Source organism: Lepidochelys kempii, chromosome 7 (assembly GCF_965140285.1).
Source record: "Lepidochelys kempii isolate rLepKem1 chromosome 7, rLepKem1.hap1, whole genome shotgun sequence".
Classification (NCBI taxonomy): Eukaryota; Metazoa; Chordata; order Testudines; family Cheloniidae; genus Lepidochelys; species Lepidochelys kempii.
This window is the reverse complement of record NC_136386.1, coordinates 21774295-21846383: the sequence shown is the minus strand read 5'-3', so window position 1 is coordinate 21846383 and position 72089 is coordinate 21774295. Positions and strand designations below refer to the sequence as shown.

The window sequence follows — 72089 nt, the reverse complement described above, 5'->3', positions numbered from 1 at the left end:
GAACATTAACCCTTGTGGGCTCTCTTAACATTTAGATCCAGACTTCGGAAGCAAATGAAAACGAAAATCATTCTAGTGCTTTTGTCATCTGTGGGGAATTCAGTCATAGAAATTAAAGATGGAAAAGACCTTTCAGATCAGTGTGTCCCTCTGTCGTGTCAATATCTACAAGGTTTATACTATTTCTCTTGGAAAAATTAGGGAATTATTATACTCCAAGGTTGTTGTTGTTCTCTTAGACTATTGTGGGGGGTGCTAAAAGGTGCTAGACACTTTCCAAACACAGAGAGAGACAGATTCTCTGCCTGAAAGAGTGCATAGGGATAAAGAGAGACAAAGAACAGAGGAAAGAGGTGCAACATACAAACAAAGTGATCAGGATTCTGTGTACATGGCTTATTAGTAGATCTGGGTGAAAAATGTTCTTTATTTTCCACTACAAATTTAAGCTGCATTTTTAATTAAATTTGTAAAGTTTCTGTTGAAGAACCAAAACCAGTTTTTGTTTGTTTATTGAAACCACAAGATTATTCGTTTTCAACAACAAAAAATCTGACCACCATGGAAATGTTTGTTTTCTCTCTCACACACACCAAAACGCTCTATGTCAAAATACCATTTTTCATTGAAAAAAAAAATGAAGAAAAAAATTCACTCAGCTCTATTTTTAGCTACAAGTTTGAGTTTGTTTGTTTTTGGATGGGAGTGAGGGATTGTTGTTGGTTTTAGTTGAACATATAGGGCCAGATCTTCAGCTGGTGTAAATAAGCATAGAGCCATTGATTTTAATGACATCTTTGTCTTCAATGGAGCTATACTAATTTACACCAATTGTAAAGATACTTGCCCTGTCCTTCTTTCATCATTCATACCTCCTGTCTTCTCCTCACAGCAATTCCCAGCTTCACTTCCACTATCCTTAAACCCCCTTCCCTTTCAACATTTGATCCCTTCCCTTCACATAAATAAGCAGTTCACTTAGGCTATGAGATCCATCCCTTCTCTGAGACAATCCACCAGTGCATGATAAAGCATCCTGAAGGATGTTGTAATTTACACTGACGCCATCATCCCCAAGGTTGCAATATGGCAGCCTGTTATCTTCTGGGCACAGGAATGCCTCTGCACCAGTGGCAGGAGGTAGAAGGTATAGGAGCTGCTATAGTGGCTCTCTGCTATCCAAGGATCCTCTATAGGAGATCACACAGGGCTGGAGCTGGCTTTAGGGCAGCTTTATACCAGCAGAACACTGCTGCATTACCCAAGCAAACCACTCCAGCTGTGCCTAGCATTCCATGGCTGCATCTGAAGAGTTGGCCCATTCCTTATTATCTGAACAACACCAACCACATTCTAGCGTTTTCAAGCAGGTACACAGATAAGACCCCTGCTCCAAGGAGCTTACAATCTAAATACACAATATACATCAGGTTTAGGCCTGGGGATGTGATATAAAGCAGTGTGACTGAGCAGTGAAGACAGCATGGGGTCTGATTACAGTTTTACTCTGATCTGAATTTGCTGAGTGTAAAGTTTTGTTGATCAGTCATCGGATTAGCTGCCACTTCTCTGGGACTAGAGATTATAGGGACGAGACTCATTGTAAGGAAGAATTTGGAAGGGGAGCGAGTCAAGGTTTAGCTGTCTGGGTTAGAGAAGGGGTTCCAGGTGTCTGAAGCTGCATGGAATAAAGTCCTGAGGTGAGAGTGGGAGAAGGACACAGGGCCAGTTAATCAATTGTTGATTATTGGTCATTCTCAGCCCTCTGCAGGGCTTTTTTTGCTGATGCTCTTGTTCATCCATATCTGTACCAGCCATTCACATGCTGAAGAGAGAAGGCTTCTTCATCACTGCTTCTGTCCATCCATCTAGACCAGTGGTTCTCAAACTTTTGTACTGGTGGCCCTTTCACATAGCAAGCCTCTGAGTGCGACCGCCCCCCCTTATAAATTAAAAACACTTTTTAATGTATTTGACATCATTATATATGCTGGAGGCAAAGGGGGGTTTGGGGTGGAGGCTGACAGCTTGCGACCCCCCATGTAATAACCTCACGACCCCCTCGGGATCCTGACCCCTAGTTTGAGAGCCCCTGATCTAGACCAACTGTTCTCCATCATGGCGATGGCTTTTGTTCAGAATCTCAAGGGTCTTGGTCCGTGTAGTGTGGAGAGGGATATGATGATACTGTCACACTAGACATGCTCTCTCTCTCTCCAGTGATCTTAGGTTGAGTCTGCAGGGGATTGATGTTTGTGGTGGCCTCACTAAGGGGTATACAAGGTGCTACATTGCAAAAGATCCTTCTCCCTGGTCATTTTAAAGGAAGTTTCAGCATGCAGAGATTGATGCCCGCCAGGCTACCATGACCAAAGTGGGACTCTGGGATCACTGCACCACATATACTAGGTCTCTTCGCCACCCACGCTAGCCAACAGGTCTGGCTTTGGGAATTTGAGGCGTTTCTGTATAGAGTGGTGTGGCAGGGCTTGCCCTTTAAAGGGAGTCAGATGCCCAGCTTGCCTGTGACAAGCTACTGAAGGGAATGAGCCAGCCCAGGTCCGCCTGGGCATAGCTAACTACCTCAGCAGCTGGAAAGCAGTTAAATAAGTAAGCAACACTTAGGCCTAATAAAAGGCTTAGGAGAGCTCAGTTGGGGAAGCACCTGAGGAGAAAGGGAGCTCTGGAGGAAGGGAAGCTTCCTGGGCATCTGAACTAGGCAGAAATGGTGCTCCTACAGCAGAAAGAAAAGCAATTATAGACCTCTCCAGACAGCAAGGCCTGGGAGAGACTGTGCCCAGAAAAGACCTGCAGATCTCTCCAGGCAGCAGGGTCACCTGAGGCCTTACAGCAGGAGGAGCTGCTGCTGGAGCCCAGGGACTTCTGTTTTAGGACTTTTAAGTTTTATCTAAAGTAAGAGCCTTTAAACTGTCATACAAATGCTCCTTTCAGACAGCTTTGTTAAAGAGAGATACACTGCTATAGAATGTTTGGCTTCTCCTTGACTGGGCTGTTAAAGGGACCTCATTGTTACCTCAGTGAGGGGAAACCTGGGGCAGTATACAGCAGAACCGTACTCCACCACAAAGGCGTGCTTGGGGTGGAGGGGAAGGTGATACCCTGCCTGCAAAAAGGGCATCTTTTCAAACACCCCTCTTCTTCATCTTCTGTTCAATGAACTCTCACAGCGACAGGGTCTATAGTCCCACCATAAATTTGCATCTCACCTGAAAAGTGGGTCCCCTCTATGAATCAAACACAGTTTTTGGGGAGGATCCCAGGAACCATCCCCGCAAGCCATCCTACTCTGGACTGTGGAAGAATGGCACCTATCAGCCCTTCGATATTAGGGTGAGGGATGCTTTAACAGTGCAGTAGATGGATGGATGGATGAGAGGAATTCTTCCCCAGGCTGCAGGAATACAGCATATGACTTTCTGAAAGGCTAGAGACGCACTCCTACCATTGAAAAGAAGCCCTCCATGGACACACACTAACAGTACCAGTGGACAATTAGCTAGCTTCAAAAGGGCTTCCTACCCAAAGGAATTCAAACTTGCCCAAAAGGCTGAGATCTCTCTGGGTGTACTGGGTCCACTCACTTTGTCATGCTGTGTCTTTGCAACTTGCTTTATAGTTCCCAGTCCCTCAGCCCCCTTTTCACTCACCTCACAATCTAAACCACAGCACCATTTTTCACAGCCAGCTCTCTTCCTTCTTCTCCCCATCCATGCTCGCCGCACAAGTCTTGATGCGTTACCTGTGAAAAGAACCTTTTCCCCAAATTTATTTTCTTATGTTCCTGAAGCATCTGAGAAGAGCGAGAGAGAGAGAGAGTGAGCAGCATCCAGGTTGTACATGGACCATCTTTTGAAAGTAAAAATATTTTTTAAAAGATTTCATTTGAACATATCCATTAACTGGCTTCTTCACCTAATTAGATGTGGAAAAGTTGCCAGATGGACACAGATTTTAATGATGGCTTCATTCAAAGTCTTGGAGGAGTGAGCTGGATGTAAGAGATAATTACCTTGACTTTTAGATGTAAAAGGCTTCTATTTTATTCTGCTTCTCTTCCCCCTCTCCCCCCAACCCCACTTCCTCAGTTCATTTTTAATGAAAGAGAGGAGCAGTAAAATTCAAAACATCAGATAAGAAAGGAAGGTTCGTTTAATCTCTGCTCAGCGCCAGCCCGGAGTGACACTTCTGAGAATTGGTTTGATGGGGAGCTTGTTTGTTCATAAATTGTCACAAAATGGCATTCAGAATGTAACTGGCCCCTTATCCCTGCACTGTACAGTGGGGAGAAACTTCAGGAATCAGATTAAATGCTACAGGGGCAAAAAAATGAATTTCCTGACAGAATTAGAAATAAGGAATGGAAATGCCTCTCACACAGGCGCTCTCTCTCTATCTCTCCTGTTCTCTCACACATAATTATGACATGGTGTATCCAGAAGGGGCACAGATGCATGTGCACAAAAGCATGCTCACCTGCATGTCTATACTATACAGTGTGAAGCAGAGGAGGGAGCTACACAACAGCCCACTAGTGGGTGTAATGTCAGACAAGGTTAAAAGTGATCATGTCTCCCTCTAGTGGTTAGATGCCCACATGGGATATAGGCTTCAGCACCACTAGAGCCAATGGGATTCTCCTTTAGCTCAAGCAAGGGAGCCTGTGTTTTCAGGGCAGGAGGGTCTATGCTCTGTCCTCACAAGTGGTATGAGTGAGTGAGCACTGCCTGATCCAGCCTGCCACCCCCTGCCTACAGTAGTGATAATACTTTGGCATTTATAGAACTCCTTCCGTCTGGGAAGGTATTTCCACCTCCTTGCCAGGTAGAGCTCTATTCATATGCCTTTCTGCAGGAAGAAGAACATAAGCTCCTGAACAGTTTTGGGACTTCCTCAGTCACAGGGTGAGTCAAGAATAAAGCTGCGAATTGAACCAGTCGTATCTACATTAGCCACAAAACCATCCTCCCTAGTTTTACCATCAGTGTTTTCTCTTCTACGTTTCCTTCTGCTCAACATCTCCTTGGTTCTCCACCATTGTCTCCTTCTTTGCACACCGCCTCCATTTCCCCAGGTCTTCTACCTGTAATGGTCCAGTCTCCTCCCCATAACTCTCTCTCTCACTCCTTTCACTCCCTTGTATTTCATCATTACCTGTTCATCAGCTCCTGGCTCCTCCCCATGTCCTGCCCTCTTCCACTGCCCTATGCTGGGAGTGCAATGTGTGGCTGTTGCTGAGGGACAGGTGGCGAGTGAGTGAGTGTGAGGCAAGCCATGCTAGCCCCTGCCTCCTTCCTCAGATTGTCTGCACTAAGAAATATAGTTGATGGAAGGGGACCAGCATTGGGAGTGATCAGAAAGGGGGGGATAAAGCTGTGGCTGCTTGCACAGCAACCCACAGAATAGTTCTTGTTAGATGGAGGAGAAAACCTTGCTTCCTTCCTTGCAGCCTGGTTTCTGAGGGATTCTCCAGTAGAGCTGAATGAATGTGCTGATGGCTGGGGCAAAGCTCTGACTGTCACCCCCACTTTGGTGACACTGGGAAGGGATGTGCACAGCAGAAAAGTTTTCAAAAAAAGGCTTAAATAGTGTGAGGACAGAAAATAGTTCTAATGAATCAAGACTATATGGTTTGAACTGAATATTGTGTACAGCTCTACTGCATATTCGAACACACACTTTAAGTCATATTTCCTTCAATTCAATTGGACCCTTGTGACTGACACTTAAAAGCACATTTCAATTAAAGCCTGTTAGCAGCATGCACACTTAGGCCTTTAACAGGTCAAATGCCTATAAATATATCAAGCAAAGCAATTTCTGGCCTCTAATCTCATTTTCTTGAAAGAAGCCTGATTCTTTGCCAACAAACGCCACCCCGTCTCCTCCTGTGAAATCTGAGCATCCAAAGGAAAAGCAAGAGCGCGCACGAGAAGTATAGCTTAGCAGAGCTGCTCTGTACAGAGACTTATTTCATAACCTTTGTGGTGATTCAACAGATTTGTGATCAAGGGGTATTCAGATACTGCTGATGACAGACAAACTGTATACACTCCAAAGGTTCTGTATGGGAAAGGACCCAAAATTTTACTATTAGACATCATAGTATATCATGGTAATGGGCATTATAGTAGCACGTTGGATAGATGAGATATATGGAAAAATAAAAAATGAAAGGGTGAATAGGTTCAACATAAGAACCCACCATGTGGTATCTGAGTGACTATACTAGGACATAGATGTTACAATGCCATTATCTAAATAATTGAGACCTGCTAAAGGAAACTGGCAACCATTTCAGAACAATCTTTCTAAAGAAGATTTCAGCACCTACTTGAGCTAGAAAGCCCATGAAACTAGGTTTCAGAGTGTTAGCCGTCTTAGTCTGTATCAGCAAAAACAATGAGGAGTCCTTGTGGCACCTTAGAGACTAACAAATTTATTTGGCCATAAGCTTCCATGGGCTATAACCCACTTCATCAGATGCAACATGAAACTAGGCTTTCTCATGAAGTTTCAGTAATTCTAGTGCTAGTTCCAAGTAGAACTACAGAAGAAGGTTTGCCTAAATGAATGCTAATGGGGGTAATGTAAGGAAACATCTCTGAACTTTCACAGTTGTACCCCTTCAGGTCATTTCTAGAAACAGAGGAAAGAATTCAAAAAGGGGGATTGTTGTTTTTCCCCTTGTTCACCCATTTTGTATTGGAATGAAGTCCTGAGATATTCAGGGCCCAATCCTTGTGGCTGTAACCCAATATAGCTCTGTTGATTTCAATGGAACAACACCAATTTAAACCAGCTGAGCCTTTGACCCTTTGCCTTGAGAAGAAATGGTTAGGACTTGGTAGATCCAGGTTCAATCCCTGGCTCTGCCACAGACTGCCAGTGTGACCTTGGGCAAGTCACTTAGTCTGCCTGGGCCTCAGTTCTCCAAACTGGACTGTGGTTTTACAAATAGGATAATAGCCCTGACCGACCTCACAAGGGTGTTGTGCGGGAAAATACCTTAAAGACTGTCAGGCACTCAGATTCTATGGTAATGGGGGGCCATATAAGTACCTCAGACAGAAAGAATCTTGACTTTGTCTTTTCCTGTACTCACTAGAGTCATGGGCCCATACCACAATGTTCAGAGACACATCACTGTCCAAAGTTTATCTAGGTTTGTTCTTTTCCTTTTCTTTTCATTATCCTGGGAGGGGCCAGTCACAACATCCTGATCCATATAAAGTCTGAGGGGTTTTGGGACAACCTCTAAAACTGAAGTGAGAAGGGCTGAGGTCCTAGCTCATTCGCTGTTGAGTAATGATCAGGCATTCCCTGCTCACCATGTCTGAAACATTGCTAGCAGGTTTGATACATCTTTCCCTGTAGAGTGAATCTATGCTTTTGTACAGAGGGCCCACAGTTGGATCATCTTTGCAAAGCAGCATGGTTATTATTTGTCACTGCCAGAGCCTACCTGTTCCCAGTTGCCTTGAGAGTGTTCAGCATTTCATATGAGCCACATGGCCAGAGGCAGAGTGCCAGAATTGCTGACAGAGTCTCTTTTATTGTGTAAAAGGGACCTGTAATGAAACTGAGCTGCTCTGTCACTGCAGAGATCCAACCCACCACTGAATGTCTGCTTGACAAAAATATCAGCACGGTCAAAGGGTAGCCAGGGCAGTCAGTTATTAGAGAGACTAGTGAGTTGTGTCCACTAGTGTGTGTCCTGTGTCCAGGGGAGACTGGCACATAAGTACTCAACTCAGCCAGCTGCCTGGGAATGGCCACTGAGTTTCTCTCTTCCTCCTTGGAAGTCTGAAGCTGAGGCTGAAATAGAAAATAGGAAGAGTTAAGTCAGAACCATCTGCTCAGGCTCCTGCCTAACATTAATGACTAAGATTTGCAAAGGTTCTTTCAAATGTTACAAAGGGTGTCTGTAGGGCTTGCTGTGACTGCTACTGAGAAGCAGCAACCTCGGGTGTGGTACACCAGAGCTGTTTAAAAGCGCCCAGGAAAACTGAACAACAGTCTGGGACTGGATCAAATTGAAATTTCAGGAGGGATTTAGGAAGGCAGAATGTCATCTGGAGGTTGGGCAGGTGTGACAGGGCGGCAAAGCACTATCGGTAGCACCCTGGGCACTGAGGTTACTGCAGCACCGGGAAGATTGCAGGCTTCATTGAAGTCAATTAACCAGTTTCTGCTGGGGACTACTGACACTTGGGTGACAATTGCAGCGCTAATGAGGCAATTGGCTCAGGATTGGGGAGCATATGTTTGGGAGGAAGTGGGAAGCAAAGAAAGGGGCTCAAAATGAGCTAGGAAGAGGAGAGAAAGCTGTGTGAAAGCCTCCTCCTGCTCAATACCTGTCATTCCTTCTGTTTTGCTTTGCCCACGTGGTGAAAGGGAAACAGCCTGCATGTGTTTGTGGCTAGGCAATCACAAGAACAGGCTAGGCAGCAGTACTCACAGTGTAGGTGAAGGGACACCTTGTGACAACTGGGCACTGTGGTTAACACCCCTACTCCTGTGAAAAGTGCTATATGAATGTTAATGATCACGAGTGGAGAACCTTGGTTTTAGATCTCATTAGAAAGAGAGAACCTCTGTCAGCACACTGCTCCCCAGTGCCCCGCTGGGGATTTACTAGGCACTGGTTCAAAACTACTCCCAGCAGACCTTAGCACCATGCTGGGGCACTGACTCAACATTGTCTTAGAGCGCTCCCCCTTGAATGATCAGCATCACTTCTATAGGGACTTTACTAAAGTATCCAGATCCATTCTCAGGCTCAGAGAAAACAGGGTAGTTATTTCATGGAATCATAGAACTAGAAGGGACCTCGAGAGGTCATCTAGTCCGGTCCCCTGCACTCATGGCAGGACTAATTATCTAGACCATCCCTGACAGGTGTTTGTCTAACCTGCTCTTAAAAATCTCCAGTGATGGAGATTCCACAACCTCCCCTAGGCAATTTATTCCAGTGTTTAGCCACCCTGACAGGAAGTTTTTCCTAATGTCCAACCTAAACCGCCCTTGCTGCAATTTAAGCCCATTGCTTCTTGACCTATCCTCAGAGGTTAAGAAAAACAATTTTTCTTCCTCCTCCTTGTAACAACCTTTTACATACTTGAAAACTGTTATCATGTCCCCTCTCAGTCTTCTCTTTTCCAGACTAAGCAAACCCAATTTTTTCAATCTTCCCTCACAGGTCATGTTTTGTAGACCTTTAATCATATTTGTTGCTCTTCTCTGGACTCTCTCCAATTTGTCCACATCCTTCCTGAAATGTGGCGCCCAAAACTGGACACAATACTCCAATTGAGGCCTAATCAGCGCTGAGTAGAGTGGAAAAATTACTCCTCATGTCTTGCTTACAACACTCCTGCTAAAACATCCCAGAATGATGTTCGCTTTTTTGTGCAACAGCATTATACTGTTGAATCATATTTAGCTTGTGGTCCACTATGACCCCCAGATGCCTTTCCGCAGTACTCCTTCCTAGGCAGTCCTTTCCCGTTTTGTATGTGTGCAGCTGATCCTTCCTTCCTAAATGGAGTACTTTGTACTTGTCCTTATTGAATTTCATCCTATTTACTTCAGACCATTTCTCCAGTTTGTCCAGATCATTTTGAATTTTAATCCTGTCCTCCAAAGCACTTGCAACCCCTCCCAGCTTGGTATCGCAAATTTTATAAGTGTATTCTGTATGCCATTATCTAAATCATTGATGAAGATATTGAACAGAACCAGATCCAGAACTGATCCCTGTGGCACCCCACTCACTATGACTGTGAACCACTGATAATTACTCTCTGGGCATGGTTTTCCAACCAGTTTTGCACCCACCTTATAGTAGCTCCATCTAGGTTGCATTTCCCTAGTTTATTTATGAGAAGGTCATGGGAGACCATATCAAAAGCTTTACTAAATCAAGATATACCACATCTATTGCTTCCCCCCATTCACAAGGCTTGTTACCCTGTCAATGAAAGCTATCAGGTTGGTTTGACACAGTTTGTTTTTGACAAATCCATGCTGATTGTTACTTATCACCTTATTATCTTCTAGATGTTTGCAAATTGATGCTTAATTATTTGCTCCATTATCTTTCGCGTACAGAAGTTAATCTGACTGGTCTGTAATTCCCTGGGTTGTCCTTATTTCCCTTTTTATAGATGGGCAATATATTTGCCCTTTTCCAGTCTTCTGGAATCTCTCCCGCCTTCCACGACTTTTCAAAGATAATCGCTAATGGCTCAGATATCTGCTCAGTCAACTCCTTGAGTATTCTAGTATGCATTTCATCAGGCCCCGGAGACTTGAAGACCTTTAATTTGTCCAAGTAATTTTTAACTTGTTCTTTTCCTATTTATCCTACTGGGCTGCAGTTCCTGAAACCCAGCCACTGCTTGCCATGTCCTTCCAAAATCTACACCCCAACTACACTGCATGCCACAAAAATCCCCCTCTCAAAATCTTTAGCTGGCACAGATGTGTTTTATGTATTTCACTTCCTTAATAAAAGCAGGTGGGTGGAGAAGTCCCAAGGATGCTATATTTCACTTTTTTTGTTTAAGTGACTCTTAGATGTACAGCTTAACACTTGCGGACTCTAAATGTGCTTGAAAAGGGAGAAAACACTCAGGGTATGTCTTCACTACCCGCCAGATCAGCGGGTGGCGATCGACCCAGCGGGGATCAATTTATCGCGTCTAGACTAGACGCGATAAATCGACCCCCGAGCGCTCCTCTGTCAACTCCTGTACTCCAGCACCGCGAGAGGCACAGGCGGAGTTGACGGGGGAGCAGCAACAGTCGACTCATCGTGGTGAAAACACCACGGTAAGTCGATCTAAGTATGTCGACTTCAGCTGCGTTCTTCACATAGCCGTAGTTGTGTAACTTAGATCGGTCCCACCCCCTAGTGTAGACCAGGGTGATTCTCTGGGCCCTCTTCTCCTAAGAACTGAGCCTCTCCTGAGTGAGTTCCCTGAGCTCACATTAAAGCCAAGGGAACCAAGAGTACTCAGCACCTTGTATGATCTGACCCGGCATCAGAACTGCAATGGTCAGACAAAGGCTGGCGCGGCTGCATGAGGTGACAACTATGTTATTAGTGATGTCGCTCAGAGAGGGTGATTCCTTGTGCCCTGTGGCTTCCGTCCTCAGCATAATGACCATATTTCTGCTCTCTTTTTTTATTAATTTATTTATTTGCTTTGAGCGAGGCCATCAGAGTGACAAGCCGAGTCAACGCGATGGTTCATCATCTTCCTATCCCTGCAATTTTAATTCAGCAGATTGCTGCCTCGCATGTGCATGTGTGTCAGCTCCTCTTGTGCTTCTCTGACACATCACCTTTCGGGGACCTATCATTTTTCATCCGAGATTATGGACAGGCATTTGGGAGAGTGGCCTCGACCAGTGAGGCAAGGAGAAGCCTGATCGTTTTTATGAACTGAGGGGTAGAGTGAGCCATAAAATATATGACAAATTACAGCCAACGCTTCCTGTAAGAAGTACACCTGTAAGAAATTAATGGGTTTGGATTTAATAGAGTGGAAGATTTACCAGCCTTTAAAAGCTTAATACCAGCAGCGGGTGTTGGGTGAAATCATCTGTCAGTGGCTAAGAGGTATGAGCTTTCTGATTCTCCTCATCCTCATGCAAATGGAAACAATCACAGCTTTAGAGATCCACTGATGTTTGCTGCAGCTTGTTAAGATAGTCATAGCTGGGATGGGGGGAGGGATGCCTTCTACGTTGGGATCTGTAAAGATAAAACCAGCCCATGAAAAGAGCATCTCTCTGCAGCATTGATTTGCTCTCACTGACAGCGGAAATATTAGATTGGAAGGGGGAGTTGCAGTGATCATCTCTGGTCTGTTAATTATCAGGTCACTTGTTTGGATTTGCTGGTTGCTTGTTCCTCTTCCCATTCTTCTGAAGTAAATACTGCTTTTGAAAGCTTTTCCCTTCAGTTTCTGTCCCCACGGTCAGCCATCATGGCTCAGGTGGACTAGAAATGCACCTTTTAATTCTTTAAGCAGAACTACTCTGGCTCCAAAATGTTGTGTAAACACAGCAGAGGTCATCATGCAGGTTTAGAAATATTGGGGGAATACCCACCTCCTGGGAATACCCACCTCCGCTCTGATAGAATGCATGTTAGACACCACCAATTTGCTGTCAGTACGTTTGATCCTGCAAGGTGCTGAATTGCTTTCACCTCCCAGTGTCTTCAGAGCTTCACAGCAGGGAGCTGGATGGTGTATTTACTACCCTGGGCCAGTCAAGGTTTATTTTAATAACTCCCTTTTGTTTAACCTTTTGTGCAGTAAAGCCCTCAATACATTTCAAGCCTTTTTTTTTTCCATCTGTGAGTCAAGCATCTTCTCCCCTTCACATCCCCTCTGGGAACCTCACCCAAGAAAACTGGCTTCAGGACTTGTAACTTGTTCTCCACCATTTACAAACAAATTGGGCTATCCTCAAAGATTATTTCAGGAGAATTTTAAAGGTTATCTGTTATGTGGAGGGAAGCATGCATGTGATTTATCTGCTGATATACTTTCAGCAACAAGTGGTAGGGAGCTAAAAAAAAACACCCACCCAAACAAACAAGCAGAATGTAAATAGGATAAAATAAATTCCTGGAACCTTGGGATTCCACCTGTCTTGCAGAAAGGGATTGCCCGTTTTAAAAGGAGTTGGTGTTCTTCATTGGAATTCACCCTGCAGAGCAAGATAGAATTGTAAGGCTCCAAGACTGTTGGGGCTGTCCATAAATTACATAACACATTTTTTGGTGATTTTTTTCAAGACCTACCCACCCCCTTATACTACTTTGTAACACTGAAATAAACATGTAGAATTAAGGCTCCACCCACTCCATAACACTTTTTGTAATTTTTGGACAGTTCTGTATAGAAGTTAAAGAAAATAAAATCAAGCTCATAAAGAGATGTGGTGTTATTTTAATGACACAGAGCTTGAGGAGGCCCTTTCTTGGGGCTCTCCTATCAGGTAAGGGTGGTCTTTACCATAAAGAGTTCACAAAGAACTCAATCAAAGAAAAGGCCAGAGGTGAATTCAGGCAGCTGCAAAAACATCTGTTCAGGTAAATCTCTACCCAATATCAATCAAAGTCCAGATCTACAACACCGCTGTACAGAAGAGGATGCAGGATATTGAGTCAATAATGATAGTTTATGGCTGTAGTCAATAGAGATGTCTCAAAAGACTTACTGAGGTCTCACTGGAGAGTGAAGATACATTAGACATCATCTTCCCAGCTCACTGATCAAAAAGGGATCTCTTCTGGGAAAGTCCTACAGATTTTTATGGAGATAGGGACAATAGAATTCTATAGAAATCACTCTACTCACAGCCCAGTGAATTAAATGAAGTATGGTAATCTTTCTGTAGATTTTCTGAGTCATAATTTAGTACTCTGTATTAGGGATATAATTTTTAAGATTGCATTCCTCAAAACTTCAGAAGATTTATCATTTTCTAATGAATTTTATAGAACTTCTCTATAAGGGATAATTTACAAAAAGAGTGTACTTTTTATTATAAAGTTGTAATTTTATTTTATTGCTATTTTAATGATGTAGTGAGCTCTGGCTTGCGAAACACATAGAAAAATAATTATGGTTATTTATTATTATTATTGTTTAATATTTATTATTAACATAGGAGTGCTTTCACTGAGTGATTCCTTGTTCTTGTATTATGGGACAGGATAAATAGGAGCCAAATTAGTCTTCTTTACATCCTTCATTATTTCATATAAGTATCCCTACTACATTTCTTCTTGGTCTTTCGAAATGAACCTTAATACAGATGATTGGTTCATCTATTTTGTACGCAGAGAAGCCCAGTTCTGCCAGAACTGACTGGTGCGTGGTAAAAAGAGACAAATGTTACAGAGGATAGAAGAAGACTTTGAAATGAACTCTCAGCAGCATTCTCAAGACCAGAATTGAACCACGCAAAGCATGAACTGAAATGAGATGTGTATCTAATGACAGGCAAATATTCACTGGACTAACGGAATGGTCTGATGTGAAATGATGAGAAAGTAACAGAGCTGGCTGAGGACACTGCTGATATTATTGGATGGCACCAATTGTACCATATGGTCCTTCTATTCCATTCTCTTCCACCGCTGAGTGAACTGCTATAAGAGACCCTCACCTTGCAAGTACTGTGCCACATTCCTTGTTGAGGATGTTGCCCTTGAATACAGCCAGTTTAGGAGTAAAGCTGCCCCAGCCACTTTTTACGTTGTTAAACAAAATTGTGCTCGGATGAAATCTCATCCATCAGGCTTATTCACTGGAACAAAGCAAGAAAGCCACTACTCGAGGCAGAAGTTAATTCTGTGATAACAAAGCTGGAAAGTGCTTGGCCATCTTGTCTAGGCTTTGACATACCAATGTAAACTTTCTCCACCTTCTTCAGTGCCACTCCAGTAACTGTGACATGCTCGCAGGTCTGCTATAACAGCTCTTCTCCAAAAGTTGCAGTGTCAATCAGCTCTCTCATCAGTGCTTTCCATCTGCCTGTCCCTCTAGGGCAGCAATTGGCAGGATTGTGGTATGGACAGAATTGCTGAGCTAAGTGGATAGTCTGCTTGAAGGAAAGGAACACTGGGTGGATTGATGACCATTCATGCCCCTACTGAAAGACTGATAGGTCTACTGTACTGTAATCCTTCTAATGAAATCTGAAGGCTGTGCCCACAGAGAAGAAGCTGAATGAAGGGAATGGTGCTGATCTACTGGGTGGAGATGTGAGGCTGGAGTGAAGGATAGTTAGCAAGTATCATGAATAACAATGGCCAAATGTTTTGTTAGCCACAATTTCAACTGAAAAGGCTATGGTATGCAAATCACCATGCAAATCAGGCTGGCAAAGGCCAAACAAGCACCAAGAGTTGCCAAAGGGTTTGACAACAGCTGAAGCAACAGATGCGCCATGCCAAACAGTGCCAGAAAGGAGGCAGACAAATGGTCCTGGAGGCGGCTTCACCCTCCGTGAAGTAGAACGTGGAACTGGCCATTTGGCAGCACTTTGGTCTGGGCTCCGCGTGGGTCGCTGGACTTGATTTGCAGGGCTCATCTGCATTATGTGCACCCACAATGTGTTTTTTTCCTAATAGACCAGAACCTAAAAACGTGTCAGCATGAAGCCCAGAAAAAAGTGTCCTAATCCTAAATTACTGGGAGACAGTAATGGGTATAGCTGTGACATGTAAATTGGATGAAAATTGTATCATAAAAAGCTATGGAATGCAATTATTTATACTCTATAAATTATATAAAAAACAGAAAGGGAGACTTCATAAACAGGGTGAAAGGGTTACTTTTTCATTTATGCTTGAATAGCCATCGCTTCCTCTCGTCTGGAGCAGTGAGGGTACTTCAAAAGGTTCAAACCTTTGCGCAAGGCACACTGGGTCTAAAACCGGGGTTTGCAGGTTCCCGGGGTGGTACCCACCTCCATGCTGTCATCTAACAGCTTTGGTAAGAGAAACACTCAGCACGTTATGAGTCCTCGGGGCTCACCCAGATCCCACAGGATATGCCACCCCTGGAAGTCCTGATTGATGGGCCATTCCCAATTCCTTATTGGGCCATACATCCTATTTAAACCTGGGGAGGATACAGGAAGTTTGTTCAGCTAAGCAGAACCTGAGCTAGCTGCTGCTACAAACCTTGCTTTCTTGTGCTGCTCCTGGTTCCTGAGCTTCACTTCGCCTCATGGCTCTGACACCCAGTTACCGATTCGGCCTGGTCCTCTGTTTCTGACTCCTGGTTCCTGACTCTGGCACTCGTCTCCTGGCTCCAAGACCTGGTTTCTGACTTGGCCTTGTTTCCACCTCTGAGTTCTGATTCCTGACCCCCAGATTGAGAAACAACTCAGATTCCTGACATCTGGCCTGAGTTTTAGTGAGTAGGCTGGCCACCCTTGGCTTGGCTCAGATGTGTAAACTGCAATGACCTAGAAATTGTGTTGAAGTGGAAGTTGGACTTGCTGAATTTCACATGCCCCTGGAGCTCAGCTCTGAGTGATGGTGAACCAAGCACTGAGGGAATTTAGGATGAGATTTGACTGAGCCTGGGCCAAGCTTTGAGCACTTCTGGGATTTGAGGAAGGATTGTCTTCTGGAACTAAAACATCTGTGTTCTGTTTCCAGCTCTGCCTCAGGCTCCTTGTGTCTGTGGGCAAGTCATTTAATCACAAAAGAAATGGGATACTTACTGCCTCCTACCTTCCAGAGGGGTTGGGAAGTTGTAAGAATAAATTACATAATGTGTCTGAGGTGCTCAGGTACTACTGTGATGGGGACTATATAAGTACCTAGATTAGAGAGGGTGGAAAAATTGGAATTTCCATCCTGTAAGAAATTCTGATATTTCAACATTTTGTTGTCATCCCGAATCAGGCCAAAAAAAATCAAAATATCTTTTTTTGATAGAATGGAAAGTTCAAAAACATTCAGTTAGGACAGTGATTCCCAAACTTGTTCCGCCGCTTGTGCCAGTTTGTTTACCTGCCGAGTCTGCAGGTTTGGCCAATCGCGGCTCCCAGTGGCCGCAGTTCGCTGCTCCAGGCCAATGGGGGCCGCTGGAAGCAGCGGCCAGTACGTCCCTCGGCCCGCGCCGCTTCCAGCAGCTCCCATTGGCCTGGAGCAGCAAACCACTGCCACTGGAAGGACGCAGCAGGTAAACAAACTGGCCCGGCCCACCAGGGGCTTTCCCCGCACAAGCGGCGGAACAAGTTTGGGAACCACTGAATTAGGAAATGTCAAAATGTTTCGTTTTGGTTCGGTTTGATGATGAACAGCATCTACCTGAGCTACCACAATGCCTCACGGGAGCAGTAGTTCATGTACCTCATCCCCCATTACCTTTTATGAGCTGGCCTCTCCTGTCGGACTACATCTCCCATGATGCAGCACAGTCATGGGATTCTCATGATACATTGTGGTGGTTCAGCCACAGGTAAGAACATGGTGCATCCAGGGAGTTGTATTTCAGCTACAGAGCCTGAACTATGCAGTATGAGGCACCTGAACCTCAACTCCCATGAGACACTGCAGCACTTCAGCCACAATTCATTGTTGAACTTCTTGATTTTGTTCCACAAAACAAAAGGTTTTGGTTTGGGTCGACCTGACCCACAGCAAAATAATCCATTTCAATTTTCCCAACGAAATATTGAAGCATTCAGCAATATCAAAATTTTCCCATTTCTATTTTGCAGATGCCACATTTTCCATTGCAAAAACATATTGATGTAAAATTCCCAGCCAATACTACCAGATAGATAGGGCCTAATTCCCATTTAGGCTAACACCCCTTAAGTGTGTGTAGATTACAGTACTAACTGCTTGACTTTGGCATGAACCTAAGCTGGTTTACAATTTCATATAAAACATGAAATGTGGGACTTTCCCTGATTGTGACTCTAAAGCGGGCAAAATTTGCTAATTCAGATGAGTGTCCTTTGACTCTGTGGATTAGTCCGAATTCCAAAAATTGAAGCAAAATACACAGCATGTAAACCCACAGGAATTAAAATTCAAAAGTTTTGATCAAAACTCCAGCAAACCAAAATTGCCCAGACATCATGGCGAGGCCCAGGCAAAACTGGGGCATAATGATAATTGCATTTTCTTTTGAACCTTCAAAGAAGGCTGAAGTTTGACAAATGTGATGGGTTCATATTACTGGAACTATTTCTCTCTTCCATGGGGAAAAAGGAGTTGGGGCCGCTATATTATATTTCAGATGAGAGTGGAACCAATCCTCCCCCTCCAGAATGCACTTGCCCAGCTGTGGTGCAGCACAGGGGAAGGCAAGGAATTGCTTCCTCTCCTTTGGAGCACATTTCCAGAGCAAGCTGCTTTTAAGACATTAGTCTCATCTGCAGGCTCACCCCAATAAGAGACGTAGACACTGGTCTTTGTGGTTCACAGCTGGGGTTTTATTTTCCTTGCCCACAGTTCAGAATCTCCAGCAAATGCCTGAGTAAGGGATAATAATTCATCCCATCTTCAAGAGCACTAATTTATAAAGCTGGCAGTTCTGCTTTGGAGCTCTTGAGGCTTTCACCGCCCTACCAACCTGAAAAAAGAGAGACCCCCTCTAATCCCTTCTCACTCCAGTGGCTGTGCCAAGAGCAACGTCAGCATCTCTGATTATCATCACATCTGTATCTTCCACAGCTGACACGCTGACTTTTCCTCCCCCCACAAAGTAGCCAAGATAGGGGAGGGGCAGCGCTTCAAAATTCCCTTTGAAATCTTGCCTTTGAGGCATGGATTTATCAAAGCAATGAAACATGCTGTCTGTGTGTGTGTATGCACCATCCTTCACTAGATCAAAGAGGAGAACAAGAGGCAGTTCCAAAGGGGCAACTTTGCTACACACACACACTTATTCACTTTTCCTCCTCTCAGAAACTAATGTAGTTCTGCCATGGCTGCTTCATATCTTGTTAAACTCTCTGCTGCTATGAGGGAGTGCACAATCCTTCATTCCAGCTGCACAATCTGTCTCGTCTAGTCAAGGGATTGAACAAGTGAAGCATAGTACTGATTCCTTCTATCCACCAAATGCTAACAAGACCATCATAACCTGTGGCAGCCGTTGGCTTGTAAATGCACCAGTAAAGTGCCAGGTGCTCCTACAATATGATGTTTGCTCCTTGGCCAAAAGGGAAAAAGGATGCATGTATTCTGAATGAGTGACAACTGATCAAACAGGCTTTCTCCTGCTTTGCACTAACTTAGCACCTTTAATCTTGCTGCCAAAGCCCTATACACATATTCAGTTACTAAGCCGCACAATACCCCTGTGACATATTTCAGGATGATTATCCCCATTTTACAGATGGGGGAACTGAGTCGCTCAATATCAGGGTGACAAAATGAAACCATGGCAGAGCTGGGGGTAGAAAAGTCCTTCCTGACCCCAAATATGGTGATCAGCTAAACCCCAAGCATGTGGGCAAGACTCACCAGCCAGACACCCAGGAAAGAATTCTCTGTAGTAACTCAGATCCCACCCCATCTAACATCCCATCACAGGCCATTGGGCATATCTACCACAAGTAGTTGAAGATCAATTAATTGCCAAAATTAGGCTATCCCATCATATCATCTCCTCCATAAACTTATCAAGTATTGTCTTGAAGCCAGATATGTCTCTTGCCCCAACTGCTTCCCTTGGAAGGATGTTCCAGAAGTTTAATTGCTTCTATCCTGGGCGAAGGGGGGCCATGATGCCCACCAGCTTCCACCAGATTTCACTCAACTCCAGCATAACATTATTCTAAATTATTTAATGACATTTTTCACCAAGCTCACTCATCCTATGGATTTGCTTAGTTGCGATTGGTCACATCAGTCAGGTGGTTTTGTTTCTTTTCCTGGAACAAGTGAATGTAACGCTTCTAAGAACATTTCTGGTGGGAATACCCATGGAAAGGGAATATAAAAGTCTGCTCCTGCAAGTATTCAAACCCATGAGCTTCACGTTTACTTTCCACGAGCATTCGTGCTAGTGAAACTCGGCTCTGAACGCTCACTGAAAGAGACTATAAAAGGGGGAGGAGTGAACACGGCCAATGCGAGTGATTAACTGTTTTCAATAGATAGTCTGAGAATGTTTTTGCAACATTACTCCAATTCTAGCTGTCAGGTTTTGGATGAAACCTTGTGAAGTGGGCCAGAAAAAGATCTATGGACCACTTATCCTCAAATCAGGACTTACATAGGGTGTGTAGGACTGTGCTGCCACTTTGCACTAGGGTGACCAGAAGTCCCGATTTTATAGGGACAGTCCTGATTTTTGGGTCTCTTTTTTTTTATATATAGGCTCCTGTTACCCCCACCCCCTCCCCCATCCCGATTTTTCACATTTGCTGTCTGGTCACCCTACCTTTTGCACAGAGGTGAGTTCCACCTTTATTGAATTAATGTCTGCAAAGAGCTGTGAGAACCTTGGGTGAACCTTTACTTCTACCAAGTATCAATTAGTAATATATGGGCGCTCCGCCTGGATGTGTGACCCCCAGAGTGTCACCAACAGGTGTGAGAGGATCATGACAACCCTCCACTTCTCCTATTACTAAGTGGGAGCGGGTCCTGGCTAATGGGAGGAGGCCCCTGTGCATGCCTCAGTGTGCTAGAAAAGGGGGTCCTGGTAGGGGAAAGGTTGAGAACCACTGCATTATTTATTATATAATAATGTACAAATGTATTTGTTTCCTTTTAGGACCCAATGTTTTAAATCTCCCTAGTGTTCTTTTACTTAGTTTCTTTTGAGCCTATTATCCTCCAAAAAACACACCTATCTGAGAATGCTCTTCTTCTCTTCACTCCTCATTTTTCTTCCAGAGCTTGGACATCTTTCGTTAAACTTACTGCACCTCTCCTCAGACCTAGGTTTCCTAACTAAGATTATTTATTGATGGTCTTTTTTTTTTCCCTCCATGTCCCATCAATTAACTGGAGAGTGTATTGATCAGCAATTGTGTCAGGTTCCCAAAAGCTTTCTGGGAAATGCTACTGCTGCTTCGAGTGATTGTATACACTCTCCTTCTGATTCACAGAGCAGAGCTAAGGAGCAGTTTCACTCAAACGAGGCTTAAATGAGCTGTGCACTCACCATTTACCCTTAGGAGGGTATTCTTTGCAGTGCCTGCTAGCTATGTATTTGACATTAAAAAGAAAAGAGAAAACCCAGAACCCTAACAATTTAATTCCCACTAAACCAAAAGAAATGTTAAATTAGGGTCTGTGGCAAATGCTTCCCTATAGCATTAGACTATCTGGGTGCAAATTTGTTTCTGGCAAATCAAGATTACAGTCGGGAAAGTGATTTGTATTATGGCTTCATTTTGGTCATCCTCCATGAAAGGCTCCCTAAATTAAACTTGCGTTCTCAGCATTCTGCGTGGCACAACTGCTAGCGTAATCCCAGCTGGGTCTCCCAAATGCTTGCACAGCTCTTTAGGATCTAAATATGGGATTTATTTGCTTAAAGGTATCAGCTATTGATTAATAAGGCCTTTTTTCCCCACCCTTTCCCTTCACCTAGATGATGGATAATTTTGTGATATCCAGCCATGAAATTCCAACGCTGCAAGGTGTTCATGTAGGGCTGTTAAAGCTCTGTCTATGTGCGCGTGTGTGCACTCACCTCCTTTCCCATGCTGAATAGCTATTGATTTTAGTTAAGGAGTAACTGTGTCATTTCTGTGGCCTTTAGGATGATTTACATTGCCTTACAACTGATAAGACATCTCCAGCTCAAGAGCTACAGTATCCGTTTAATTGACAAACACTAGCATGTATATTAAAAAGAAGCTAAAGTGAGTGGAAGTGGAGACAGCTGCATTAACCTATCAGCAAGCGGTAGGCACTATATGTTATACTGGGTAAGAGAGTCACTTTATTTATTTGAATATGGTAAATATTTTACAAGTACATTGCTCCTGTTATGAAGTTAAAATCTCTCCCCTGTTTATATCTTCTGACAAATTCACACCAGGAAAGGACATCAGGCAGATGGTCGCCAGCTGTGATCTCCTCACATCTTGCACTCTGTGCAGGGTTGGGCGGGGTGAATAGTTGAATGGGAGATCCCCAAGGGAAGTAAGATGCTGTAAGGAATGGTGTTGGCTATAAGTGTCACTCTTCTTACTGAGTGAATAACGAGGCAATGCTCCGGCCTGACATCAGGAGGTGCTGTGCTGCCTTTTGGATGGGAAGCAAAAGGCATGACCACTTGTGGTTATTAATGATCCCCTTTCAGTGGGACTGTTAATAGTGTACGGTTCCATTCAATGTAAATGTGCAGAACTGGGCCCTTAGCAACTTTTGTAAAATAAAAAAAAATTTAAAAAAGCAGCTTTGGGTGTCATTTGCATGAAACATGCTATTGCTGACGTAAATCATTTTTCGTTAAGGCGTAGGTTGTGGCTTAGACTACACGGCAGTGCAAGGGTGTGAGAGGAATAAGATGTCCTCTAAGTGCATTACACAGAAGATGGGACAGGGTGTGTAGGAAAAATGTAGCCTATGTGATGCTTGTTTGTGTTATATAGATATGCATCGAAATGTAAGTTGGCCTGAAAATGTATTGCCTAAAAATAGGCTTGACAATAGTCAAGCAAGGCCTGATAAAACTATGAGACAAGTGAAGTGAGACAGCTCAGAGGCAAGTTAGAGCTACTTTAGAGCATACGCCCAGATTATGTTGTAAACATGTTCAGTTCTCGCTGGTTTTAAAAAGAGTTTTAGATGAAATATGAATGTTTTAGAGGAATACGATCTCTAGTGATAGTTATTGGAATGGCATGTACACAGGTGCTAATTAATGATGTTTAATATTAAATAGCCAATGTTTTTAATTATGGTAGATATGGTAAGAGGCAGGCTTAATGCTAATTAATTGTAGGGGGTTATTGTGAATAAGTATAAAAAGGACAGTATGCTGATTTTAGAGAGGTGTGCCCATCCACCATCAGGGTACCCTTAGAAATAGGATTATATACCCATCCTTCTCATGCAGGGACTGATCACCCCTAGATACATCATTCCATCTTAGAATGTGAGTATCAATGCAGTGTATGGTTCTATAGGAATGCCTGTTTGCTTAACTAGCTATTTGATTTTAAATAAAGTCTTTAATTCTATCACTCGTGTCATTCACAGTCCTCCACTGAATTAAATTATGTGTAACTGCCCTGGGTGTAAAGAGCCTTAAAGAATCCATTTTGTTTTTTATTCCTTATCTTTAAATTACTAATTGGGAACACATCAGTCAAAGATTCCAGGAAGCAGGTGCTCCATACCTGCTCATTCCCCTCCCAGAGCAGGTGGGCAAGGGAGTGGGGAGAGAAAGAGAATGGATATCACTTTGGCTTTCCCCTCCCTGCTCGAAGACAATGATTGGCACTGCTGAACTGGCAAAGATGGTGGCATAATTTGCTGTTGCTTTAGGCCAGTAGGACAGGACTGTACTGCAGAGCGAGGAGGGAAGGGAGCAGTGGAGAATTTTGACACAGAGGTGTGTCTCTAAGGCACACTGCCTGCCTGGGCTGCTCATGGGGTGGTGCAGTTTATGCATTACCCCTTGCTCAGAAATAGCCCTGGTTTTGTAAACCTATCATAATAATAAAAAGCTCGTTGATGAGACTTGTTTTTATAATGCCCTCCCACGTGGATGCCCATGTTTTTTACTGCTCACAGTTGTTATATCCTGTAGATCTTTACACTGTCGATTTTTTTTGCTTAATATTTGTACATTTACCTACACTACTTGCAGCATCAGTTTGAAGCCGTGCGTGTTGAGTCTCTTACAGTAGCTGTTGTGTGCATGTACCCATACGGATTATGCATGCACCAGATCTTTTTCACAATTTCCTTGCTGTGCCTGGCACTAGTTCAGGTGAGTTGAATGGGAAAGCAATGGCTTTCTCCCACCACATCACACTACATGAAAATCTTCATTGGGTTGGTGGTGTTCCAGCATATCATACTAGTGTTGGGTTTTTTCTAATCTGTTAGCTCAGGGGTTCTCAAACTGGGGATCGGGATCCCTCAGGGGGTTGTGAGCTGTCAGCCTCCACCCCAAACCCTGCTTGCCTCCAGCATTTATAATGGTGTTAAATATATTTAAACGTGTGTTTAATGTATTAGGGGGATCGCACTCAGAGGCTTGCTGTGTGAAAGGGATTGCCAATCAAAAAGTTTGAGACCCACTGGCTCAACAGATTATTAGTCAGTTAATGCCTCCATGTATCACAGAGGATCTTTTTATTAGGGTTATTCTTACAGGGTGGCTGGCCCTTTAAAGGGAGATGGATCTCACCTGACTTGTGACACTGCCAACTCTCCTCCTTAGGTGGAGATAATGTGACTGAGTCATGTGACTCAATCCGAGCTCCAGGATAGACAAGGGCAAAACCTGGGTAATGAGATATTGGGACTGGGACTTCAGAAGAGATCCAGAAGGCTCCTGCAGGAGACCCTGAGATATGAGAGAGCAACATCTGAAGAAAAAAGTCCCAAGCTAGGTAGGGCTGGGACTGGCCTGCCAAGGTAGGAAAGACTCCAGCAAGGAAGGCCTGGGTGTGTATTGATGAAGAGTGTGGAAGGATGAATATATAAATTTTAAAATGTATGATGTTGGAGGACCTTATTTTGGAACTGTTTGTGGTTAGATGCCAGCCTGAATCTGGGTGTTATTGGCTCTGAGAAAACCTTTGTGAAATTATTGAGGAGCCCTGAAGAGAGGAAAACAGAGGCAGGGATACTCTCGGGTCACCCTATGCCATAAAGGGGTGCTCCAGAAGTGGTGGCTCTGTTACGTAAATTCCTTTGCATGAGAGGAGTCAGTGTGTGAATTCTCTAGCCACTTACATGGCACCTTCTGTAACTACACTTCTTGTTCTGCCAATTCCCTTGAATCCTGACCTGCAGCGCCCCTTTCTGCTCCAGCCCTGGTGACCTCCATGCTGATTTAGAAAAGCACCTGATTCCAGATCTCAACACATCCTTCTGTTCCAGACCTGAATCTATTCTTAGCAGACACTGCCGGGGAGCAGCGATTTTGTAATGTGAGCAAACATGCACTCTGGACTATGTGGAGATGCCAAACTAATGTGGGGTTTTCTGATCTGAGGTTTTTGTTTGGGCTGGCCTAGATACAGGAATCAACCACAAATCTTGGGCTGGGAACCAGGTTCAGATTGAATTTCCCAAACTATAGTTTTCTTCAGATAGCAAAAGGTCCATACCATGGTTTTGTAAGTCACAACAGATGAGTTAGAGTACGCTCATAATGAGCCCATTTAAAATTTCAGACTCAAGAACAAATGCGTATCCACATTAATTCTTTAATGTGAAGAAACGATTTTATTTCCTCTTAGCATCCCCGCATGTGTGGTGAAAAACATTTCCTCCCCATCACTCATCCTAAGGAGCATATTTGCCTAAAGCAGTTGTGAAGGAAAGTGATGTAATGAAATCACCCTCAATAGCCAGGCTGGGAATTCATCAAAAGATCCAGTGATCTTCTTAAAAACGTATCATTGCCTGTTGAACTGTGGAGCCTAATGGAAGTAAAATTGGTCGACAAAGTCAGTTTTATTGTCCCAGAGTTATGGACTTCAGTGTATTTCCAATACCCTGGTAAACGAAGCTCTGAACCTGTCTCTTGTTCAATTCAAAGCATTTAATAACTGCATAAAAAAACTAGGCTGTTGAAATTTATATCCATAAGTTGTCATCTCTGCCTTATTTTCAGTTTTCCTGTGAAGTTATTAAAACATTATGTGATTGTACTATATTTACAGAACAGTGGGAAATGAGGTGTGAATCTGACTGAAAGCACAATGAGTCTGATAAGATCTAGATAGCAGCAAATACTACTAACATCTAAAGGGGAATACATATATATTCCATACTTGTGTGTGGCTCTTCTCCTCCCAGCTCCCATAAATATTAATGGGAACTGCAGGCATCAAAATCTGCTCAACAAGTTGAACTTAAAACCTCTAATGTTTTTGAATTGCTGCCTGTTCTTTTTCTGCATGTGGCATTATGGAAGATTGAAATATTGGTGCGAACTTGATGGTGATGTTATTCAGCTCACAAGTATTGAGTCCATTAGCATTCTCCCAAGCCTATTAACAGATACAAGTGACTGTATAGAATTCTCTTTTCTTCCAATATAGCATCCATCACTGTGGTAGCTGAACAATGGGACATCTGGCCTGTTCCCCAGTTGGCAATAGAGTTAACTGAAGAGCAAACTATACCTTTTGTAAGAGGGACATTAAGGCCTGGATCTACAAAGGTGTTGCAATGCTGAGTGCCACAGCACCTAAAAGTTAGGTGTCTAGAAAATTACAGGGACGCCACTGTCATCCCGAAAGCCTGGGTTAGGCACCAGGGCTCCCTACACAATGAATGTGGAGAGAGAGGCACCTAAGGATGTGATCCACAAAAGCCAGCATGCTAAATGAGGAACCATCTAAGCTAGCCAACGGGAGATGCCAAGGACAGGAGTGTGCACTAAGCCCCGTCCCTCTCTCAGAGATCAGCGCGTTCTGGGCTGCAGGGATGCACCTATCTTTTCTTAGCAATCCACAAATGGGAACCTGTCTCCTGGAGTCAGGCAGCTCAAAATCCTGTTCAAGTCATTTTTCCCCCTGCTCTGGCAGAGAGGGGAATTGAATCCAGGTTTCCCACATCCCAGGCTAGTGATCTAATTGATGGGCTAAAAGCTATAAACACCTATCTTCCCCTGGTTTATGAATTGTGCTGGGGTTTAGGCAGGAGATAGGCATCCAGACGCCTAAAAGGAAGCAGAAGTGTGCATGCTCAGAGGCGGAAACAGGTACCTAGGGAACTTTTATCCTAGAAACTTAGGTGCCAAGTAAGATAGGTTCCTACAGGATCCCACAGGAGTTGTGTGTATCACACAGAAGCTGAAACTGGGACATAGGTGCCTAAGGCTGTGGTTTAGGTACCTAAATGGCTGTGTGGATCTGGGCCTAAGTGCTTAGACTGTACATTCTTTGGGGGACAGGGACCATCTTTTTGTTCTGTGTTTGTGTAACACTGACAGACCCTGTTCGTCGGTGGGCAGGATCAAACCTGGGACCTCTGGAGCTAAACGCATGAGCCTCTACTGCATGAGCTAAAAGCCAAATGGTCCTTAGCTGAGGCTGTAGAGCAGATTCATTAATCCCGGGGTGGCCAACCTGAGCCTGAGAAGGAGCCAGAATTTACCAATGTACATTGCCACAGTAATATGTCAGCAGCCCCCCATCAGTCCCCACCCCCGCCTCCCAGCACCTCCCGTCCACTAGCAGCCCTGCCGATCAGCGCCTCCTCCTCCCTCCCCACACATCCCGATCAGCTGTTTCGTGGCATGCAGGAGGCTCTGGGGGAAAGGGGGAGGAGTGAGGGCATGGCAGGCTCAGGGGAGGGGGCAGGAAGGTGTTGGGTGGGGGTAGGGCCTGTGGCAGAGCCAGGGGTTGAGCAGTGAGTACCCCCGGGCACATTGGAAAGTCAGCGCCTGTAGCTCCAGCCCCGGACTCGGTGCCTAGACAAGGATCCGCGTATTAACTTCTGAAGAGCCGCATGTGGCCCTGGAGCCCCAGGTTGACCCCACCCCTGCACTAATCTCTAAGTGATTTCACTGCCACTCGAGGGGACAGAGCATCACACCGAGGAGTTGTGTGGGTTACATTTGCACAGCACCTAGCCTCCTGGGGTCCTGCTCCATGACTTGGGGTCCTAGGCAATACTGCAACACAAGTCATAAATAATCATAAAGGTACCCAGTGCTGATACCACACACTCTTCTGTGTCCTCTGCCTGTGTGTCTGGACTTCTAGTGCAGCCATCGCTCTGATAGGTAGGGTCCATATGGTGCCTATGCATGGTAAAATGTCTGACTGACAAAAACACTGGCTCACACCAGCTGAGGAACTGGCCCATCAAATTTATGTCACACCAATGTATCTTATATGAAACATATGTTTAAAATATATTTCTGAGACAGTAGGTACTAAAAGTAATACAAAGCCTTGCAGGAAATATGTAAATGAAGCATTTCTGACACCGTCACATATGTTTTTCATGCACTTGTGCAATCTCGTGGGAGTCATAGATCACAAATATTGAATGAGCTTTACAGACATGCTCAGCCCCGGCCTAACTCTGCTGCCACTGCAGTCAACGGTCCTATAGACTTTAATGGGAGCAAAGCCAGGTCAAGGCCAAGCACTTGTGAAATTCCTACCCGTTGGCGGCTTTGGAACTGTCAAGTGTTTGTTTGTGTCCTTCATCTCGGGCAGCCTAGTTTCACATGCTAGTTTCAGTGACAAATGAAATCAAGTTGACTGATTTCAGCCTAATTCCTGTCCCTGTGCCTAGCATACCATACCCTCTGCTCAACGCAGCATGATTGGCAGTTTCTGCTCAGGCCAGGCCACAGGATTGCAGGGCGGCCTGTGGGCTCAGGGCTGGAATAACAGGGGTTGCTGAAAGGCAGGGCTGAGGAATGCTTGCAGAGCTGTGTCCCAGTGCCAGGGCTGAAAGAAGAGGAGCGTTACGGGTCGGGAATGAAGTGCCTTGGCAGATCTCTGTGGGGAATCCCTGTAAAACATCGGCCTGAGTGGTGCCCGGCTAAAATCCATGCTGTTAGTCTCCTCTCTCTTCTGAGCACTAAATTCACTCCTAAAACACTTTTAATTAAAAAGAAAAAAAGAGGTATGGGAAAATATATGGGGATATTTTGCCCCTGTAGGTGCACCCCACCGCCATGAACTCCAGGTGTTACATCTAAAAAGCTTTTCAAAGGCAGAGGCTGAGTGCCCAGGCACAAAGCGGTGAACACGTTCCAGTTGTGGCAGTCAATGCATTTCTTATGTTTTGAGGGATCTTTTCCCACTGCTAATTTTTCTTTGATGAGAAGCAGGGGGCCCAGTATGTAGCTCTCTGCATGGACTGTATTGAATGGACAGGACAGATCTGCAGTCCCATTTGCTGGCACTGGAAAGAAACTCCAAGGTTTAGTTACATTAGGAGTATTTAAGATGCCCCTGAGAGTCCCTCTTATATTCAGCTTTATTCCTGCTGATTCTGACTGTACAATGCTAGAGCAGAAGCCCAGGCCCAGCATGGTGGTAGGAGAGGGGTTTCATTATTTTCATTCTTAATTTTCATTTCGGCCTGGTTGGTAATGTGTTTTGCTGTTGCTAGTAGGAGGGGAGGGAGTGAGGAGGAGAGATGTTGCTTAGTAGATTTAACTGCATTTATCTGCATTCTTTAGGAGCGAATTTTGTGCTAGTGAAGGATGTCAGATTGACAATCCACCAAGATGAAGCCCCTTTATGAATCTACATAGCAGGATCAGTGTGCAGAAATTTGAGTTGTTTGGACACTGGCCCTAAGGAGCCTCAGTCTTAATTACAGGGATAAGAGGGGGGCTCAGTCTCCATGGCCTATTCAGTCCTTAGCCTGTCTGCTGAGAATGCCAAGAAGGGGCCCAACAAATGCTTGATGAAGGTTCCTGTCTTATGGGAAATTCTCCATTCGGCACTGGGCTGAGACCACCCGCCCATTCCACACAGGTCACCAAAGAGTCTTCAAGGTGGCAGTGGTCACTTGTGGTCATTACCCTGCTGGCTGAGTGCAAACCTGTGATCCAGTGGTGAAAGGGCTTGGTCATTGTGATGGGGTGTCCCAGGCATTTGCAGCTTTCTACCAGAGGCCCCACTGCCTTTTGGAAGAGAAGAACAGTGAGTATGGACCCCAAAGGATTGCCTAGAGAGGCCTCCCAGGATCAACTGCTGGCAGATCCAGCGAGGCTTGGTCCTCCAGCGGCTAGAAGGTCCGGGAGCAGGCAGAGGCCAATCAGGACCCAGCAGGTCAGATCAAAAGGACTGTCTGCTTCACTCAAGGAGCCAGTTCTGGACAAGGCTATGTCAGGGAAAGGCATCTCTGTCTTAACCCAAGAAACTGTGCCTGCTCAGGGGCTTAACTCGGGCAGTATTTTAGTTGGATCAGCAAAAGACAATTGTTTTATGTTGGGATTTTAAATTCCCCGGTGACCATTTTGAGTTAATTATTAATTTATTTTTTGTTAAATTAAGGAGAGTCAGATCTGTGGGATGCCCTGGTTGAGGTAAGACCTGATTATATTACCAACCCTGCTGCCATTGGTAACATCACGTTTTGCTGCTCTGAGTGGATAGCAGGAAATAAAAGCATTGACATTAAGGTATGGGTGAACTGTTTCAGGAAAATTCCAAATTTGCCCATCCGGGAGCCATGTAAATATTCCCCACAGAGTTAACTTGTGGGGCACAGCTCCAGATACACAAACCAGAAGGAAAGGAATACTTGTGGCACCTTAGAGACTAACAAATTTAGGTTTGTTTTTCATTTCCGGAGCAGAGTACCTATTTTCTTATTGGGTTGGATTATCCTTGAACAGTTCGTTGAACCATTCTCTGTGATTTGGTTATCACAAAATAATAACTTAAATACAGAACATGCCTTTCACTCCAAAGCACTTTGCAGACTGTATACTTACTGCAGCAATCACTTCACCCACTCCAGCAGCTCCGATAGTGCTGGGACAGGAGAGTGGCAGCTGGCATACCGCACATCTTTGGGCAGGGGAGAGTAATTTTGGCCAAGAACACCAGTAAAACCCTCTTCTTAGATACAGGGCTTCTCAGTCTGTGCAGAGCAGAAAGGGCTTTAGTTGTTAAGAGCCCATACACATATAACTAAGTTTACCAGCCCAGAAGAATGAGGAGCTGTCTCAGAACTGTCTGGAGATGAGCTTACGCTGTTACAGAATCTCTGTGTTTAAAATGTGGGGGTCACCGCACTAGCTCATCCCCTCTGGGGATGGCTGGAGACATAATCTATTTGTACATTTTCAATTTAATACAGCATGTTACTGCATATATATATGTGCCGAACTGATATAGTAACAATCCATTCATTATTCTGGAAACATAAGGCAGATTTAGTGCTTTGCTGCAATTTGCTGATCCTCTACTTTTCAATCCATTTGAACCTGTTTCCCTTCAGGTTAAATATCTTTTGAGCAGTGTTGGCTCTGGAGGTTTTGATGACCTAAGCAAAGTTTGGAGGTCATTTAAACAGCGTAAGTGGTGAAGACTGAGCAAAGTTCCAGTAGCTATTGAACAGAGTCCATAAGCTGCTCATAGTTGTGTCTCGTGGACATCTGGTTTGCTTCCTTAATTGGAAGTGCTGGCCTGGCTTTTCAGGATTTTAGCAAAATATGCTACTCAACAGCATCAGTTATATCAGACTTAAAGCATGGATAGTGTAACAATAAAAGATAATATAACTGTTAATATTTTAACTTTACAGCTCAGAATGGTATATGGCACTTATGCTGGCTGGGAAGACATTCTAAAGGCTATTAATCTTCATGCTTCAGGGCATAAAACTGATCATGGGCTGGGCGACAGGAAAAAGTTCCCTTCTTTCCTCTAAAAAGTTTGAGGTACACCGAATCTAATGCTGGCATTAGGTGCACTGGGAGATATGGACAGAATCATATTCTTGATGATGCTTTCCAGGACTTTCCATAAGGACTGACAGGCAAGTTGATCTTGCAAGGAAATGTTCTGTAGGGGAAACTTCGAGATTCTTTGCTTTAATGGAGAGCAGGTTACTGCATGTTATGCGGTCATACTTGGCAGAGAGGTAGAGGCTAGGGAAGTGTTAAGTTATAGTGTAAATTGAGTTTATTGCTGAGTATTTTATGGCAGAGTATTTTGGCAGCCTTTTGTGATGAGCCTCTGCCACAAACACTTTTTGCATTTGGAACTAGGTCAAACAGTTAATCTGCGTGTCTGCAGGGAAACGCACTGTACTGTAGCAGCTCCTACTATCGGAGGGTAAACGTACCTCCATATTCACACTAAATGCCGCTTTCTGGTTGTCTGTAAAAGATTGAGCCTGATTCAGCTTTCACTTTCTCTGTGACACTATAGGCAATGGATTTACTCCAGTGTAAAATGGTTGTAAAAATGGGAGAAGAATGACTGACTCAAAAGGTCCTATGTCAAAAGAAAGTTTCATCAAGTTATTTTCTTTGTGTAGTGAAGCACATGGGTTTAAACCACCTATTTAAAGCATCTTGGTAGCTAAGCACTTGAGCCAGATTCCAACACCCTCACCTGAGTTAAGCACAGGGGTGAAAGTAAGGGGGTATGGGCTGGTACGGTGTACCGGTAAAAGGTAATCCCTGCGTAAGATTTCTAGCTTTGCAGTGATATGGGCAGAATCCACTCTTATGATTCAAGAAAAAATAGGATTGAATAATGTATTACTGGGTACAAACATGCTTTCTGACATGCACAAAATACCGCTGTCCACTAGATCTGGGGCCACGAAAAAGATCATTCCACATGGGACCTTCCTTTCTGCGTTGTTTGCTTTTTTTCTGTAGAATGAGCAAGAATTATCTATTAGGGTAGAACAAGTATATCTGACACTATCCCTTCTCTGTAATGTCAGTAGTGGAAGGGAGGGAAAAGAGGGAATTAGCGAACTTTCAGTCCTTTCCATTTTCTTTTTTTATGTTCCAATAGCAGTCCCCGTTGAAAAGAATGGGACTGGTGTTTGTATGTGGTGAGGAGTGGAGTTATTTGTCTAAGCTACAGACTGACGGGTTAATTATATGCCTAAATCAGCCTTGGTATTCAAATACTTTCCTAGATAGCTTTGCAATGCTAAGCCTTTGTAGTTTTTTGGGTTTTTTTAAATTAACATTGATCATTGGCTGTACCAATTAATGCAATTACTTGGTGCAAAATAAGGCATCCTATCAGATCTGTATCATACTCTAGCCCTCTCAGAAAAACTGTTTGGGCAGAACAGCCTGGAGAAGGGGATTAGCCAAAGAAAACATTTCTGTTAAAATAAATTACCATTTTTTCTGAAGAAATTGTACATGGCCTGCATGCAGAGTCCTAACCCATGTCCTTTTCAATAGGAACTAAATCGTATTAATAACCAGGCTGTCATATTAACTATCTTTGGGTTTTATTTTAAAAACACAAGGGAAATAAATGTTAAAATCTAGGAAATTGGCTCAATATTGGATCTTCCTCTTGGAATACAACTAATATTGTAAGTTACATTGGCAGTTATGGGAGGGGGATGCTGTATCTATCGGTCTGTTTTTTCCCCAATTAATTTCAGTGACCAGTGAAGCTTACAGGCATTAAGTCAGTTTCACAGCTAGTGGACATAATGATAATCAGAGATGTGCACTGAGCAGAGCCTCTAATCTGTACTACAACACCAAGCGCTGAAGGGCAGAAGTGGGACTTGAACTTCCAGATCTGAATGTGGCCCCTATCGTTTTGGTTCTTAAATTGGAACCAAAATAGGAAGGGGCCCTATTTTCCAGATCCACTTTGGGTATGAAAGTTGGTGGAAACATCAACAGACCAGCTGGTGAGAGTTGGCTGTCGAATTTGAACCGGAACCTTTGCTCTGGATCAGCCTGAAACACAATCCTAGTTCTGATTCTGATCTAGATCCAAATATCACCTCCCTGACCTGTCTTGTGTTTTATGGTTAGAGGGCTCCGATGAGATTTTCTGATGATCTTATGCTGTGCTTTCTCTTTGTACCCACAGCCATTAAGTCTGAAAAAGCAGCAAAAGATACCATCTCACTGGCCCTTAGTGGGGCAGATCTTTATCCCCTCCTCTATACTCTTACAGAGTCTCCACTGTGACCATATGAGGAAGATAATCCATCTTGGTAATGAAAAACAGACTTCCTCTGAGAGTGCTCAGAAAATGCAGTGGAACAAAAGCTGGAAGAAAAGACTTCTTAGAGCAGATTTACAGCAGTGCCCGGTTAGGGAGAAGGAACTACCCAAACTCACCTCCGGTGTTTTACGGGCTCTGGATCTGTGAGTTATAGCAAGCAGGGATATGACAATGCTAGATCAGGCTGGATTGTGCCTAGTGCACAGATAAAATATTTCCCTGGCATGTCTCTGCCGCTATACCACACACAAATAGGAGTGCTCCTCTGGCACAATAAACAGGTGCAAAACTCTTCTTTTTCTGTGCCCCACAGGAAAGAACATAATACTCACTTCTGCTGTTACTAGGCTATTACTGGTAAGGACCTGGCATCTTTACTTGACTTTGCCAGTGACAATGCACTTTGCTGCAATTTTTCCCTTGGGTGGTATGGCTGTATGACATGCTTATCCCTATATACAGAATGCACGAGAGAGAGATGCATTGAGCTTGAAAGGGGCCAGTGCCAAAAGTGGAGCTAATGGCGTTACATGAAGTCTGCAGTTGTAGGTCATGTTGTCCAGGGAAATGTCACACAATTTACCTCCAAGAAAGAAATCTGACTCTTTAGTGGGAAGGGAAGGATTTGGGGGTGTGTATACAGGGTGTAGCAGGGTGAGCACCCACTCCAGCCCTGAAGGGGTTGGAAAAGCCCTACAGAGGGCTGGGGAAAGGGAGCAAAACCTTGGCTGGTTGGGGAAAGTGGTGGCAGCTGGGGGCCATGCCCCAGTCAGGGCCCAGCTGGCTCTATAAAGGCTTTGAGCCAGAAGTTCCAGTAGAGATTCTCTCTAGCTTGGAGAGAAAGGGACCTGGCTGTAAGGGCTGAGAAAGTATCCAGATTGGGAGCAGGGCTGGGGAAGGCCAAGGGAGCCGGGGAGCTTGGGCCTAGGAAAGCCCCAGGCTGCAGGCCTAGGAAGGCCTATTAGGTACGGAGGTTGCAGGGGCAGCCACGGGTAGGCAGAGGCAGCAGGTCCAAACCCCCTCGCCTGTGATGAGTGGCTTATACTGTAGTCTGCCCCAGGGAGCGGGGGCTAGTTGGTGACTGGCAGTAGCCTAAGACTGAGGCGAGCTGGGGATAGTGGGTGGGGGTTCCCCTGGGAGGGGGAGACCCAGAACTGTGGGGGTACTGCCAGGGGGCAGCACCCAAGGCAAGGGCACTGGGGTCTGGGAGGGACATGGGGGGCCAGGGAGGTGAGACACCAGCCTGAAGAAGGCACTCCGGAGGCTGGATACTAATTCCCTGAGATGACCAGCAGAAGGTGCTGCTTGGTGAGTCTGCACCCCATGACACAGGCATACAGACAGCAATTCAACTCCTGTCTGTGTGGTGGTCATAAGTGGCACAGATGGTCAAGGTCCTAGAGGAGAGAGAATGGAAACCACCATTGATGCACATGGGAGCATTAATGCGAAACAGAAAGGGAGTGGGATTGATTCAGCTGAGCTAGAAATCTTTTGAATTGTCTGACAGGAGATGCAACACCTTGTACTGATCCATACACTGATCAGTTCTCACCCCAAGAACTGTAAGCTGGGATTTTCAAAAGCACCAGCTGCCCAAAGCCCATGGAAATTCAGTGGGGGTGAGTGTTTAATTCCTCTGAAAGCCCCAGGCATAAAGTGTTAAAACCTGCAAGGCTGGAACTTGGGATCATGGGGGTTCAGGCCTACTGACATCAACTCATTGCCACAGGAGGCTTAGGCAGGGCTTGGCAGGAAGTACCACCCAGCAGAACCTGATTGGTGGCCCCTCACAGCCCCCTGATGACCGATACCAGTACTTAAACCAGGAAGCCATGAAAGGGAGCTGTCTGAGCAACAATATAGACAGCCTGACGGTCTCTGCTCCAGGCACTGCTTGTGATGGACCCTCCACTCTGGCTTCTTTTTTGTCCTCAACTTTGCTATTTGATTGCCATCTGCAACCTGGTGCACAGCCCTGATCAGTTGGTAACCTGACCCTGCCTTTTATTTTATTTAAGGTGAATTTTGTAATGTTGTAGTACGCCCCTGTCGGTTCGGCTCTGGCGGCTACAGTTTCAAGCTCAACAGAGTGAAAGTCACCTCTGTTATTTGCTTTGGATTTAGGCCATGTCTATACTTACAAACTTAGAGCATCTCCCGCTGACATAGCACTGTGCACACGAGTGCTTATGTTACAAAATTTATGTCTTTCAGGGAGGTGTTTATTCACACCTGTCAAGGTTCCTCCCCCACTCTCAACTCTAGGGTACAGATGTGGGGACCTGCATGAAAAACCTCCTAAGCTTATCTTTACCAGCTTAGGTCAAAACTTCCCCAAGGTACAAAATATTCCATCCGTCGTTCTTGGATTGGCCGCTACCACCACCAAACTAATACCGGTTACTGGGGAAGAGCTGTTTGGACGCGTCTTTCCCCCCAAAATACTTCCCAAAACCTTGCACCCCACTTCCTGGACAAGGTTTGGTAAAAAGCCTCACCAATTTGCCTAGGTGACTACAGACCCAGACCCTTGGATCTTAAGAACAATGAACAATCCTCCCAACACTTGCACCCCCCCTTTCCTGGGAAATGTTGGATAAAAAAGCCTCACCAATTTGCATAGGTGACCACAGACCCAAACCCTTGGATCTGAGAACAATGAAAAAGCATTCAGTTTTCTTACAAGAAGACTTTTAATAAAAATAGAAGTAAATAGAAATAAAGAAATCCCCCCTGTAAAATCAGGATGGTAGATATCTTACAGGGTAATTAGATTCAAAAACATAGAGAACCCCTCTAGGCAAAACCTTAAGTTACAAAAAAGATACACAGACAGAAATAGTTATTCTATTCAGCACAATTCTTTTCTCAGCCATTTAAAGAAATCATAATCTAACACATGCCTAGCTAGATTACTTACTAAAAGTTCTAAGACTCCATTCCTGGTCTATCCCCGGCAGAAAACCAGCATATAGACAGACACACAGACCCTTTGTTTCTCTTCCTCCTCCCAGCTTTTGAAAGTATCTTGTCTCCTCATTGGTCATTTTGGTCAGGTGCCAGCGAGGTTACCTTTAGCTTCTTAACCCTTTACAGGTGAGAGGAGCTTTCCCCTGGCCAGGAGGGATTTCAAAGGGGTTTACCCTTCCCTTTATATTTATGACAACACCCCTGAATGACAAACGTTTTGCCAACATAAGTGCTAGTATAGACATGGCCTTAGAGTATCTAGGAACACAAAAAGACCAAGGATAGGGACTACACATACATTTACAAGTACAAGGTCTAGTCTGTTTTAGTAACTATTAAAGTTACAATTAATGTTATGATTACCCACGCATATAGAAAACCTATAAAGACCTATGCACAAGTTACAAATATAGATATCCTTCACAATATTCTTAAGGTTTGATGGATACCTTGCCAATTGATCATCAGTAGATTCCTGCTTGAGTTTTCTCACAAGGACCTCATTTTACCCAATCTGGGAGCCCTCTTTTATCTTGTGATTCTGACTACACCTAACACTCTGCATTTTTCCTTATTAGTATTGTGATCCCCAAGAATATTGGGGTACACTGTTTTTCATAGGTTAGTTATAGTTCCTTTTATTCTCATTAGTATTTACAAACAACGTATACCCTATGGTTAGGGCATGTGTTAGAACAATGGGACTACGGGGTATCACACCACAGAGACGCTAACCCCGGAACCAATCCCTGTAACAAACCCCGTTGCCTTCTCTGTCCCCATATCTACTCTAGCAACATCATCATAGGACCCAACCACACCAGCCATACCATCAGGGGCTCATTCACCTGCACATCTAATAATGTGATATATGCCATCATGTGTCAGCAGTGCCCCTCTGCCATGTACAGTGGCCAAACCGGACAGTCTCTACATAAAAGGATAAATGGACACAAATCAGACATCAGGAATGGTAACATACAAAAGCCAGTAGGAGAACACCTTAATCTCCCTGGACATTCAATTACAGATTTAAAAGTAGCCATTCTTCAACCAAAAACCTGCAAAAACTGACTTCAAAGAGAAACTGCAGAGCTACAATTCATTTGCTAACTTAACACCATCAATTTGGGCTTGAATAGAGACTGGGAGTGGCTGGCTCACTACAAAAGCAATTTTCCCTCTCTTGGTATTGACACCTCCTCATCAATTATTGGGAGTGGACCACATCCACCCTGCCTGAATTGGCCTTCAACATTGGTTATCTCTTCATGTGCCAATATACATTTATGCCTGTATCTGTAATTTTCACTCCATGCATCTGAAGAAGTGGGTTTTTTACCCATGAAAGCTTATGCCCAAATAAACCTGTCTAGTCTGTAAGGTGCCACCAGACTCCTTGTTTTTGTGGATACAGACTAACACGACTACCCCTCTGATACTTGTAGTTAAAATTACTCTTAGGGTTAGTTTTTTGCAATGCCACCCATTGGCACATCTTTTTTCGTAATTTTGTGGCATTGGGACATTCTTTGGTCACTTACTTATGTCAAGCATTTCTTAAGCCTATGGCCTAGTATGTCTAAGCTGATATTTTACAGACCTCAGCCTGTAGGTTTTGCATTTCAGCATTACTTACTTAAGGTATACTTATCCCTTCTGATTACTGATCAATCTGATACTTCTATAATCCTACAATTTAACTCTATTCCACATACAGTGATTATATATGACATGACATATTAGTTAATCATAATATCACACAACAAATAAATGACAAAATGAACTAATTCTCTACACTCCTGATGCCTGATTCTTGATTTGCCTTTCAGCCTGTCTTGGACTCTAACCTACCGGTAACCTGACCCTGCCTGACTCATGCTCTGACCACTAGGTATGACCACCCTTGTCCCGGTTATGACATATGGTCTCTAAAAACAGAGATCTAGATTTAATGGCTAGGAACTCTTCATCCTCTTGACCAGGTTTTACTACCCCCATTTGGGAGTCAGTTGCTGAAGTGCATGTCACCATCGGGCTAGGGTTGCCAATCTCCATACCTGTATTACAAAATAAAAAAGAGTTAAAAGTAGGTCACATATCCCAGGAGTGCAAACTCTTCCTTCTGAGGTGCATCAAGGCATTATTTCATGTGTTCTTAAGCCAAGGGCCAACGATCCCAGCACATGCTGAGCATCAGTGGTCAATCTTCCTTTTTATCTCTTTGTGTGAATTTTGAGAACCCAGGAGTACAGTGTATTCAGAACACAGCAGTGGCAACAGGCAGAAGAGTCTAAGCAGAGATACTAGTGACCCTGAGCTAATGTGGTGGTCAGTTTCAGTAGCAAATTTCATTTGTCACTGAAACAAGTATATGTGTAAAGCAAGAGAATGTTGTCTTTGCCTATAGCACTGAGAGCAGCGACACTATGGCGAGGATATGCAGATATTAGGACAGGGGTTCTCAGACTTTTGTACGGGTGACCCCTTTCACACTGCAAGCCTCTGAGTGCGACCCCACCCTTATATATTTATATATTTAACACCATTATAAATGCTGGAGGCAAAGCAGGGTTTCGGGTGGAGGCTGACAGCTAGCGACCTTCCATGTAATAACCTTGCGACCCTCTGAGGGGTCCCGACCCCCAGTTTGAGAACCCCTGTATTAGGAGCTCAGGAAATATAATATTGGGATTTGTTTTCGCTATTTTAAAAAGTGTGTTTTTACATCAAGGTAACTATACCCTACCTAGGGCTTAGCTAGCCTATTTTACCTTATTGTAAAACAAAAGTGCTTGTCTTTTCTTGGGTTTTTAATTCAGTGCAGCTCATGTCCTTTAGTTACCTCGGAGTAAAAATGCACCTTTCATTAACAGTGAAGACAAGGCCAAAAATGGATTTACTTTGTATAGTGAGATTAACCAGAAGCTTTACAGACAATAGATGTGCAGTGATCTTTGTATGTCAGAAGATACAAGAAAATCACAAGGCTCACTTGATCGTTTTTTGAGACCAGAGGCAAGGACACCAGAGAAATTACTTGTGTCCTTTCCTTGAAGAAATGAGTTCCTCATCTCATATTCTTACACACACAAAGAGGGTAGATGAGTGCTACAAGCTAGGACTTACCCTTGTCCTCAATCTTGACATCCCAGCCAATTGCTTTGAAAGTTACTAGGGCCGCAGGATGTCCCTTGCCTGAGGCATGGAAACCTGATCACTATCTATGTTGATTTGCTGTACATTTACAGTGCAGTACTGAAACTGGCAGGATTACTACATCATTTAATGACAGTGCTGGTTTTGAGAATTTAATCAAAAGAGAAGGCACGTTTTGTTTACTGCTTCAAACAGTAGCTAATGAATAGCTCTGGCTGGTTGAAAATTTTCCATCAAAACCCTTTTTAAACTGAAAATTGTTCTACTGACTAAACAGAAGTTTCATAGACATTTGTCTGATTTTTTATTATTATTTTTTTTTGCAAACCATTTCAATTTTTCAAATCCAAAACCTGAGAGTCAAAAATATTTCTTCAAAATTGCCCAGTTTTGGAGTTTAAGATTTTTGAGTGAAAGTCCGAATTTTCTGACCATCTCTACTAATGATACTTCGCTCTCATCAAATAGTTTCTATCCACAGATCCCAAGATGTGTTGATAAGTGTTGTCATCTCTTTTTTACAGATGGGGAAACTGAGGCACAGAGACCAAATATCTCACAGCAGGTCAGTGGCAGAGATGGGAATAGAATCTAGGTCTCTGGCTTCCCAGTCAAGGATGGTGTCCACTAGACTATGCTACGAGGCAAAAACCTTCAGCCAGCCTATGCTGTATCATTCCTCCCATTCACAAATACAGTAGATACTGTGGCAGTGATTGTTAGCACACTGGCATGTAATGTTTGTGCTATACATAGGGAATTATACCCAGAGCTCACATTAATGCTTGCAAGAGCTGTGTTCTTATTTTCCCAGATACAGTATCACATTGATCATTTACCATTTGTGTGTGTCTTTATGTGTCAGCCTAGGTGGCGAATGGATAACCCTGAATGGGAGTTCCTTTACTGATCTACTTATACAGCACGGGCACTGAAAGCACCAGCTTTCATTCACCACCCTACTTAAGTGCCTTAATCCAGACAGAGTGGATAGTTCTCTTTCCAGGTCCATTCATTCTTAGCCTTTCTCTGAGACTGACAATGAGCATGCTAATTAGTGATAAGTGTGATGATGCTTTTGAGTCAGAGATGAAACCTCCCTGCCTGCTATGTACTGGGCAGAGATCATGAACTCATTTCATAGGGGTTCCTTGAGTTGGGCAATCATGCAAACAAAAGTTCTGAGTGGGCAGGCATTTTGCATTGTGATAAAACATGCTCCTGAACAGTCTGTTCTGCTGCAGTGCTCCCGTGCTGTGGGAAGGATGGGACTGCAATTTCTAGGAGTATTTCCAGCAAACTTCGAGTTTTTTTGAAAATACATCATAAAGTTTAGGGCCTGTTTATTTTTTTAATTAGGTGCCCTACTTTGTGCCCTAATTTTCACTTGCAATTGCTGATCGCATGTACAACAGGTAGCATGTGCAAATGAATCCAATTAATCATGCAAAATAAGTAACCCAGTTTGCATATGCAAGTGCGTGCAGAAATTAGGCATACCTCTTTCATTAATGAGGGGTGAAATCCTGACTCCTATTGAAATCAGTGGCAAAACTCCCATTGACTTCAACAAAGCCTTCATTTCACCCAAAGTCTTTAATTTTTTTTGCATGCTCTGCTATTAGATTGTAGATTTTTCTGACCATGTAAAAATGTTCTCCAAAGAAGATAAATGAACACAGTGCCCACCCCATAACTCAAAGGTAAACGTTCACTGACATCCAAGCAGTTTGAGTGGGATTCTCCTCTTACTTCTCTGATAGGCCAGCTCTACTGCAGGTGTAGAACACCTGGCAGGATTCTCCTAGTGAATGCACACTGAAGAAGGAGGGAGGCATATGCTTATAGCTCCCCACCTCTTTATATTATAGAAAGCATTGAGAATGGAATGTAGCCCATAAGATTATAGCAATAGCATTCCTGGCTAATTGAATTTCTCCATTACAGGCAATAAATGTTGGATTATTTATTTTACATTATAACTGCCTTTCCCACAACCCCCCACATACCCCTCTCCATCTCTCTCTGTGGTAGGGAAAGGAGCATATGATAAGTGTGATAGAATACAGTTGAATATTAATCTCTTCTGTTCAGTCAGCACATGCATTTATTTACAAGGATGATTTGCTAGTTTTGTTTGAATACACATACATATTTAATAGCAAGGTTTATTATTCAAAAAGTCATCAAATTAACTCTTTTAAAAGATTCCAATACTATTGGCAAGAAATGCATTTTGTTTCTTTGTAAATGCACTGCTTGCTCAGACATTCATTTCTTAGGAAATCCAGTACTTTTCCAAATGCAGAGACACTGGTGATGAGCAACTGTCATTCTCGCATTAGCAAGCAAAACCCAAGCTTGATCTTCCTCCGGCAGATTAGGGAAAGAGATAAAAATGAGACTAAAACCTCAAATGTCTGTTCCACTAGGTTCAAGGCATTCTTTCTGTTTTAGTTCCGCACTCTGCCTCTTTAATTCCCACTGGCTCAAATGCCAATTTTCTGCTATGCTGGCATGACTGCCGAAGAATTGCTTCTGTTAATAAACTGCACAAAATAGCTGAGCAATTAGGCAATTAAACTGTTTTAAATTTAATTTAAAATGCTGGCATTTTGCTAGGAGCTTTTGGGGTTTTTTTTTTCCGCCTTCTCCTTTCCTTTTTATTGTTGCTAGGTGGAAGGCAAGTCAAAACAGTAGAAATGCAGTGGGGCTAGGGAAAGGACTCTTCTGTGATCAGAATTCACCCTCACTTTCATTCCAGACCTGCACAGGGTTGATTGTTAGGGGGAGCACATTTTGTTGCTTGCAGCATATTGGAACAAGTCATTTTTTCCCAAACATTTAACACATAAACAAGCTTAATCTGATTTCTGTCCTGATCCCATATGGGAATCAGGGCATGTAAGAATATGATTGCAGAAGCTGCCTACCTGATCTCCGCTGCTAATGCCAATTAAAGTGGGAAGGAAAGCACAGATAGTATTACGCATGGGCTTGAGCCACCTGCCATGCTCATCCTCATGAGTTCCCATTATCTTAAAGGGGTTTCCCCAGGATCCATGAGATATATGCGAATTTATCTACCCAGTAGTGAAATAGTTTCCTTTTTGACTGTATAGGATACCTCTCCTCTTGCCTTTTATACAAATGTTTTCTTTTGTTTTTATCATTGACATGAGAGATGGAAAGGCTTCCTTCACCGTGCCCCTTCCAGTACAGCTCTGTCCTGACCTGCCATGTTTCCTCCTCTTCTTTCCAACCCTAGGCCCTTATTCAGCTCTGCCAGTGCAGCTCATTTGGGACCCAGAGTACACACTGCTATTCCAGTCTTGGGCTGCCTTATGGTTCTGCCACGGTGAAGCCATCTTGCAGCACCCCTGCTATTTCTGTGCTGACCTCCATACAGCTCTGCCATTGTACCTCAATTCAGAGGCACAGCCCTATCCATGACTAGTGCAGCCCTGGGTCCCTACACAGTGCTGTCTATGCACCCCAGTTTTGATCCGCACAGAGGTGATGTGTGGGTGGGATGCAGGGTCACATGCCCCCCACCCACCATATTTCAGCCAGGGTTTATATGTGCTGCCCTGAATTGTACTGCATAGTACCAGAACCTTTAAATTGTGCTCCCCATTATCAACAATTACGCATCATCTCTGCAGCCACACCTCCTTCTATTCTTGTCCTGGACTCAAATCAAGTTGCACCACTGCACTTCAATCCTGCACTGCAACTTCCAGCACAATTACTTTCCTACGCTCCAAAAATGCTCTTCCAAGATGCCTCAGTCCTGGTCTACTGCATATTTTGTTATTTCGACCCGTGGTCTACCCATCCACCGCTCTGCCAATGTACCTCATCTGACCCTTAGCACCATCTACTGTTCCGTTCATAGGTCACTGCAGAGCAAACAGTTATCTATATAATTTTCACAGGCTTTTAATCTCATTTCTTACTACAGTTACTGGAAGGAATGTAACTTTCTCCCTAGTGCCCTTCTAGACTTTCCCACACTGAAGACTAGTTAATCAAGCTAGCTACACTCAGCTGAATGATGCCATAGCAAAGCAAAAAAAAGCACACCTTGCAGCGTTGATGTGGCTGGCTGCCTCTTCTGAGACAAAACCGAGAAGTTCATATTTCCATGGCCACAAAATGGCTATTTTTAGTGAAACAGTCATTTTAGTTATTTTCCCCAGTCTTTAAAAAAAAAAAAAATCATTCGAAAATGTTGCAAATCACATATTTGTTGCAAAATTCTAAATGAAACTTCTTCCTGCTGTGCTAACTTGAGAATATCAACATTTATAATATTCATGTCATCATTATAATCAGTGACACATTATCATTGCAACTTAATACACCATAGGAAACAATCCTATGCTGGCTGAGGCATATATACGATGATCTAATCAGTTTTCCATATGATGGTATGATTAATCTAGATTTCCTGTTCCGCACAATGAACTCATCTGTTACCTTCAGAATAGTCTTGGTGTAAACTAATCCCAGGAAAGTTGCATGCTTCATATCTGGCTACTACCTAATAAAGAACTATTAGTAAAATATGCTCCTGTGATGATTGTTAATTAGAGCTGGTCAGAAATTTTCAGATTTGGATGGAATGTTCGTCAGTGGGAAAACGCCTATCTGTCGAAAGCTAAATATTTTGCAGAAACAAGTCAATTTCAACAAACTTCAAAATTTCTGGTTTTCTTCTGATTTGGAATGAAACAAATTTCTAAATCTCAGAATTTCCTGTGAAATGGAAATCTGGTTCCTGCCCAGCTTTAATTAGCAGTCACCAGAGGAGTAATATAGTGCTTTGCATGTGTATATCACATGCCCTCTGAGATTCTCAAGAATCAAAGAGACTAGTGAAAGAACAGACTGCTTAGATCAGGGGTAGTCAGTAGGAGGACCACAGGCCAAACCCAGACCGCCAGATGCTTTTGAACAGACCCTGAAACCTTTTTATTTACTTATCATCGTTGTTATTTTTAAATGATTTTCTCTGGAGTCTGGACCTTGACTATACCTTGACCAAGAACTTTGGATCTTGACAAAAAAATAATTGAGTACCGCTGGCATAGATCTTCTAGTCCATGTTCCCGGCAGTGCAGAGTTATTCCAGTAGATATCAAATTATTTGTATTTAGCACTTTCAGGGCCTGATTTTCAAAATGTATATGCAATTGCTGCCCTAATTCAGCCTATGGTTACTCCAGTATGTCTGCATATTGTGTATGGGAGGGCATAAGATGGCCCGTTTTGCACTTTAGCATTTGCAGTTTACCTGGGTGGCCTTTCATGTGTGCAATGTGCCTTTTCCCCCTCTACCCTTTGTCTGTCTTGTCCATTTAGATGGCAAGCTCTTCAGAGCAGAGACTGTGACTATGCATTGGTACAGTGCCTAAAACAATGGGGCACTGATTTCAGGTTAGGCCTCCAGCTGCTAAGATAATACTAAGAACAATAATATTACATCTTTAAGCCATCTGTCTTTTTAACACGTGACATCCTTCCCAGTAAGAAAGAGATATTAATCACATGCCCTAATATCAAGTAGATGGCATGTAACTCCAGATCATCCTTTGAGTGCCATAGCTATCCTATCTGACACAATCCTGCCATAGAGAGACATAATTATTATAATAAGCTAGCTAGTGGGTTTGTGCATCACTGCACAACTGTGGATGGACTTAAAACTGCTCAGCTGTGTATCATAGTCCTTATATTACAGACAGCTACTGGGGATTCTTCATTATCTCATATGGTAGGGACTTCTGCTTTCAGAACAAGAGGATCCAGATTTTATCTTCGTTACTGTTATGAAGTTCTCAATGACTGTGATGTACAGCATAGCGACAACCATGAAGTCCCAGGAAGTCATGCATTTATTATAGTACTTATAAACTCCAAAAGAGCTCACATTGAAATGTGAGATAAACATGCAGATAAAAAAAGTCACAGTGGCACCGATTGTCAAAATGACTTCACCAATAAATATACAATCACTTTATAATACATTAAATTTGTATATTTTAAACCCTCTAATTGATAAAGGCATGTAAGCATTAAATTAGCATATAGCGAGACAACTATAGCAAGCTACACGTCTATTAACATACATGTCAATCAGTATTTTACCAATTAATGGCTATCTAATTATCTTGCTATAACAAGCTTGTTAAATGCCAATTAAGCTGCAAGATGTTTGAATGCATTAATAAGAATGTAATTACACAGTTATTGGTGACATAATTTTCACTTCATTAACTGGCAACTTATATACTTATTAAACTCAATAAGGCCTCTTTTTTAACATTCCATTGATCACGAATCAGGATACAATAGCTGGCTTGTTAATTCCAAATGAGATGGCTATAATTATTGAGAACATTTGTTTGAAAAGCTTCAGGTCTCAAATGTTATGAATAAACAATAACTAAAAAAGGAAGACTGAAGGTGTAACTATGCACAATGCCATAGGCGCCAACTTCTCCTGGTGCCGGTGGGTGCTCGACTGCCTCCACCCCTGCCCCACCCCCATTCCAACCCCTTCCCCAAAGTCCCTGTCCTGGCCCCGCCTCTTCCCCACCTCCTCCCCGAGCGCGCCGCGTTCCTGCTCCTCCCCTTCCCTCCCACAGCTTGTTACACCACGAAACAGCTGTTTCGCTGCGGCAAGCACTGGGAGGAGAAGCGGGGATGCGGCGCACTCAGGGGAGGAGGCGGAGGTGAGCTGGGGTGGGGCGGGGAGCTTGGCTGCCAGTGGGTGAAGAGCACCCACCAATTTTTCCCCATGGGTGCTTCAGCCCCGGTGCACCCACAGTGTCGGTGCCTGTGCACAATGCACAATAATATGTTTGATTAGAGATGCCTGGTCCTCTTTGAAATGATTGTACAGTGGGCGAGCGGTGCCGGGCTTGTTACTCAGGTGGACCACAGTCTTTATTCACAGAACAGCATAAATGGCGGCCCGTCAAGTTTCCCACACCAGGCATTGTCCCCTGCCAGTGTGCCTCACCTTTTCTACAAATGGACACCAGGGCTAAGAGGAGAGTCCAGTCTCTACAGCCCATTCACTTCTTGGCCTCTCTGCTCAGGCTGCTAATAAGGGGAAGGAAGGATGGTCTAGTGCAGAGGCTTTCAACTTGAGGATCACAACACACCAGGGAGTTATGAACAGGGGTCGTGCCTCCCTGCCCTTCCTGTATTGCTAAGTGGGAGAGGGATCCCAGCTATATAGCAGGGGGAGTGAGGGGTGGGTCCTGAATGAACGAGTGGGTTGCAGCTTAGAAACAGTTGAGAACCTTGGGTTTAATGAATAGGTTGCTGAACTGGGACTCAGGAGACCTTGGATTCATTCCCACCTCCGTCTACTGTGAGACCTTGGACAAGTCAGCTCATCTCCCCTGTGCCTCAGTTCTCCATCTGTAACATGGGGATAATGTTCCCTATCTCACAGGGGTGTTGTCGAAGATAAAACCCATTGATGATGGTGACGTGTTCAGACACTATGCCAGTGAGGGCTGTATGAATTCACAGGTAGGGGCTCATTGTAGAGCTGATATGAGAGCTATCCAAAGCTGGCCTTGAGGAATGGGATTGAGATCTCCACTTCACATCACAGCCACCAGAGGGTAATGACATGCTTAATAAACACTGGGCTTTTGTGTACCCTGAATCCTCTATTTATGAATAGCCCAAAAAAGCACCAGAGATATTTCTAACACCAGAGGAAGCTATTTAATGAAATTAGTGTACGTGAGCCATTGCAAGTATATAAATAGTTCGATGTAAATCTTTTTCCTCCTCCTCAAGTTTCTGTAAATTACTTGGTTCATACCGTATCTACTCTATTTAAACTGAAGAAAGCGAGTGATTATTAGGTACTGAATTAGGCACTGTATTGAGTTATGTATTCAACTGACTCAGCCTTCCTACTCAATGACTTAATGAGCATTTGGTGGCTTCAACACCTATTCATTATCCTTGATAAATGCCTCTCTGATCCTAACACAGTACACAGTATGTCCCAATAAAAGTCCCCTGAGTTATATGCTTGGGACTGTATCTATGGCTATTATATGTACACCTGGAAACTCCTGTACCACGCAGTCTTTAATGGAATCTTGCAGGGAATATAGCATAGACTCCAGGAGACAACAATGTACAAAGCCTCTCAGCAAAAAGGTCCCACCTCAGCAAAGCACATGCTTAAGTGCCACTGGCTTTAATAGTTAAAGTTAAGCATGTGCTTAAATGCTTTGCTGAATTTGGGTCAAAGGCACTTCCTCATCTTTTCCCAGGATATAACATCCCCCTAAAGAACCCTCTTCTAAAGTTTTTCTTTCTTTATCTCCTCAGATACCAGCAAGGTTTGCAGAGCTTCTTTGCTGCATGCTCCATCTCTTAAGAGGGAAGCATATTGTTCCTATATTTGACAAGCCAGATGGGCAAGCACATATGTGTATCTCAGAGTAACATCACCTTCTATTGATTTTCACTGATCTAGTCGCATTGGAATGTGATTTGTTGGTTTAAAGAACTGTTTTCAGTGGATATTTGTCAGGTTCTTCCTCTCCCCCATTTTCATCTCCTTGGGAGAGACAAGGTTTTGTATGAAAACACTAAGCAGCTTTCCTTTTCCTCTATTAAAAAAAAACCTCCTCACCCACATACAGCTTTTGTTTTTCTCTTAGAGAACTATATGAAATTTCACTACGGAGGTGCATTAATAAATAGCAGTGACTACTGTAATGATTTGTCTGTCGTACTGAAATTCCTGGCAGCAAAATCATGACCTGCTCCCCACAGGTATCAAAGTCACTAATTACCCGTCATGCACACAAGATCGGCTGACAGTGTGTTGTTCAGTCATGGAGAGTCTCTTTCAAGTTCCTGCACTATTTTCTTTGTTACATTGATGGTGGTTATGCATTCTTCTTCTATTTCCTTTCAGTCATCGGGCTGTATATTGCACCATGCTGGCCGGCAATGCTGCAGACCCCATCAAAGTTGAGGAACCTGCAAACTCAGCAGCAGCAGCAGACCCCAGTGACTTCTGGAAATTATTTGGTACTAGAGCATAGATGAACCCCTAGACGTCCACATTCTGCTGCTGCCCACCATGTTCAGTGAAGCTAAAGAGCCTGGACCTGGACTTGGCCACTTCCTCTCAGTCACACTGTAGGGATGGATGCCCAAAGCCAGGCTCTTCCTGACCTTCTGCTTCCCCAAGTGAGTAGAGGTTCCAAACAAAAGCTTATTACCAGCTACTTTCTTCATGGCTAGTCTAGACTGAGTTGGATTTGTAGGGTTCAGTTCAGGTGGGCTAGAGGTAGAGATGAATCCTAGCTTCTAAATTCAGATCCAGCTCTGGATCCAAAGGTCACTAGCTGACCAGATCTGAGGTTCTGATTTGGGTCCATCGTTATCTGAGATTTACAGCTGACTCATTCTGTAAGCCCTTTTGATTCCAGGGTGGTATTTGGCCAGGTGTGTGGGTGTGTGTGGTGCTCCTTGTTCTGACAGTAGAATTCCAACGCTGTTTGGAATCTCTCCCTCCACCCTCACACACAGCCTAGTCAATGCTGAACTTCCAGAGAGAACATGGAATTCCCAAGCAGGCTCAAACTCCCTTTAGACCCTGTGCATCCTCAGCAGGTAGTACAGGGAGCTCAAAAGGAGGAGCTTCCTCATTTCTTAAAACTCAATCTTGAAAATCTCTTCCACTTCCTTCTCTCTACTCTGTCAAGAATTCTGGAGAACAACCCCCCACCCCCATATGGTTTGGAAACCTAGAGATTAGATGCTTTGGACCTGATATGCTCTATCTGAAGCCACACTACATTTTGGGAGTGTTCAGACCTGGACCTGAACTTAGTGACTTGGGCCCATCTCTAAGCAACTCATTTTGCAATAGGAAGGAAAATATCAGTGCAATGGCTCAGGGACTATACCACTGGATCCATTCTTCTGCTGCTGCTCAATCTTAGCCCTCCCAAGGAAGCTGGGTAGAGTTGAGTCATGTATCATTTAACAGTTTCCTTGTTTCCAATCCAGTTTGACACCGTAGATTCTCTGCATACATTTGCTGTGAGTGCAGAAAGTGAAGGTCAAGAAAGGTAGGTAATTTTTTTATTATAAATTAACTGAATGATTTATCTGTGTACAAATTTATGAATATACAATGCCATATATGTGACCAGCATCTACCTGGCCCTATTTCCCATACTTTGTATGCCCCACCTATAGGATGTGCAGCTAGGTAAATATTATGATTTCATTGCCTGCTGTCTGCAGAAGACAGCTGCCATTTGTAAGGTAGAAGGAATGCAGCATGTCACCAGGAAGATGTACACACTGTGCTCTCTCACCGCCACTTCACTTTAGTTCTTTCTTGTTTTGATGTTTTCCCTTCATCAAAAATAAAAGCCGTTCAGGGCAAAGGTACATAGTTTCCCTCTGTATGTGGGGGAAAAAAATAACATTGCCTCTGCATTTAAATCAGTGTGGAATAAAAGGCTTGGCCCTGGCCAGGTGCAGCTACAGCATATAAGGGGGAATAGTTATTGAAATATTGGGAAGCAGTGTTGTTTGTAGGTCTGTGACAAAAGGAGATATATATAAATTAATAATAATTTAAAAACTTTCTAACTGTCAGAGTGGTTAAGCTCTGGAATAAATTGCCTAGGGAGGTTGTGGAATCTCCATCATTGGAGATTTTTAAGAGCAGGTTGGACAAACACCTGTCAGGGATGGTCTAGATAATACTTAGTCCTGCCATGAGTGCAGAGCACTTGAGGTCTCATCCAGTCCTATGATTAATTTGCTAACCTAGGACAGGTGTAATCAAGCATCTCATTCCCCACCCCCAAGTTCATCCAGCTTCTCCCAGGTCCATATTGACCAGAGCCAGCTCCCTTGTCACACCTCAAGCCATAACTACTTTCCTGCTTCCATTTCCATTCAGACCAGAAGCCAGTTTCCTCTCTAACACACTTAACAGTGGTTGCCACAACTTAAAAACCACCATATCCATTTTTGCTTCTCAAAATAAAAGCAATGTACATTGGTCATGGGGTGAGAAAACTGCAAACAAAAATAAATGTTACAAAGACCATAAGCACAGATAAACTAATCACTATGAAAAGCCTGGCTAGCTAGGCTCAGAAATCAGATACATAGGGGACTAGCCACCTTAACAATCTGAATACCAAAATCTCTTCCTTAGCAAACCCAATTCACAAAGACACTAAAGTTACTGGTATGTCTTCCTCTAACCTGAAGCATCTAGCTTTGACTACTGTTGGAAATAGAATACCCAACTAGATGAACCATTAGTCTGCTCTAGAGTGGCAATTTCCATGTTGCATATAGAAGATCCACAAATGCATGGTGCTCTGGGGCTGTGAAGGAACTTAGATACTATGATATTGAGCACCATACAAGAGCTAGACAGACAGAAAAAAGAAATGAGGGAAACAACATCTTCTCTTTTTGACACCATTGTCTGTTTTCAGTCCTCTTCTGTCAGGGGCGACCTGGCACTGTGATTTTTATCTGTGTGTATGTAAAACATTTGTGAAAAGCCAAGAGAATTCCATTATGTTTAAGCTTCTTAAAACTGTGGATCATTTAAGGTTATTACATTTCTGCTTTGGGTTATTTTTGTTTAATTCAAACTCTGCAGTGGCTGAGAGCCGATTTCTCTTTAAACAATCACTTCAGTGCCTTATTGCCATAGTAATCTTATGTATCTACAAAATATGCAGCGTGTGAGAGTAATATAGGCCTCCACACAAATAAATAAATAACACACACACACACATATAGCCCCCCTCAACATCTTTCTGGGGGCAGTCTGTTTTCTATGAATTAAGGAAATGTCTTTTTTTCTGTGTAAGGTGAATGTTATTGAAAGGTGTTGTCGAGCACCAACAAATTAACTCTTTCTGTATTCTTGGACTTAAACCAAGGAACACATTTGCAGTGGCACAGCTCCCCATTTTGGGGGCACGGTTTGAACCCACAAAAAGTTCACCTGACAAAGTGGGGCTCAGGTAAAACCTTATCCCTACACAAGATCCCCTTTGATGTGCTCCACCTAAGGACAGGAAGTAACATATTTATCCCTAGTCCTTGTAAACTGTTCCACATGGATAGCACCATTGATTAAATTACCCACCTGAGCAAGGTGAGCTGGATTTGGCCTGTAATTTTGCCCCGGCCCATAGGAGAATACAGATTGGTAACTACTGGACTAGTTGTGCTAAAGCCTGAATTCCTGTCAGGAAGGGTGTGTGAGGATACCAGTCTGATAGAATCCAGTCTGACCAGCTGTAGGAAACACTGCAAAATCTTCCTCTTCAAAAAGGCCATTCCGCCATTAGAATGACAGTCACAACATTGCCATCCCCTTCCACCTAAAAACCCAAACCACTAAACCAAACTAATAATAATCATCCTAATTAATAATACAAAGTTGAAATGAATTAACCTTAGAAATAAATTAATATTTTTTAAAACCGCATCCCTACCCCACATAGAGTTTTTACTTTAAAAAAGGGAGGAGCGCCAGAAATTCCATGAAGTGCACTGGATACTTCACTGTCACTATTGTTTTAAGTGGAAAGTGCTCAGATCCTACAGGAATGGGCAGCGGAATACAACCCTAAGATAGGTCAGTCTTTTTGCCCAACAGAACTACTGAGAGAGCCTGCTAAATGTGCACAACTATGGCACTGTATACAAATGTCATCCAATAACAAGGTTGCTATTTGAGATCTGGAAACCTGCCCCAGGACTGAGAAAGATGGACCAGAGGGTGCCAACTAGTTGTCAAATGGTAACAGTCTTCTATTGCTGCCTATGTATGCAACCTAGCAAGGAGTCTTAACATGACTTTGAATGGAGTTTGGTGCCTAGCCTGCTTAGGCACTTTTGTAAATTCTACTAGGCATCTATTTACATCTGGGTGCCTATATGCCTTTGTAAATCTGGCCCAAGATGACTAGCACATCTCCCAAGAGAAAAGATAACCACACACATATCACCACCTACACATAAGCACACTCTCAAAAATGAAAGCAAAGTACCATTTAGCTTAGAAGGAATGGCTCATATTCTCATTCTTATGCAATCTTTACTCAGGCAAAACCTTACTGTTGTCTGTGACAGTTTTGCCTAAGGACTGAGTAAAAATTGAGTGTGGACTTCAAAATTTGGCCCAGGGATATTGATGATCTTGCAATTATGTAGCTCCCTTCATCCCAATGGGTCCCAAAACTTATGTTAGGTAGGAGAGCCAGAATTTACTGGGGGGTTGTCTGTAAAGCTTATTTGAAGTGAGCTCAGATTTAGCTTGTGCACAAGAGTCTCTTCCCTGATTGACACATATTTTATTTAGAAATTTGATTTTCTCTAGGTTTGATTTCGCATGGGTGCATGGGCATGTGTTTCTTGTTTCTCCATCATTATAAGGAGGGTCAAGGGAGCCATGAAAAAAGGATTTGGGGTTCAGTAGATGTGTGTGTGTGTGTGTGTATGTGTGGTTATTTAGAATCTAATCCAAAGCTCACTGAAGTCATTTGAAAGATTCTCATTGACTTCAAGCCGTGAGTCCCTTGGAAGGTGTGCTCATCATCTTGCTGAGTTTGGATAACTTCCTGGATCGGTGAGACTCCTAAATAATCCTGTGCAAAAACACAGCAGTTTGGGTTAATGATGGAGTTTGCAGCAAAGTCATAAAACTGTCTTTCTTCTAATACAATTCCTTGGTCAATAGTAGAAGACAGTGACTCTTTCTGTGGTGGTTTCCCATCATCACATGACGGTTTTGGGGTTTGTTCCCATGAATTCATAGTGGCTGAATTCCACTTTGAACTTAAGGTAAATCATCAAACCTCCAGGGAAAACTATACCCGAATCATCATCATCAGTTCTGCTGCTTTTAGATTTCGTTACACAAGGTTTGCACAGCTCTGTCAGGATCATGATAATTCAGCTTCTCGTTACCAGAGCATGTCTTTATTCCTGTAATTCTACATCTGTTTCTTCTGGCCTCTCTTCTATCTGAGGAAGGTAAATGACTGCTGGCTGTGAAACCATATAAATACCTCTGTGTGTGTGTGTGTGTGTGTGTGCATATCTTCAAATTAAAGAGGAAGTGAGAAAGTTTAATTGTGCCCCCCGTTCTGTGTTCCTCCTCACAGATTGATGAAACTGTGGTAGGGGTAAATTGCAAGTACATTTTAATTCTGCCTCATATAAGCTTATCACAAGCTTGGTAGCTCATTATGTCCTCTGTTTTTTCTCCAGAGATGCTATAGAAATACAACAGTGTAACTAACACTTTTCCTCATTTAGAACCACAGGTGGTGGGAGTATGTGTGAGCTGATTGTCTTTACTAGGTAATTATAGGTTTGTGCCTATTCCCATTGTCTCTGCAGGGTACTTGAACAGTACATGTGGTTGAGTCTTTTCAGGGCGGTTATAAGGTGGATTAACATGGAATATTGTCTTGCTAGAAAATGGTACACATTGATACACCTATGATCTCATTGTGTCGATGGGATGGTTGTGGCTGGGGCATGGTTAACCTCATCTATCTATAGAACGGTTGCTGTACTTCTGTGATCTGAAGTAGAATGATTGTAGGTATAGCCTAGAGGTAGACGGAGTGTAGGTGGATCTCATATATCTATAGGTTGGCTGTAGACTCATCAATGACCCCTTTTTTCTGTGCAGAATAGGTATGTGGGTTTTATCATACATCTAAAGTGTAGTTGTAGATACATATAAGTTCATGAGTGTATGGGGAATGGTATATCTATATATCAGTGTACTCCTGGCATTTTCCATCTAATTTAATTAACTTTCTTGTGTACTGAATTTGTTTTTCCAATATAAAAATGTCTGAGGATTCTGTATGGTGATGAATTATCGGTGTGAAGGTGACTGGATTGACATTTCCTCTGGTTTAATGCACATTCCAAGTCCATTTAAAGATGTAAATATTATTATGCTTTGATTTCAACTTCTGATTCTTCCAGACGTTTGTGGCTGATAAGCCAGTCTCCCTTCAGGTTCTGCCTACTTTCATCAGTGTGTATTATGTTTATCAGACAGAAATCAATGTACAGCAGGAATGGATCGTGCATAGAACATCCAGCAGAAGCATCAGTATGTTAACTTTATGTTAATACAGCACATTAATGTTAACCTTTGAAAAGCACACTAGCTGAAGTTGACTCTGCTGCTGACAGAGCAGATCTTTTCTGCATTTCTCTTTCCCTTTTCTAAGTAGGTCAGGATAATTGCATGAAGACCTGGGATCCTATCTTTCTCCCATTAAAGTCAATGACATATCTCACATTGACTTCAGCAGGAGCAGGGACGAAGGCCCCAATTCAGCACCTAAGTATATGGCTAAAGTTAAGCATGTGCTTAAGTCCCATTGAAGCCAATGAAACTTAACCACACTTGAAGTTACTCTTAAGTTTAGCTGCTTTGCTGAACAGGGATGGGATTACATTTGAAGTGACCCAAATTCCGGCTTCCTAAGAGTCCTATTCACCTGCTGCCTGTTTGCTACCTGAAGTCATAATTTTCCCCGTGTGACATCACAATCATTTCCATGGCAACCAGACATGATGTTGTAGCTGAAGATAACAGCTTCATGCGAGGAATGGAGAAGCCACAGGACTAGATGGGATCATGAGAAATAAGAGCAGTGTTTAATTTGTGCCAAGGCTTGCCAGGGCTGAGCCCCGGCACCTCTAGGCTTAGGCAGTTCATAGCCCCGGCACTGCTGGACTTGCCACGTCAGATATGAAAGTAGAACAATTGCTTGAGCCCTGGCACCTCTTTTGTTACAAATGAAGCACTGAATAAGAGTCCTGTTATCGCTTCTCCAGTTGTTCCTGCTTATTCAAAATGGCCAAATGCCATGGAGAGCAGAGCTATCAGTGTAGACACCTGAGCTGTGGTGTTGCAATTTGTTGGGCCCTGAGCAATAAAGCTACCATTAGGGCTCCCAAAATCACAGGTCCTCCCCCCGCTGGAGCTGCTGCTGGAGGTAAGAAATGAACATATATGATGGATGCTACTTTGGGGCCCTCAGAATAGTGAGGACTCTGACTCCAGTCCTCCTTCTCAAGCTATGAGCTGCTGAGGCTGAATGAGATCTGCAAAAGCATGGGTTTCAACTTATGCATTTGTGCTTAAGCTTGGCCCTGTGATTACTGACAAGGCCTGGGTGTTGTTGCTGAGCTTGGCTATGTTGTACTGGTATGTTAAATGGCAGAGATGGTCAAAAGTTAAAGTTGGGGGTCTGAAAACACCTGTACTATGGTTGTATTGGAAATCTGAATCTGGATCCACATTTTGCCAACAGCTTTTATCTGTGTACGGGGATGGCGCACAAACACAGATCCAGACACCCCAAAGTGTCCAGAATCCAGGTGCATATCCAAATATTGCTACTTAGGCCCCTCTATTAAATATGGAAACCTGATCAGTGGCTAATAGATTGAGTTAACCAGTAGGGAAGAAACAGCTGTACTAAATGTTGCCCACACAGATTACTAGGACTGTCAAGTGATTTTTAAAAAAAATAATTGTGATTAATTGCACTGTTAAACAATAATAGAATACCATTTGTTTAAATATTTTTGGATGTTTTCTACATTTTCAAATACCGGAATATTGATTTCAGTTACAATACAGAATACAAAGAGTACAGTGCTCACTTTGTTTTTGCTTACAAAAAAGTAAAAAAGTACAAAAAGAACAAAAGTAAAAAAACAAAAGAATAGTATTTTTCAATTCACCTAATACAAGTACTGTAGTGCAATCTCTTTATCATGAAAGTTGAACTTACAAATGTAGAATTATGTAAACAAACAAACAGAAAAACCTGCATTCAAAAATAAAACAATGTAAAGTTTTAGAGCCTGCAAGTCCACTCAGTCTTACTTCTTGTTCAGCCAATCACTCAGACAAAGAAGTTTGTTTACATTTACAGGAGAAATGCTGCCCGCTTCTTGTTTTCAATGTCACCTGAAAGTGAGAACAGGCGTTCTCATGAGTCTGTTGTAGCTAGTATCACAAAATATTTACGTGCCAGGTGTGCTAAAGATTCATATGTCCCTTCATGCTTCAGCCACCATTCCAGAGGACATGCGTCCATGCTATGACTGGTTCTGCTGGATAACAATCCAAAGCAGTGCGGACCAACGCATGTTCATTTTCCTTATCTGAGTCAGATGCCACCAGCAGAAGGTTGATTTTCTTTTTTTGGTGATTCGTGTTCTGTAGTTTCCGCATCAGTGTTGCTCTTTTAAGACTTCTGAAAGCATGCTCCACACCTCGTCCCTCTCAGATTTTGAAAGGCACTTCAGATTCTAACCCTTGGGTCGAGTGCTGTAGCTATCTTTAGAAATCTCGCATTGGTACCTTCTTTGCGTTTTTTGTCAAATCTGCTGTGAAAATGTTCTTAAAATGAATATGTGCTGGGTCATCATCCGAGATTGCTATAACATGAAATATATGGCAGAATGAAGGTAAAACAGAGCAGGGGACATACAATTCTCGCGAAGGAGTTCAGTCACAAATTTAATTAATGTATTATTTTTTGTAATGAGCGTCATCAGCATGGAAGCATGTCCTCTGGAATGGTGGCTGAAGCATGAAGGGGCATACAAATGCTTAGCATATCTGTCATGCAAATACCTTGCAATGCTGGATATAAAAGTGCCATGCAAATGCCTGTTCTCACTTTCTGGTGACATTGTAAATAAAAAGTTGGCAGCATTATCTCCTGTAAATGTAAACAAACTTGTTTGTCTTAGCGATTGGCTGAACAAGAAGTAGAACTGAGTGGAGTTGGAGGTTCTGAAGTTTTACATTGTTTTGTTTTTGAGTGCAGTTATGTAACAAAAAAAAATCTACGTTTGTAAGTTGCACTTTCGCAACAAAGAGATTACGCTACAGTACTTGTATGAGGGGAATTGAAAAATACTTTTCTTTTATCATTTTTACAGTGCAAATATTTGTGATAAAGAATATGCACTTTGACTTCAATTACAGCACAGAATACAATATATATGAAAATGTAGAAAAACAGCCCAATATTTAATAAATTTCAATTGGTATTTTGTTGTTTAACAGTGTGGTTAATCACGATTAATATTTTTAATCATAATTCGTTTTTTTTAATTAATCGCTTGAGAAATTACCACTTTGGGTTATTTGTAATGTTTAATCTTGCTCTCTCTCCATCTCCCCTTATACCCAACTCCCTCAGGAGTGGCTTCTGGGCTGATCTCCAGGCTGTCTTGGGACCAGCATTGACTAACATGAGGCTCTGGTTTGGGCAAAATCTTACTCTGCTCTCAGCCAACTGCCTAAAATTCAGTCATAATTGTGAGCTCAGCTTTGTCTTTCCCATCTGAAGAAACCTTGGTAGAAAGAATATCTGAGACTCAAAAGCTTTTATATGACTAAGACCTGTTCCTAAGAGGCTCTGAGCAGCCCCAACTTCTGTTCAAGTCAAAGGGACTTGCAGGAGACTCCCAGACTAATGATGGGCTCATGAACAATATTTAGATGCAAAGGACATTTAGTATCTCTACAGCACATGGAATAACATGAAAATGCATTTAACTATTCAGAATATGTATAAGAAAGAAATGTTTTACCTCTTACCTTTGCAAAGCAGTCCCTGGGAGCCTATCTGCAGGAGACCCATAAAACGTAATGAACATCAAACAATGAAAATCCAGGCGAGGTTTTGACAAGGTAAGGCTATGTGCCTGCAAATGAACAAGCAGAGGCAGGATTTGGAATCTTCATAGAGATGGTTAAAAAGGCCTGAGAGGCTGCCTGGCTCGGGGGGGACTGGCACTGACCTAAGGCCGTTCATCTCCACATCACCAGACCAAAAGGGTCCTAGACTGAGAGTGACTGAAAATCACCACCTTCTGATGGCTGTTAATGGGCTAGGCGAAATGAGCAGGGGATCTCAGTTCAGTCCCTCCAAATAATTTGCATCCTTGTCTATACTGGTTAATTACAGTATAATCAAGAGAAGCCAAGGGCTGAATGGGACATGGGGACAGAACTCCTCCTTTCATTGCTAGATATCATCACAGCAGGACAGGGCCGAGCCAGGTTAGTAAGCGAAGGTATGCGTGGGAAGCTTGGAGCTGCTGACCATGCTGTACTTGTTGTATGGTTAAATAGAGAACTTCACTTTACAATGCTGATTAGATTCTGCCCCTGTATGAAGTCAGCAGGGTGTAGCTGGCAAAATTTGGCCATATTCTGCCATTTGCATTTGGATGATAAATCATGCAAAAAAGACACAAAGAACCACTATCTTCTTTCTTTTCTTCATAGTAATGTAGGAATTGCCATACCTAATCAAACACATGGTCTATCTAGTCCTCTGTCCTATCTCCAGCAGTGGCTAGTATGTGATAGACTGGTCTTATAACTATTTTCTTCTCTTCTGTATGGGCTTATGTGCCTTTTTTCCCTATACATATATACTCCTTTTTAAATATAACCATAAAAACACACACACGGGAAGGTGCCCTTGAGAAATATTAAAGGTCTGCAATATAATTAGTTTGAATATGGAACTTTATGTACATTTGGAAAGAGTTCACAAGATGTAAGCAAAATGTTGTAATATTAAAGTAAGAATTACTGGCCTACTTTTTTTTTTTTTAAAGAAAAATGCAACTTCATTTGCAAGTGCAAAAATGCACATATTTTTGTGTGAATAACTTGCACATGCAATTACAAAAAACATGCATGCAAATTAGACCTGAAAATAATAACTTCCGTATAAGAGAGAGGTATTTTCATCTACAGATCTCAAATGCACAGTTCAAGATAGCACATACTTAACTTTAAGCATATCGTTAAATCCATGTGAACCAGGTGCTTAAGTGCTTTCTTGAACCAGGGCCTAAAAAGAAAACATGGCAACATTTTTATTGGTCTTAAATTTTGTTTAAAAAATTGTTTAAAAAAGATTTTCTCAAAATCTAAATACGGGTCCAAATTTGAGCTGACAGTACTCCTCTAATGTCAGTAAGAGTTTTGCATGAAAATGAGTTGCAGAACTGGACTCTGTGTGTGTCTGTCTGTGTGTTGTTCCTCATTAGTTCTTGGACCTGTATCTGGATGCATAGGGATAATCTTAGGACAATTCTTTAGCCTGCTTTTATGCATTTAACAATTAAATGGCATATGAATATGCTTTCCGAAGACATATGTGTTTTTGTGTCTGTGCATGTGTTATTATATTTAAAATATCTGGGAGAAAAATGGAGGGGTTTTCCACAAACATTTTCAATTGAAAAAACAATTTGGGGGTTTTTTTGGTTTTCCAACAAAAAGTCCATTTTTTTTTTTTTTTTTTTTGTGGTAAGCAGACACTTTCCATGAAAATGTTCATTTAGTTGAAATCCCAATTTTTCATTGAAAACCACATGGAGGGGCGGCCATGCCAAATTTGAGTGAGTGGCATTGTGGCTTGGAGCATAGGGTAGCAATGCAGGGGAGCATTTAGGTGGAACAGGAGGAGAGGGCAGTTGTCCCACCCCCGCTGTGCTTCATCCTAGCTCAAGCCAGGCTAACCTATCTTCTGCCATAACATACGTGTCCCTACTTCCAGCTCCCAAGCCATGTGTAAACTGGGTTCACCTCCAAGAGTTACAACTTTAAGAAGAAGAAGTAATCACACCATTACCCTTTTTAGTGTTTTTTTTTTCTTCAGCCTTCTCTGTTCGTTTATCATACATGTGGTCTAATTAAAGCTTCCTGCAGGACATTTCATCCAGAATAAATAATGACATTGCTTAGAAGGGCTCTAGATTACTTTTTCTTCTCTTCCAGCAGTGCTGAAAGGGAGGTTGCTGTTTAAAAACTGCCTGGGCAGAAGAGACAGTTTTATAATTGCATTTGCAGCCTTCTTTGTATCCTTTTGTATTATCTGCATGTACAGGGATAAACTGGACAGGCCTGTTGGAAAGCAGCCAGGCGGAATTGTCAGAGTGGGAGAGAGGAGATTGAAAGTGAAATAGAAAAAGGAAATTAAAAAAATATGAAGAGGTAGCTCTCAGAATAACAGCCCTAGGAAGTAGAGTTAACCACAGGATAACAATTCTGTTTCAAAGCAACTGGCCTGGGATGTAGGAGATCCAGATTCAAGTCCTTGCTCAGTCTGACTCAGAGCAGAGGTTTTCATCCCAGATCATTCTGCATGTCTACATTGCAATTAAAAACCTGCTGCTGCTCTCTACCAGCTGACTTGGGCTCCAGGGGCTAAGGGGCTGTTTAATTGCAGTGTAGATGTTCGGACCGGAGTCTGTGATCTAGGACCCTGCAATGTGGGAGGGTCCCAGAGCTCAAGCCAGAAAGTCTACACTACAATTAAACAGCCCTGCAAGCCTGAGTCAGCTGGCCCAGGCCAGCTGCGGGTGTCTAATGGCAGTATAGACATAGCTGGGATTTGAGCTTGGGTCTTCCACAGGCCAGTGCCCTAACCACCAGGCTATCAAGTGTGTGAGTCTCTGTCTCTCTTCCCAGCCCCCTTTCTCAGCATAACAGCCTATGTCATCAAAATGTCATTTTCTGGCCAACTCTACTAGGGAGCTAGCTGACCGTTAGATAGTCCAAGTCGGACAAACTTTCCTTTGCACGCCTTCTTCAGAAACACCTACAAACTCACGGTCAGTCAGCCTTTATGACCAGAATAAAAAAAGAACCCCCAAAGCTCTGGCATAGGTCTATGTCTGAGCCTGTTGTTTGTGTTGAGGGAGTGTGAGAACAACTGGAACGAGAGGAGAAAAGTAAATGGGATTCATGAAGAAACTTCAGGGAGAAACCTGTCTCCTTTGCCTGTTGTAGGTTACACATCTTACGGTAGTTTATTAAGGAGAAGGCAATTTCTGTTGTTAACGCATGTCTCAGTGTTCCCCTAATTTACAGGGTGAGCCATTCACCCTCTATTTACTGAACTTCAGCTCTTGCCTTTAGGCAGGTATCACAGGAGAAATTTCACACTGAATTCAGTCACAAGATCCCTGCTTGGGCAAAATTTCTACTGGGTCGGATCTTGAAGTCTTTGTGTTTAAGGCTGTGAGACCATTTTTTTTTTTTTTTTTTTTTTGGTTAAAAAGTGGTGGCCACAGTTTGTCAAAGTTGTGGTTTTGGTCCGGGGCAGCTGTGCTCCACTTCCCATCCTGCCCGCCCGCCCCTCCCAGGGCCCTCAATAGGGGGTTGTCATCGCAGCCTGGAGCAGGCAGGCTGGGCCTCCCTACCCCAGCAGTGGTGCGGACTCCCCTTTTCAAGTCCCCCCCTGCACACTGCAGCTCCCTGCTGGGCTGGGTTGTCAGGGGCTCATTTCGGCGCTGCCAGCCCTTGGATACTGGTGCAAGGAGCAGCCTCTCTGCAACTGGCTTCGTGTGATTCTGTTCCCTGCCTTCCCCCCAGGACCAGGAACAGTCTTTCCTCAACAAGGAGAACAGCCTAGCTTGAGTTGATGTGAGGCATGGGGGTGGAGTCAGATCATGGCCCATGCACAATTCCTATAGATTTCAATGGAGTTAGGCATGTAGCAGGCCTTAGAATACTGTAGTCAGCCTCCTTTATGTTTCCTTACTTCTCTTGTGTAAGGCACAGGCACTGCTGTTTATTACTCCGTTTTATCATCTAACCCGACTAATTCTCCTGAATTAAGGAGAATTAAGGAGGAGTTCCTAGTTTTCTTAGTAGGTAAAGGATAATTAATACGGAATGCACTGGTCGTTAGCTGCAGTAACAATTGGTAGCCAAGGGATTCCTGGCCTGTTAAGCTGTAATCATTTCTGGTTTAATAGCTGCAGAAGCACGTAGGAGAAGTCTAACACAGGGTCAATAAGGTACAGTGCTGAGTAGGGGATGGAGGAGTGATGTACATCCCCAGGGGAGAAGAGAAGGCACAATCTATCCTAGGTTGCTCAATCAATGAACTACCCCTTCAGAAGGTACAGAGTGTACTTGCCTCTGTAGCCAGCTGGGCCTAAACCTGGGTATTGGGGTATGTATTGGTCCTCTTACACCCATTCTAAGATGGGCCTAATGCATCCTGTCGTATGTAGCCAGCATGGTCTCTTGATTATTCCCAGGTTGATAGCAAACCTAGAGCGTAAGTTGAAGAGTGCAGAACTTCAGGGAGGCTTTTTGTTATCGGCAGACCCCTCTCCAAAGGCTTGGCAGAGACATGGGTGATGCATTGTCCAGTGTTGCAGCCCTGGGTACTGCCAACAGGCTCTCCTCCCCTTGTTTAAAGTGCAGTGCTCTGCGGTGCATTGAAAGCCCCAATAACACTGAGCACTTGACACATTCTCAGCTCTGTACAGACATTACCTAATCAATCCTCGAAATCCCACGCTGAGGGGAGCGAGTAAATATTCCTGGGCCCAGTTCACTCCCACTGTACAAGCCAGGCTACAGGCCCACGGTTGCATTAAGTCACACACATTAAGTCACAATGTCACAAGCTTCCCACCACCCCTGCTCCACTGGGGAGGGGGCCTTGCAATGCATCTGAAGTGCATTTCCCAGAGGGATCCTCATGTATAAATAAAGCTGGCCTCTCCCAACAAAACCTCCAGGTACAACCACCATCTGCCTCCCGCTGGAGATCACTGGGATGCAAGGGACGTATATTCCACATCCCTAACTATGCCCCTGGTGATGAATCTTGTCCATCATCTATATTTGCCAGAGATGGAGACTGACCTAGAGAGGTTCAGTGACTTCTCCAGCGTCACAGAGTGAGTCAGTAGCAGAACTGGGAACAAACCCCAGCAGCTCCTGTATGTATTTCAGTCCAGTGTTCCGCTCACTAGACCATGCTTAATATGCTCATTACATATAATTCCTTGGCATTCCATATGCCCAAGCCAGACCTTTCCAGATTCCCATTTAGTCGCCCCTTTATTTTTCATTCTCCGCTTGCATATTGGGACATTACGTATGGCACCATTCAAAGGGGCTTTGTTGGGAAATAAGCACTGTTGGGTAGGGTGACCAGATAGCAAGTGTGAAAAATTGGGACGGGGGGTGGGGGGTATATAGGAGCCCATATAAAAAAAGCCCCAAATATCAGGACTGTCCCTATAAAATTGGTACATCTGGTCACCCTACTATTGGGCCACACCTGACTCCCTGCCTGCAGTATGGCTATAAATGCTGCAGAGTGCTGCTTCTTAGATCAGCTTCTCTCTCCCTCCCTCCCTCCCTCGCTACGTGATCCTGCTCCTGTGCGCTAATGAGACAGGTGCACAAAAGAGGGTGGTTTTGCAATCGCTTCGGAGATAGTAGCCTGCACAGTACCACAAAGGAGGTTAAGTGAGGATTCACCACCAAGCTTATATAAACAGTATTGCCCTTGAAGTCCATCATTTCCCCACTGTGCTTTGTAAAGATCTCTTTCTGACTCTATATTACAAATGTTCTATTGATGGCAGCCATATTAACAGTCATACTCGTAGCGTGGAATGGCTTTGTGTAGCCTAAAGTCATTAGGTTTGCCTTCATGGATCAAGGATCATTAGCAATGAGAAACATTTAAATGATTGCTTGGTTAATTTCTCTCTAAACAGGGTCTGCAACCTTCTAGCATGACAGAGAGGATGTTTGTGGAGCTAAAGTGTACATGTTTCGTGTTACGTAAGGGGGTGGCACATGAGTACCAGTGGGTTCTGGAGGGGGGGATTCTTGCTCCTCAGGTCAGAAAAGGGTGGGAGGGTCACAGAGTTGTCACTCAGCCTCAGACACAGTGGGAAGAGGATAGAGTGGCTTCCAAGAAATCACTTGCTCCTCCACTGGCTGTTCATGCGAATATTGAGATATACTGGGCCCACTGGTGGTAGCTGTGAGGATGCATCTCTAAAGAAAATGGATCCATGAAGCCATATAATCAAATAATGATAAAGGCCTATTCAATCATCTAGTCCATCCCATGGTGGCCAGCGCAGGACTGTTCCTACAGTGTTGCCCAGAGTGTTGCCCAGTCTAGTTTTAAATGAGTCAGATCATGGGGCTCCTGTTTCTGCATTTTCTTTGATATTTTCCTAAACAGATTTTTACTGATTTTTTTCTTTTGTGTGTGTATATGTGCATTGATTACCCAAATAGATAAGTGCATGAAATGCAAAAAAGAAATCAGGGAAGCTCCCCCTCCACCTACAGAGTCTGCATAAAAGCCTCATAGGGAGAATAATGAAAAGGCGTACTTGTGGCACCTTAGAGACTAACCAATTTTTTTGAGCATAAGCTTTCATGAGCTACAGCTCACTTCATCAGATGCATACTGTGGAAAGTACAGAAGACGTTTTTATACACACAAACCATGAAAAAATGGGTGATTATCACTACAAAAGGTTTTCTCTCCCCCCACCCCACTCTCCTGCTGGTAATAGCTTACGTAAAGTGATCACTCTCCTTACAATGTGTATGATAATCAAGGTGGGCCATTTCCAGCACAAATCCAGGTTTTCTCCCCCCCCCCCCCCAACACACACACAAACCCACTCTCCTGTTGGTAATAACTTATCTAAAGTGATGACTCTCCTTACAATAAGAAAAGGAGGACTTGTGGCACCTTAGAGACTAACCAATTTATTAGAGCATGAGCTTTCGTGAGCTACAGCTCACTTCCTCAGATGCATATCGTGGAAACTGCAGCAGGCTTTATATATACACAGAGAATATGAAACAATACCTATTCCCACCCCACTGTCCTGCTGGTAATAGCTTATCTAAAGTGATTTCCAGCACAAATCCAGGTTTTCTCACCCTCCACCCCCCCCCCCCCCAACACGGCTGTTACTCTGAAACCTCTCCTTACAATGTATGTGATAATCAAGGTGGGCCATTTCCAGCACAAATCCAGGGTTTAACAAGAATTTCTGGGGGTGGGGGGGGGTAGGAAAAAAGAAGGGGAAATAGGTTACCTTGCATAATGACTTAGCCACTCCCAGTCTCTATTCAAGTCTAAGTTAATTGTATCCAATTTGCAAATGAATTCCAATTCAGCAGTCTCTCGCTGGAGTCTGGATTTGAAGTTTTTCTGTTGTAATATCGCAACTTTCATGTCTGTAATCGCGTGACCAGAGAGATTGAAGTGTTCTCCGACTGGTTTATGAATGTTATAATTCTTGACATCTGATTTGTGTCCATTTATTCTTTTACGTAGAGACTGTCCAGTTTGACCAATGTACATGGCAGAGGGGCATTGCTGGCAAATGATGGCATATATCACATTGGTGGATGTGCAGGTGAACAAGCCTCTGATAGTGTGGCTGATGTTATTAGGCCCTGTGATGGTGTCCCCTGAATAGATATGTGGGCACAGTTGGCAACGGGCTTTTTTGCAAGGATAGGTTCCTGGGTTAGTGGTTCTGTTGTGTGGTATGTGGTTGCTGGTGAGTATAATGAAATAAGCCAGGATAGTAAAGAGAGGAACAATCAGGAATCGAGCAAAATGGAAAGGAAAAACAACAATATAAACAAGAATGAAAATGGTATTTCAGCCACGGTGCTACTGAGCAGATCACAGGCTCAAAGCCAAATCTGTGGTTTGCAGATGGGAGAAAAGATCATTAAAGATCACACACACACAATCTAAGTAGTCCTGTTCCAGGTCCTTTGAAACGAAAGCAAACATAATCTGGTTGACCTCATTCTCGGCAGTTTAATACAGAACTTTTAAGAGTCATGGTGTCCACTAATGTTGGTTTGCTTGGCTGCAAGCTCCGGCAATCTTTAGTTCTCTGCAGGGGTTCTACTTCCCGGCAGTTATCTCAGCAAAGGCTGGTTTGAAACATTCATTTCAAAATACAGCCCTGCAGCAGTCTGCTCAAATACATACCAAGATCGTGGCCAGATCTATGCATTATGTTCACTGGGGTGGTGCTAAAGGGTGCTGTCCCTGATTGTCCCAGTCCAGTTGTTTCTTGGAAATACTATTCATTTCAAACATGTCCCTTTTTTTCTCTATGTGAACCAGCCCCATTTGCCAAGAATGTTTGCTAGTCATAAAGGGCTCAATCATGGTTTTGCCATAAACCCAGTGTAAGGAGCAGCACAGCTCTGCTATCCCAGGCACAGATCAGGAGTCAGATTTTGGCTGAGAGTCGTAATCAGCTTCCCTGTCTGCTGCTGCTACGGGCGAGGAAGTGCCGTGCGTCAGCCCCTCTACCTGGTGTAGCGTAAGTCCCCCAGTGTGCTGGCACAGCTGTGCTGACTGGTTCATTGTGATGCAGAGCCAAGGCCGCACCCATTCTTCACTCCTTCTTGCTCGCACCCAACCCATGTGTGCGGGAGGGAAAGAAGCATCTCCACAGAGTCTGCTGTCCACCTCTGAGTTGCTACCCACAGTATCATAGACACCGACCCCATGGGTTCTCTGGGGCTCAAGCACCCAGGGGAAAAAAAAAGGGAGTGCTCAGCACCCACCAGTCACAGCTGTTCTGCGGGGCCCCAAGGTTTCGGGTCCCATGGTTTGGGGTTTTGAGTACAGAGACCTCAGCCTGTTTAGTTCCATGGCGAACACACCAGAAAACTCATGCCAAAATTTGGAAATGTATTGATTGGGTTACACAGCAGAACAACTCAGCTCGGGGTAGACCGGTTAGATCCCAATTATTTCAATAGCTCCATCGGCCTGGACTGATTGATTGTGGAAAATATAAGCTCCACTGCCTGCTTTTCCAGGGCCATCAGCAGTTTTGGTGCTGCTGTGTTGCCCAACAATCTGAGGTTTCCCTGGCATGACCCACAAATGCCTTTACATGCAATTCTGCTTTTAAAATAAGTAAAAAAAGGACAAGTTTTCCTCAGGTGCCGACAGATGCTAATAAAATCTTTAATTAATTCAGATTCTGATGGGCTCACATTTCTCTCCCTCGCTTACAACTTCAATCAGATTTTTGTGGCTCTGCTTTCATGCCACTTCACGCTGCAGTTCTGATTTATCTAGAACTGTGCTACATGGGCATATTGGCAGGAAAGACTCAGATAAAAGAAGAAATCATGAGGGAAATCATGAATGCAGAATGTATTTAAAAAAAAAACTAAACCAAAAGGTCCCATGCTAATATGAATCCCCCAGGAATGCCTTAAATTACAGACAATTTGCTTGATTGGACTGCATGGGTCCTAAGTATCAGAGAGAGACAAATCGCTCTTAACAAATGTTAAATCAAATAAGATAGACAAGAAATCTTGATAATGTGAAATGAATTTTGTAAAATTAAGACATCTGCAGAATGTTCCATCCATAATAAAGCAATAATCTCCCTGAAATGGGGCCTGTCTCATTATCCAGTTTGATGACTGGTTTGAGTGATCTTATCTAATAAACGAGTTAACTCTAAAGCAGTAAATGGTATTTTTCTTTCCAGACACCAATGGGTGGTAGGAAATACATCTATCTATATTTGTCCATCTCTCTAGTGGCCAATCTCCCATTCATTCTCTGTCACCTGCATCCAAGTTGATCCCACTGGAAGATGGGATCCCAAGGGAAGAACCTTGCTGCTCAGTGATCACCAGGTAGAGATTACATTTTTGGGATTACATTTGCTAGGAAGAGGCTCAAGGCAGTTTCCCTCTTGGCTCTAGAGCTGCCAAGCTTCAGGCAGGGGCTGGATGAGATTTTCTCTGTGCTGGAGAGAGACTGCACAAGGATGAAGGGAAATTTTTCTTTTCTCTCCTCCTTAGCTCTCACTCCTCCTCTCCTGCCCTTTCTCCCATACTTGCACTACTTGTGCCAGAGAAGAGCACCTAACCTCCCTGCCCTTGTGCTGTTTTCACCCCCAACCCATCAACACCCTTTGATCTGCCAGATGCACTTGTCAAGTCAAGAGCCAAGCAGAGAATGAACGAATTGAGTCAAAGGTCTTTTCTCACCACACTGGCCAGGTGTTTTGGCACCATGTAGAGGGTTGGTGAGATGAGCAGACTGCATTCCTACCACATAAGCAGGATCAGGGAGGGGCAAATGAAAAGGGCAGGGTTTAGTTCCCCTCCCATACTGCTCCCCACTGGAGTTCTACCCAAGATTAATTTGTCCTGGAATCTCGTCTCCAGCCCTGTTCCTGTACATCCCTGATCAATCCATTTTTGCTAAACTAGGAGGGAAACATCTACCCATTTAAATTTTCTTTAAAAAAAGGAAGAGTGAGTGGATTCAGTGCTTATGAGAGCGAGGGTCTCCTAGCGCTGCTTCCCCCATGTGGTTCTTGCCTGTGCACCTCAGTCCTGACCTGCCCATTAAAGCGACATCTATAAAGCCACCAGTTCTGAGGGGATTATTTTTATAATAAGCTCTTGTCAGTAGTTCCTTGTGGCAAAGAGGATGTAATTGAAAGAAAGAAACCACTCACAGTGCAGGCTATTCAAACACACCAAGGATCATGTATCATAATGCACCTTAAACTGATTTGCTGTGAGTTACTGCGAGGTAATATACCCCGTGTCAGGTACTGCGGTATAGCTGCAGGTCACAGAGCATTGCCTACTGCACAAACAAGGCTGGATGGCTTGGAGCAATGTTATAATTGAACATATATTGTGGATTATTACTCTGTGTGATATGCAGTGTGGACCTGGGACTGTCTCTAGATCATATTGCATCAGAACTAAGTTGGAAACTGTTTTTAAGCCACCATTCAAATGCAAAACAGAAGTAAAATTCTATTCTAATAATGATAATAAAGCAACACATATCCAGGGCGAACAAGTGTGTTGGGCACTGCAATTCTGTCTGTGATCTCTCATAAAGTTAGACAGTTCCATCAATGGGGGAAGTAAACACCCTAGATAATTAAAGGTGAGTTCGGAACAGCAACCCTTCAATTCCCCCTAGGCTTTATTAATATAATTGATTTTGGAACATTAATAAGGGTATTTGTCAGCCTTAAGGAACTGGAAACTGAGGGTGAGTGAGAAGGCTGGGGGAGAAGCTAGTAGCTAGCTCTCAGCCACAAATTCATGGCCGGGGGAGGGGGAGAAGTGTCTGCTACAAAGAATTGATTAGTTGTGTCAAGAGATTAACTTTGGTCTTACACAGGAATTAAAAATATGTTTTTTGAAAAAGAGCAAAAACATGATGGGTGCCGGAGAAGTTACAGAGCAAGGAGCTCCAAATGCCACATGGCTCTTCTTATAATTTTTGCATAAATAGTTTCCCCTGTGCTTCCATTTCATGATTTAGCATTCCTGAACCAAGATCAAAGGCGAGACCCTGGCAGGTCTCAGTGGAAGAAAGTTACCCTGAAGGTCTCTGCCAAGGTGGCATAGAACTGATAGACTAGGCTTATAATCAACTCTCTGAATGTAGAGGAAAATTTTACTGATCCGTGAGTTTCAGGGCTGAAAGAAGGAGCTCATCAATATGGAAGGTTTTCTTTCTTTCAGATTAAGAGGCTCACACTGTTCTTTAGAAAATTTAAAATGCTGAAATCCTGATTTAGCCTAGGAGAGCACAGTTGTTTACAAACCATCAAGAGAACAAAAATTATATGCATCTTCTTAAAAAAATATCGTGTCTGGATAATGCCATGTTACCTGGCAAAAGTACAAGTATGAAATTACATTTCAGATACAAGCTAGGCCTTATAGGGATGCTTGATGACTTCCAAAGGATTTGTCTTGAACTACAGTGAGTAAATATGTGTCTGCAGCTTCGCTCAAAATTAAAATGAGTAGGATTTCTACATTAGGCCCCAATCTTGTAAATAGCTACATAAATTACTTTATGCAGAGGTCTCGTTCCATTGACCCCAATAAGACTACTCATGAGAATAAAGTTATCCATATACATGAGATTTGCAGTACCAGGGCCTTAAAGATCATCATACTGTTTCTCAAAGAACTGACATCCCCATTCTATATCCCTTTTCATACGAAGGGCCAGACTCTGTTGACCGCTGTAGCTTAACTTTTCAGAATATGAGGCTTCAGGTCTTTGTTTTTAAACTGATGGATGTTTGGGGGGAATGAGTAATTAGTTGGGAGTGAGACATGCATTTTTGTGTAGCTATACTGGGCATCTGACAGCCCCCTGGCAGACAGTACTGTACTTAAAGAGATCACCAATTCAACTTGGAAACACCTTAGCCAGTAAACATACTACTGAAATATTTCATAGGCCATGAATGTGAGCTTAGTAAAATGCTACACCCAAAGTTGCCGTCTTCTGGATTAGGATATCAAATTTCTGTACTCTGCACACTGCCCAAATCCAGCTGGGCATCGGGGGGTCCTGCTGGGTAGATCCATGAAAGATGAATGTAAAATGGCAAAAGAGCTGAGGTGAATGATAGTGGTTCAATCCCTTGTTTGAGAGAGAGAGAGACCACTCCTGTACAGTGATGCTTTTTCCAGAGTTAATGCAAGTAAATGGACCAAGGAGAGTCCTTATGGGAATGATGCTCCATTGGGGCACTGCTCCTGGACCTCTGCCATTTTACTCTTTGTGCACCCCAATGCCACCATCTTCAAACATCCTACACCAGCACAACCAGCCCTCTGAACCTATGTAGAACTTACTGAGCACTGGCCAAAGGCAGTTCCTCTGTGGCCGTATGAGTGTCTTCCACTCTCACAGGGGCTGTGTGTTCTCCTAACCCACAATTCCTTCTGTGCTGCCAAAACACTAACAAATCCATGGCTGTGAAGAAATGTCATGTTTGTCACTATGCTGCATGACTACTGGGAACTTCACTGCAATGGAAGAGACAGAACCTCAGGCTTCCAGCTGCAAAAGCACCAGCCCCTGTTGCTGTAGAGAAAGAACTACCTTAGGTAGATGTTAGCAATGTAGGACTTTAGAGGTGACAGACCATTCAAGAGTTCTTCTTCAGCTTCGTAGAGGACAATGGTGTACAGAGACACACCCACAAACCAGTTTGTGTCAATACTATGTTCACACGCAGATCATCAAATGTGTAATTTGTAAGAAAGAAAGAAAGAAAGAAAGAAAGAAAGAAAGAAAGAAAGAAAGAAAGAAAGAAAGAACACAACCAGGAAGGGATGAATGGATGGACAGATGGATGGACAATGATTATAATGCATAGGTAGTTATAATAAAGAGAGAATGATTGAGAGAAAGAGAATGAGGTATTTCTCTCTCTCTCTCTTCTCAAAAGAGAAATTCTTACACATACATAAATCATCTAGCTCCAGGATGGGAGCAAAGACAAGTTTCCATAGCAACAACATCTATGCTGTAAAGCAGAGCTGCCCTTTGTTATGTATCTCTGTGATATTTCTCTCAGACATGTCATTGGCAATTACCCACAGAAGCAGAGCTCAAATTGTACCATAGCCCAGCGGATCCACCTTACGTTATTTTCTGTAATTAATGAGATTATTGAATTTCCACGCTAATAAAGCGTGGCAAGGAGTCTGAAAACAACTTCTCTTTGAACCCATTTGGAACAACTCCTTTGTGTTATGTACCCTTCACCTTTGAGTAGACCCTTTA

At 43.3% G+C, this 72089-nt stretch overlaps 1 long non-coding RNA gene across 1 annotated transcript; it reads left to right on the top strand.

The window, feature by feature from the left end:
* The first annotated feature begins 24058 nt into the window (after positions 1-24058).
* LOC140915161 (uncharacterized) lies at positions 24059-49657 on the top strand. Its single transcript, XR_013636120.1, has 3 exons — positions 24059-24139; positions 48491-48768; positions 49594-49657. It is a non-coding gene; the product is annotated as an uncharacterized LOC140915161 (long non-coding RNA).
* The last annotated feature ends 22432 nt before the right edge of the window (positions 49658-72089 follow it).